The sequence below is a fragment of the Chiroxiphia lanceolata genome, chromosome 16 (assembly GCF_009829145.1).
Source record: "Chiroxiphia lanceolata isolate bChiLan1 chromosome 16, bChiLan1.pri, whole genome shotgun sequence".
Lineage (NCBI taxonomy): Eukaryota > Metazoa > Chordata > Aves > Passeriformes > Pipridae > Chiroxiphia > Chiroxiphia lanceolata.
In genome coordinates, this window is record NC_045652.1 from 8,535,562 (window position 1) to 8,589,895 (window position 54,334).

General features: G+C 48.2%; 2 protein-coding genes across 2 annotated transcripts; both read right to left on the bottom strand.

The window, feature by feature from the left end:
• Positions 1-1,759: 1,759 nt before the first annotated feature.
• On the bottom strand, positions 1,760-10,228 carry CLEC19A (C-type lectin domain containing 19A). Its single transcript, XM_032704443.1, has 5 exons — positions 10,138-10,228; positions 4,490-4,655; positions 3,924-4,017; positions 3,028-3,160; positions 1,760-2,235 (listed from the first exon to the last, which is right to left on the bottom strand). The coding sequence occupies exons 1-5, from the start codon at positions 10,226-10,228 to the stop codon at positions 2,156-2,158; spliced, it is 564 nt and encodes a 187-aa protein (XP_032560334.1). The 3' UTR covers positions 1,760-2,155.
• A 2,652-nt stretch (positions 10,229-12,880) lies between these two features.
• SYT17 (synaptotagmin 17) lies at positions 12,881-46,982 on the bottom strand. The gene is made up of 8 exons (XM_032704442.1): positions 46,918-46,982; positions 43,648-43,665; positions 42,140-42,288; positions 36,881-37,029; positions 35,840-36,459; positions 26,858-26,978; positions 26,027-26,182; positions 12,881-14,050 (listed from the first exon to the last, which is right to left on the bottom strand). Exons 1-8 carry the CDS (start codon positions 46,930-46,932, stop codon positions 13,854-13,856), a joined length of 1,425 nt encoding a protein of 474 aa, XP_032560333.1. The 5' UTR covers positions 46,933-46,982; the 3' UTR covers positions 12,881-13,853.
• Positions 46,983-54,334: the final 7,352 nt, after the last annotated feature.

Genomic DNA, 54,334 nt, shown 5'->3' on the forward strand with positions numbered 1-54,334 from the left:
CCCTGTGCTGTGACTGATCTCCCACACGGAGCTGGGACGACAGCTCAGCACTGGCACTCGGAACCAGGAGTTCATCAGACACATCCCCCACCACGTTTGGTTCCTCAGACCCTGTTCTGCCACAGACAGAAGGTACTACACATCAACTTCCTTTAGCTTGTTGGATCCAAGAGCTTTTTTTTTTTTTTTAAACAGCTGGTTTCTTTACATGCTGTTATCATCCATACATAATTTATTGTTTTCAAACGAAACAAAAGCACATCCAGTGTTGAAATCTAAAACTGAAAGCTACACAAATTGTTTACTTTCCATGTAAATATATGGATAATCTGTGTATATAATATATATAAAATCTAATAAAAGTAATATAGTTTCATTTATATGTCTTATCCATTTGTATATATATTTATATAAACATTTTAATATATTTCTAAAAATACATAATCAGGGATGACAGCGCTTCATTATTTTAGAAACTTGCTCCAGCACATATATTTCACTTGCAACACCACCATTGTCCCCACCAAGTTTTCCAGTTTCTCTCCAAGTGGAAATATATTTCAGCCAAAAGCTGAGCTGCCATCTGAGGAAGTTCCAAGCTCCCAGTGGAGCCCCAGCTACTTACCTCACTGTATTCAGTGTGATCACTCTGGAAAGTCTGAGTTTTGAAATGTTATATTTCTAAGATGGTGACATCAAGGGGGACCAGACAATTTTATGGGGATGCTTTTACCCATCTGTGCAGGCAGTGGCTGAGATGGGTCAGTCCAGGGCTGTCCCAGCTGCTTTGGTGCTCTGAGACCCTGAGGCTTTGCCACAGCAGGAACCAAATGGACACATGGCTCCCATGAGAAGGCAAGGGGCCCCTCTGCAGCCCCCTCTGCACAGGGCTACTTGCAAAGCCACCTGGATTCTATAGGGCTGTGTGGGATCAGAGTTCATACCCCAGAGCTCCCTGGAGAGCACTGGATTTATTGCATTTGACTGGGTCCAGTAGTGCCCTTGGAGCTGTGTCCCCTGAAGGAGAAGCATGTTTTTACCTCCATAGCACTGCCTTTCCCTTGGACCCTGGTATCAGCTTGGTCCCACTTGCATTCAAGCCCTGCAAATTCACCCACTTACAAGGAGAAGGGTCCCACTTCCCCACTGAGCAGTTCAAACAAGGCACACACTGCAGCTGCCACAGCCACACACACCTCCCCAAAAATGATTTACCTGGAAGACAGAAGTACCTCTGTGGTGCCTCCTGCAGCACAGGAGGACATCAGCAAGGACTGAGGGAAAGAGCATCATTTATTTCATGGGAATCAGGGTTGCACCAAACGCTACAAGTTTTCCCCACTCAGGACAGGGCTGTGAGGGTGGGCTGACCCTCAGCTGGTGTGTGTCAGCCCCTCATATGCCCTCCAGCTGATCCAGTCATCCCTAAGTAGCCAGGGCCAAACCCTGCTCACCTGCTGAAGGCAGGGATGCTGCAGAGGTGTGGGGCAGTGGTGACGCTGTGTTGGCAGGGGGCCAGGCAAAGGGCAGGGTGAGCACACAGGCTGCCCCAGGGACCCCAAAAACCAGTCAGGGTCAATGAAATAAACTTTTCCATGCACCCACTCCACCCCCCCCTGTAATACAGAGCAGATTGGGGAAAAACCAGGTTTTTTCACACAAACCCTGGGGAGTCGCTACTACTCGAGTCCCAGAAAGACAGAGGAGCCTCCACCTGCTGTTTGCTGTTTATTTTAGCAGAGAGAAAAATACTGTGGACAAGAGGCATTTTGCATAACTTAATAGAAAATAACACTTTTCCTTCACAGATCAACAGGCAAAAACACTTCCTACACATGGCTATTTTTTGGTGCTAACAGTTCGATGTACTGGTAAAATCATGGGCTTCCTCTAATACACTGTGATAGTTAATCTGAAACCCAAACCAGATTTAGGCTTGGGGGGCTCCTTTGCTGTTGAACGTAGCTCCCATCGCTTTCGAGCGCCGGGTTCACCCTCAGGGCACTCCCAAGAGGGATTTTACAGCCAGGGGCTGTCTGGGGATGCCAAGCAGTTCCATGGCTCTCACTATCCATGCCATGTCCTGACTGCTCTTCCCTGGCATGGCTGGAGAGGTGACCCAAAATGAGGGGGAGCACGGGAAGCACCAGCAGCCTCAGTCCAGGGCCAGCGAGGGGATCTTGCAGACGAAGGGGAAGGCTCTGCCACAGGCATTGTCATTCCAGGAGCGCAGTGCTACCCCCCAAAAAAACCCCAGACATTAGCTGAAAAAAGGCACAAGGAAGTAACTATACACCACCCTTGGGACCAGGACCTCCTGTCATAATGGGAGGCTTTCCCTGGGTGTGCTCCCATTTGCACCACTCCCAGCCATGCCCCCTCCCAGCATTCCCCTCCCCATCTGTAGGGGATCCTGGGCCTCAGCTTGGACATAGTAGTGGAGGAGTAGCTGCAAACACAGTCCTGTACCCCCAAATATATCAGGAGGCTGCCCATGGACAGGGCATTTATGTATGTCTGGGGGTCTGGACACAACTGGCTGGTCTCACTGGCAGTGAAGATGTGAAGTGGGATTTTTGCACAGGCAGGGTCTTGTCCCACTTCAGCAAGATTCCCTGGCCTGAGCGTGGGAGAGAAAAGGTGGCAAACCAATGGGTGTTTCCATGAGCCTCCCGTGTGGGATGGGAAATGGGAAAATTTGACCTTTGGCTAAATTTGGTAATTCTTCAAGGCAGCTGATGTTCCTGCCCTGCTGCTGCTATGGGAGAGGGAGATGGGCTGTGAGCAGTGGGAAAACGAGTATGTGTCTGTGTGTGTGTCTCTGTGTGTGTGTGTGTATATGTACACAGTGAAAAGAGAAAACATACCCCTTCCCTGCAACAAAGAAAGAAAATAAGACTAAAAAATTGAAATGAAAATCCTCTGCCTGCCTCCAAACTCTTCAGAAAAGCAGGAGCTGCGGTGCATTGAATTTATTGACATGCAAACAACACTGAAGGTGCCCTCAGTACCCAGTGCAGCACTCACCACTGCTGTGTCTGTACCAGATCTGCACACAGTCCTCCTCCTCCGGGATGGAGTGGATCCCATCGTCAGGCTGACTGCCATCCCAGTAGTGGTAGTCGTAGGAGGAGCCGTCTGTCCACTCGAAGTGACCCTCCTGGCATGGGATGGGTGGAGAAAGGCCGTCACCGCAGACCCACGACTGCAGAGGGTGAGGGGCCCACTCCCTTGGAGACCCCATCTCCATCCCCAGTGCCACACAGCCCAGGGACATGGGGAGAGACTGTCACCACTCAGCAAAGGCCAAACACCTTGTTTGGGTTTTACAACTGAAAACTTCCAAGGACAGCCCCAGAATTCAGTGTTCTCACCAGAGGAAGCCCAGAAATTAAATCCATATTTTCTTTTTTAACACCCCCACCCAATTCTGTGTTCTTCTTCCTCTTTATTTTCCATTCTTTTCTCTGTATCTATGAAAAATTTGCTGACATGGGACTGTTCTCCTGATGGTCTCGATTTTTCTTTCTAACATATTAGACTATATATTTCCAACATGTCAGGTTTGAAAAGTCACAGAGTATCACAAGAGAGCAATGGAACTTGGTGATTTTTGACACTGGAGACCTTTTCAGTTTATTTGCTCTTCTTGAGCAAGCAGTACAATACTCTTTCTATTAATCCAGTAATAAAATATGAATAATTATTAATTATTTATATTCATGTTAGTAGCACTTTTAAAAGCAGACTGGAAGGGAAGAAATGACAACTTTCTCCATGCCCTGCACAACAGATCCTATGCCACCACCTGGTTAATGGGGCTCTAAGGGGCAAAGGAGAAAACCAAGTGGCTTTACAGGGGGAAAACGCAGAGAGGTGAATTTTTCAAAGCCATTTCCCACACGACTTTGGAGAGCTCTCACCTCACGCAGGTCGTTGAGTCCCGTCCAGATGTCGGTGGGGATGCCGGGCACGCGGCTGTTCACCAGGTCGTACACAAACACATTTTCTTCCCAGCTGGCAAAACAGAGCAACACGGAGCCACCGAGGGGGTATGTCAGCAAATGGTCAGGAGTGCCCTTAAGCATTCCCCCTGCCACTGGACCCATGGCCAAATGGGTCCCTCTCTTCTAATTACTACTTTCCTGGGTCTAGGCAAGAGGAGTTGGTGAGAGCTCAGGGAGAGGGAATGAGAGAAAGAGCCTGTGTAATCATATTGCACTTCCGTCCCTTTTTCAAGAGTAAAAAACACAGTTTGGGGAAATTTAGGGAATATTATGCCAGTTTTCCTGCCAGTCCAGGAAAAGACATTTTCTATATCACCTTTGTGTGCCCAGTGCATCAGACTTGACCAGGTCGCTGCTGCAGAAGGATGCTTAGGCTGGAACACGAGGCTACAGCTGACAGAGAGATTGTGCTGTGGGAATGGGACTTTGTCCCCATTTTCCTTCCTCCCCATGCTGTGATGACATGCTTCTGCACCCCTCACCTGTGGATGGAGGCCAGCTTGGCTGATCTGATGCCAATGGAGAACTCGGCGCAATAGAGGTCGGCTTCAGCCCAGGTTTTGTTGATGGGGAAGTACCGGTAGCAGTGACCTTCGTACTCTGTCCAGAAGAGCGGGCAGGAGTAGGCGTGGACAGGCTCAGGCATGGCTGGGGGCAGAGCAGAAGACAGCTGGTGGTGGTGAGGCAGCATTGCCAGGCAGCTGAGTAGGCAGTGGAGGCAGCAGTGCCCAGCCCTGCTCCCCCACCTCACCCAAGGCAAGTAACCACCAAACACATGCACAGAAAAAACGATCACTGTACAAAAGTTTGCAAAAGTGAAAACACATTTTGCACAAGTTGTGGGCTTCTCAGTTTTAGCATCTGCCTAAACCAGGAGGGATATTCCAAGCCAGCTTGACATCATTTTCAGAAGAGGGTGCTTAAAATAAAGGCACTAACATTTGCTACTGGGGAAACCAAGATAAGGGCTCCTCTCGCCTCTATCAGGCACCACCAGAGCCACAGTGCTGAGACGGGAGCTGACAGCCAGGGCTGTGGGGTTATGGCTGTGTTCTGCCCTCCTGCAAGGACAGCCCGCACTTCCTCCCTCCAAGGAAACCCCCTCACCATCCCTGTCCCTGGATGCAGCCATGCACGTACGCACATGTTGGATTTCAGCCCCATAAATAGCCGGGCGAGGCGCGCGTGCCGCCGGGAGCGGTGCCAGCCTATCTGCCTCCCACCACGAGATAAGAGCTGGGGCCACGGAGCTGCTCATCGTCCCTTGACACTTTTCAGCACAGTGGGAAGTTGCCCCAGAAAAGGCCATTGTGGGGGCAGGATGTCTTTCTGGAGCCTTCACAGTTGCCGCTGTGTAAACACGGCAGTGGCGTTAACATGTTGCTCTGATCTCCTCTGTGCAGTGCTCCCTGTCACTCATGGGGAGGATGCAGCACACACCACACCCCCCCCCAGCATGAACACAGGTGGAACCCCCAAATCTTGGGGCTTAACTCTCTTAGCTGCTGGTTTTTGAGCCTTGGGGCATTGCCAGCCCCCCCCCAGCCAGTTCCCACATCCCCATGGAGTCCTGGTCTGGGGTCAGAGCTGCTGCTGGAGCGAGCAGGACAGTGGGCAGGGTGGGTGTGCAGGGGTTGAAAGCAGACATCAGATGCCATCAAACTATCCAAGCAGGTAACAGGCTCAAGCCTGGAAAGGTCAGGGTGGTGCTACAGGGGCCTCCAGTACTGAGAGGCTGTGGGGGAATGGCTTTTCCCAAGGGTGGGGAGAACAAAACCCTGCCAGCGGCAATGAGGGATGTGGCCACAGCAAGGGAAGCAACAGCACAGGCAAAAGGAGAGGCAAGGTGAATCCAAAGCAGCTGTGTGAGTGTTCATGGAGCCAAATCCTTCCCTGTGCCAGTGTTGGCAGCTCTGGGTGATAATTCATATTTCATCAGCTCTTTCAACATGGGGATCTCTGAGTGTTCTACAAACAGCCAGCCCCCGGGGTCCCTGCTGTCACAGCTCACTCCCAGGTGACAAACCACAAATGCAATGAGCCTTTTTTCCCTCCTGAACAAGGCCAAGTCAACTGCCAGGCTCTGTGGGGCTGTCACCCTATCAATCTGCTTCAGGTCTTCCAGCCATCCCTCCAGAGGAGCTGAGGCTGGGGGCAGCTCTGCACCCCACAGCAACAAACCCTTGAGGGGCTCAAAGGGCTCTCCCATCCTCCTCAGCACTAATTATGGGCTATGGAGGAAAAAGGATAAGGCATGCTGGCCTGGAAGAGCAGCATAGCTTTATGGGAGGGTGGCCAAATTGTAGCCAGCTCAGTGGCTGTGCAAGGTTCAGCTCTCTGGTTCACACCTGGCCATACTTGCATTGGGAAAAACCTTAGAACAGCCCTAGGAAATGCAAATTATTTTATTGTAGCAATAGAGCAGGACCAGAAACTCTGAGAGCTGATGTGGTTCCCTGGGAGTCAAGCACTCCTTCCCTCATGATGCTGGCCAAGGTTCCCAATCTCCACCAAACACAAAGCAGAGCAGGGGCAGAGGGTCAAACCTACAGGATGAGGCTTCAGCTTCACCACCAGGTCACAGGTGAGGCATGTACCCCCATTCAGGGCAGGGCTGGGATCTGGTCCTGGCTCACAGAGACTCGAGGTTGCTGTTCCTTCTTGTGGAGGGCAGTGAGAGGTCTGCGCCAGACAGGCACCACCAGCAACTGGGATTTTATTATAGCCCCTCGACAAACTCCTCACCTCTAGCAGCGTGGTGGCAAAATTCACAGGGCTTATCCCAGCAGCAGCCCCAGCAAATGGAGCCTTCACTCCTGAGTGCTAATTGCAGTGGGCGTCCCAGTGTCCTGGCTCAAAGACGGGTCCATCAGCATCCCGACTGCCAGGCAAAATCACCCTCCTGTTTGTTCAGAGCAGCTGAAACCGAGTCAGAAACTGAGACAGTCCTTCTTTGTTATTCCATACTGCTTCCCATTAGGTAGCATTAATTTGACGAGCTTCAGTGAACCAGAGGTGCCTGAAGGAATTTAAGGTTAAATATACCAAAAAGAAAAATATGGGAGGTCAGCTTTTAATTAGCATCTCTTCTGTTAGGTCAGGATCAGAGGCTTTGGCTGTCTCTTTGGAGGAGAACTACTGCTCCCAGTTTTACAGGCAGGAACAATTAGGGGAGCTGCTTTATTTGGGGTCTTCGAGGGCTATTTTTAGCAGAAAGGCCATAAGAAATCTGATGTATGGTTGTGAGTATAGGAGCCTACTCATGACTCTATAGGAAACCCTCAAAACCCAAGCCAGCAGCTGTGGGTGCTGTTTTGATCTAGAAGAGGACAAAGGTAGCATCTTTGGGATATTTGGACCAAATCCTCACTTTTAAGCACAGCAGCAAAACATCACCCCAGCACCATCAGCTCCTCTGCACAGGGCAGGAGCAGCACAGCCAGTGCCTGCAGGACAGGGGTTCCTGTTGACCCCAGGTCAGTTCATCCATTTGTCTCCAAATTCCTGGTGAAAAATGATGGCAAGAATCCTTTCTCCCTTTGCTTATTTACAGCACAACAGTTTTAAGGGCAGGACCATGTTTTAAGGCAGCACCAGCAAAATAGATGTCCAGACTTGGCTGAGGATAAGATTCAGATCAGGCAGCTGTTACTAAGAAAAGCTGGAAAACAAGTGGTTTTGGATCAGAAAAATCTCTGGATTTGTGTCAGTGCCAACAAAACTGGAGCCTTTTTATTTATTTACTAGCTGAGATCCACTGCAGAACCATCAGGAACATCACTTATCAAAATCTTGCAGAAGCTGGCACTGCTCTGCCAAGAAGTTTCACTTCCCCAACTGGCCTCTTTCCAGTTAGAAATAATTAACTGAAAAAGTCCTAGCCAGTTTCACAAGAGGTTTTTTTCATTCCAGGATGCTACTGGAAAAAACAAAACAAACCAAACCAAAAAAAACCCCCCAACCAGCTGTGTGGCTCCCAAACACTTAGCTGGTGAAGAGCAGGTTTGCTCCTGATCAGCTTCATCCCAAGGAACAATGCTGCCTCACCTCCACAGATTCACAGATTTGAGATATGAAGTTTGGGGCTAGGAGACGGTTGGCAAGAGATGCCCATGCAAGGAAGATTCCTGGGGGGCCATGGCTCCATCAAAGGGTTTTGGACAGCAGATCGGGTCAGGTCAGTGCTGACAGCAGATGCTCTTTTTGCTGCAGAGCATCAAAGAGCTCCATTTCATCAGCAGCTGACAGCTCACCAAAAGTTTAGGGGCATTAGGAGACACCTTACTGAAAGGCATGGTCTTGAGACATCCCCCCCTTGGCAAATCCACAGGCTAATGCTGCCATCTGACCTGAAAAAGCAAGTGAACCTCTTCAGCTCTTGGCAAGCAGCTGGTTTGGAGGATGTCCATCAACACCCAAGAGGCTTGTCTGGAGCTAACGCCAAGAGAGAAGAGCTGGGGAGATCCCTGTCAGGTTGGCTGGGCCCTTCCCAGGGCAGAGCTGCCCCCAGAGCAATAATATCCAAGGGCTGGGATGCTGAGAGCGAGGGATGGGGAGTGGCCCCAGCTGGGGCTCATGATGAGCATCCTGGTGCTCACCAACACCGAGCCACCTCTTATCAGCTCAGGCTGTGGGGAGGGCCAGCAGCATGGCTTTACCCTGGCTTGGCACTGCTGGAGCAGTGGGCAGTTACAGGGCATGGGTAAGACAACAGGGCTGGAACAGGGGACCCCCAGGACCCCTCTAGGATGGCTGCAGGAGAACCTGTCTGTGGCTAGGCTGGGGGGTTCAAAGTGCCAGCTGAGCCAGGCCTCCACCCCACCACAGTCTTGACACATCCACTATGTCCTCATTACTGAGTAGACCCAAAGAACAGGCATTAAAAAGGGGAGGTTGTGGGCTGGAGCCTGTGTCAGGGGCTAAGACAGTGCTGTTATGTGATGTTAGGATGCCTCAGGGCACCCATGGATTTAGAAGCACTGACAAACAATGCCACCTTCATGTTACTTGCAATATTTGTCTTTCATTAACAGATGAAAGAGTCTCACACTGAGTGTCCGTGATCCAAGCAAGCAGATCAAGGGAGGGATTTTGGTCTTGTGTGTCTGGGGGTTATATGGAGCTGGAGGGAATAATGTCCACCGATGGATGTGAAGCTCATTTAGGCAATATTTCCACATTCTGAAATGTTTTTTAAGGTGCATATTACAAATCTCCAAGTAAAATATTTAAGAGCAGTTGAAGCACATTGGAAGGGACATCCTTTCACACCAAGGGCTTTGCTTTTCAAAATCCTTTAATGAAACCAAGCTGGTTTTACAGCTTCAAATCTTCTGCCAGGTATGTTTGGGGTTATAAGGATACAGCCAACACCGGGAGCAACACTCCTGCAGCTGGCACTGACAGATAGGAGTTATCTTGCAGAGTTTTTTTCCTTCTTAATTAGTTTTGGCAAAGCTCCCACGGATTAGTTGTCTGGCAGGAAAGTTGGGCTTGTATCGATCCTTTTTCTCACGATCTCACTGAACAGCACTTAAGGATCCCTTTCTGCTCAAATTCCCAATAAACCTAACATGGTGTGAACAAACTTGGAGCAGCAACTCTCACTTGCACCAACCCCATGTAGAAGTTTGGAAGAAACTTAAGTGACATACAGCAGTCACCATCACCAAGAGCTCTGAGAGAAAAAAGGGAAATAAGGGGGAATCCCATCCTTGTGGCCACTTTTCACACACAGTAAGTGTGAAAAAATTAACGGGGAGCCCCGGTGGCCACGGCCCTGCACCCCTCACACGTGTGCCTCGTGCAGTGATTCCTGCAGTCCCCGCAGGACCCACGGCAGGGCCACGGCCCCGAGCCACCTCTTGGTGTTGGTGAAGAGCAGACACTGACACACAGAAACAAAGCCAGCCCAGAGAGACCTTCAGCATCCCGAGGAGAGGGACCCTTCTCACGCCCCCATGGCAAAGAAAAAAGCTGATTTCAAAGAAAGTCAGGGATTTCTGGAGCAGGCGGAGCAGGGGGGAGCCAGCTGCCGGCCCCGGGGGAGGCACACGCGCTCCTTCCCTGCCGCAGCCAGCGCCCCTAAAATCACCTTCACCCCGCGCCGCAGCCGCCGCCGGGCACTCACCTTGGCTGATTTTGATGTTGGTCTGGGGGAAGGCGTGGGCGGCCAGCAGGGCGGCGGCCAGCAGGGCGCACAGCGCCCGCCCGCAGCCCATGGCCGGGCCGCCCGGGCTCCGCTGCCGGGCGCTGGGGTCGCGCTCGGCCCGAGCCCCGCGGGCTGTGGGGGGCGGCCGCCGGCCGGGGCGGATATAGGGGCCGCGCTGCCCCCTCCCCCGAGCAGCGGCTCCTCCGCAGCCCGCCCCCGGCTGAGCCCGGCCCCGCTCAGCGCATCCCAGAGGGGACCCGCGCTCGGGGCGCGCCCCCAGCCCGCCCCCGGCTGAGCCCGCCCGCGCTCAGTGCATCCCAGACGGGGACTCGGACCCGGACCCGTGCCCAGGGCGCTGCCCCCACCCATCGGGGTGCACGCTGCTCCCAGAGAGCCACTGTCACCCTCCGGAGCTGCAGGCGAGCAAGGACATCACCCCTCCTCGCCCCTGCAGCCGCATCCCGGGTTGATATTTAGTGTTCTCATCCCGCGGCGCCGCGCCGGCTGCGTCCCTCGGGATGCTGGCGGAGGGGACTCTGGGCAGCCCGTCACCTCGGGGAGGTGACAAATGGGACCTTCTGCCTGCGGGCAAGGCCGGCAGAGAGCGGGCAGGGGCGGCGGCGGGAGGGCGAGGGCTCTGCTGACACCGGGGAGCGGCGGCGGCGGCACCGGGCACCTGGGGAGGCAGGGGGAGAGGGTCCCAGGGCTGCAGGGCAGACGGCTGTCATACATTAATGCCCCATTTTGTGTTGTTTTTTTCTTGGTTTGGTTTTGTGGGGTTTTTTGTTGTTGTTGTGGTTTGGTTTTTTGTTTGTTTGGTTTTTTCCTTCATTTGCTTTGTTTGTTTTTTACCCAGAGCAAGGCACTACAACAGCCTGGAAGAGGGAACCCCCAGCTGTGCCCGGGGCTCCAAGGCTATTTCAGAAACGCACACAGTGCCCATCTGTCAGGTCTGTGCTGGGTCCATGCAGTCCTGAAACAGCAGAAAACCTGGTATGATACAGCACTCTGTATCATTAATAGCCAATATTATCCAGCGTGTATCCTTCCTGTGGTCAACATTTGGTCGGACATAAACTTCATGTTTTTAAAAATATTGTATGAAGTCCTTTCCTAACTGTGGCAGTGGTAAGGGAAAGAGCGCAGACACAAGTACTATAAAATTTTTTGGCCCTGTTCCATTTCCAATTTATGCCTTAAATCAGCATTGAACAAACTGCTTAGGAACACAGTCAATGCTGTTCCCTTTTTATTCTTAGCTACTAATTAAAATATTCAGCATTTTTTGGGACTTCAGTTGGGATGACCATTTTTAGAGACAAGATTCATATACAAACAATTGGGAGTGATGGGAGGCCTTCAGTACAATAAAGCATCCAGACTTACTCCAGAGACAGTAACTCATTCAATCAATTTTCTATATTAAGTTTTCTTTGCATTAAATAAAGCCTTTTAAGAACACCTCCCCCTCACTTGCATACATTGATCTGAAACTATATGGCTCAAGGAAAAGCTTATTGCTACAGCAGACCACTAAAAATGAAGGAATTGAGATTATTAGAAGTCAAGGCATGCCTTCTCCCTTCTTTCCTGTGTGTCATCCCCAGATAAAGCCAGTGTTATAAACAACTTTCAGCAAACTATGGAACAAAAATCTTTTGAGTATATTAATCTATTTCCAAAGCACAGATGTTCAGGGAGGAGAGATCCTGAATAATTTTTATCCTGTTTCTAACAACAGACCCACGGCAACAGCATCCCCCCAGTGCAGGTGGGAGCATCGAGCCCCCTGTGCTGCTGCCCCTGAGCCTGGCACAGCAGCTGGGCACCAGCTTTGCTCCCAGCACTGGGACAGCACAAGCACGTTAAGCACACAGTGCCAGCTGGAGTTGCAGCTGCACTTTGTGTTACCTTCCAATTTCACCAACCACGAGATGTGCTTCACCTGCTGGGTGCAGCCCCGGGAACAGGTCTCAGTGATTCAGCCCTCACACTCCTCTTGCTTCCCATCCTGTGTTCTGATTGCCCTGCAAGTCGGGAGCTCCTCAGTGTGTTTCCATCCTGCTTTTATTGACCTTTCCTCTGGGTTCTCTCACCAATTTTTGGCATCCTCTGTACATGACAGCCCCCTCCCTGTGAAACAGATACCTCACAATTCTGAGGACAGAGTCAGGGCAAGAGTACCTTCTGTTCACATTTCATCCCCAGTGTTGAGCAAAGCACATGGCTGGGCTCAGATCAGCTCCCATGGAGCTCGTGCTGCTGCCCACAGGCTCTAGATGGAAGAATATTAATGCCCACAGCAGTAACTGCTGAAACTACAGCCCCTTGTCTGAGCCTTTTCGACTTTTCATAGAAGATTTTTCTCCTACAGCATGTGTTTGCCCAGGACTCCCCATGGGGTCCCTCTCCACTGTGATTTATTGATGAGACAAACCTGGAGGAAGCCAGAGAACTGTCGACCTCACTGCAGGACAGAGGAGGAACCTCACCTTGCAGAGGGGCAGGTTAGATCCACAACGTGCTCAGAAAGAAGATGCCCAGCCCTGCAGCAACCACTGCCCCACTGCTGTGTGCTGCCAACACAGAGCAGCTCCCAGTTCATCTACAGTGAGGAACAAGGGGGTAACCATCAATGTTTTGGCTTTTCTTCTGCCATAAGCATAACTGAAGGAGCTCAACAGAAAGGTGAATTCTGCCAAGAGGTATCACCCCAGTCTACGTGGCACAATTAAATAGAATTTTATTTTCAATAAATATACAATCTGCATCATACCAGACAATATGCTGTGAAAAAATAAAATGTACAGAAGCAACCAACAGGACAGCTTGACCGTAACTAAGTTCGCTTGGTGACCTGGAGAACTACCAGGGTTAACACACACAACACAGAAAGAGCCACTGCAGTCTGTGAGAGAATTAAAATTGTGTATTTTGGGTCTTCTTAACCGCAAAAGTCCCTGCAGGAGGTTTCTTTTGCACAGCACAAGTTTGGAAGGATGCGAGCTGGTTTTCCCGGTACAAATGGTATTGGAACTGTTTATTTTGCTATATCATCACTGTATCTACTACACACACAGACTGGTATCGAGAGTGGCAGGTCTCACTGCTGACGGGACATCAGATCCATCTGACGTGGGGCCGCACGGCCACACGTGTGCCCCGGCACACAAACGCACGAACAGGAGCTTAATTCTGTTAAAACTAGTACAAGGACAAAACTGGAGTCAGAATCAATTTCACCACAGGTTCTACTGTTTAAAAAAATACTCTAGCCTAATTACCACGTTCACCAACGAGAGCACACGGGTACTTATATCTCTGAGAGGATGAGCCATGGATTTGGACTGGAAGGACAGCAGAGGCAACTCCCAACTTCTCCACCCACTCTGCGCTTACCGTGGCACCTCCACGTGCAGCCCATGCCGCCCGGCCACGCGCTCCGCCACGCGGGATGCAAACAGCTGAGCGGTGCCGGGGGCAAGCAGCGAGAGGTCTGGCCCCAGGGGAACAGCCAGGACCCGGTGGGACATGGTTCACAGACGCCAGTGCGGCCAGTTGGGTGCTGGCAGCTGCTTCAATCCAACAGAGCTGCCGTGGGGTGTGTGTAGGGTGTGAGGTGGGGTGTTTTGGTCATTGGTTTATTTTTTTTATCTTGTCCGCCTGCTTGGTCTGGCTGCCGTTAGTCTCCCACCTCATGTCACCTCCAGGGATGCCGGGGAGACGCGGTCGCACTCCTCCCGGGACCGCAGGCTGTGCCACTGCTCCACGGCCGTCCGGTGTGCGTTCAGCATCCGGCGCCAGTGGTTGGACTCGGGGGCACCTGTCGAGTACTGCCCGATCACGATCCTCCCAATGAAGTCATTGCTGCTCTTCACGTTGTGCCCGTAGACTGGGGAGAGCAGAAACAGAGACCGGTCAAGACAAAGGCGCCGCTCGTCCACCCAGAGCCCTGCCCCAGGAAACCAAATATCCTGCACGTGTCCCCTCACGCTGTGTGCCAGATGCCGGCATTTCTGGTGTGTGACTTGGCACCTCAAAAATTTTAAAGACCAAAAGAGGAGTTTGGAAGGAATAAAATAAGCTGTACTACAAACTAAAATACAATTCAAACAAGCAAAACACAGATCCACAGTTATCATGGAATTTAGCAAGAACAGGTGAAGTAGAATCATACAGTGGTTTGGGTTGGAAGGGACCTCAAAAATCATCCAGTTCCAGCTAGCCTGCTATAGGCAGGGACACCATCCACTGGAGCAGGTTGCTCAAAGCCCTGTCATGTCTGGCCTTGAAGCAGAATTACATCATGTAAAGAAGTGCCAAAAGCTCTGCCTGGGCATCGTGAAATGACAAAAGCAACCCTGCAACCTGTGCCTGGGGAAATGCAGAAGCAGCATCTCACACTCTCCTCCTCCAAATGCACGTGACCCAAACTGCTCCAGTGCTAATCGACAGCCTTCCCGACTGGAAGACAGGAACTACACACGTCCAGGCTGTCAGCAGGATGTTTACACGGAAATGATTTGCCATAATTATCACTGCAGCTACTTGTTAGAAGTCCAGGAAAGAAACTGAGGGAGAGACCCCACACCCTATCCTTTGGATTAGCCCAGTCTCCTGGAACAAAAGATTGAAGACAGCAGCAAACCCTAATGATGGGCCCGATCCTGGGAAAGGCTGAACACTCCCACCAGACAGGAGCAAAAGCACTTTGTGTGCTATGAATTGAAGCCCTGCTTTGGCTCATTAGAAAGCTGAATAAAAAGTCTTTGCAAGCTGAAGCCAGGATATCCACAGGCACTGGCTAGAATATTAAGGATTAAAAAATCTCCTCAGGAAAGAGAGGGATTTTTAAGAACAAATGTCTGCAGGAGCTCCAAATCCAGCCAGGCTTGCGTAGCAAGAGCATGTTCAGTGTGGAGTGGAGCCGTGAGCCCAGCACTGCCGTCGCTGCCCCTGCCAGCAGCACCAGCTCCCCAGGGCTGCTGGAAACCAGCTCTGGCAGCAAAGCTACATCTGGGATCCCTCACAGCACACCCTTCCAGGCAGGCAGGACACTGAGCACTATGCACTTGACCTCACTTTTAGCGGGGCACCTTTGTCAAGGCTGCATATTTCCTATTATAATACACCCCACAACTGATTAGTGTTACTTTAATGTGGCACTCTGTCACCTCCACGCTCTGCAAAGGCTTGTTCCTCGTCACTGCACCAGTCTGGGATCTTGTTCCCTGGGTGACTCAGGCACCACCTGCCAGTGCAGTCCCAAAATCAAACTGAGCAAGGTTACATCTCCCTATATCCCTTCCAACAGCTCTGACACACACAGTTCATGGGCAGAGATGCTTCTGCCCACCAAATTACCTGTGGATATTTTAGGTAACGGCAAACCTTCACACGCCCAAGTAATTTGCCCAAATAATTGCCCTAAAAAACCCACTCCACAACTCAGACTCCTGTAAGCTTATCTTCAAACGATTTGGGGTTCGCTACCCCAGCAGGAAGACTGCAGCTGTTCTGCCCATCACCAGCAGCTATCTAGGGGTGATGCCACCAACTCTCTGAGATGTGTTGCCGAGCAAGTGCCTCTGTCAAGAGGCCAGGTTGGTGTTATTTGGAAAGGCCACCTTCTGAGGATGTGGTGAGGAATTTTAAGCCATCCATTTCCAGCTAGTACACAGCTTGTCACGGTTATTAACGAGTTCTCCTATAAGGCAATGGATCACAAGCACAGCTAGCAGGACTATACTAAGTGTCCTGCTATGATTTATTAGCCTAGAGAAATCACATATTGTGATAAAATTTATGTGCCATGTAAAAGTACCTCCAAAACAAATTTTTAAACAGGATTTTTTTCCATCTTTTTTTTTCCATTCTTTTTTTTTCCAAAATGAAAGAAAATGAAAAAAAAAAAAATGAAAGAAAATTTTGGGAGACAATACCAAGTAATTTAAACCAAGAAGTCTTACAGGCCATCAATTAATCAAAGGATAAATGAACAGTGGGGAAGTACCCCAGGCATACAAATTCTTCAAAAACATTCCATGCCAGGACTGTAAAACAAGCAGGTGTCCTAAGTAAGGGGACCTGTTATTTTACTGTTGATCCAAGTATTTTGAATTCCTGTAATGCAACTTGCTAATCTCATCGTGTCAGGTAATTAGCATGCTGAGTCCTTTGGGGTATTAATAAGCTAATTATACAAGCATTGTTGCTTCTATCATTAACTAGTGTAGAGAGCACAGAGACTTATTGCTGAAGAACAGGGAAGACATTTTCCAAGGCCAAATGCTTATTCATACACAGACCATAAGAGGTGGCACTAGATCGATCTCAGGTTAACAAACTCGCAGCTTCACCACAGCAGCCTTCTCAAAAGATGAGAGATCTTTGTGGGCCAAAAATTCTGCTCCACTCATCAGTTCATGAGCCTTTTAAACTCAAGGACATGCTTTTCTGAGAGGCTAACTGCTGTATTGCACTCATAAATGACCAGGATTTGCTGAGCAATTTGCTGATGGCTGAGTGGTACCGAGCTGTGGGACCTTACCCAGGAGAAGTTGGTATTGTGAAAATAAGCTCTTTCCTTTGCTCACATTCAGGAGCACAATTTTTCCTGTTGCTATCATTGGTTCTTCCAAGAACAGCTTGGAAAAGAGAACTGTAGGAGCCCAGAGGCCCAGGAGAGCAGCCGAAAGCAGAGGCTGGCTGTGCCGCCAGCACTCATCGTGCCGTGGGCTTCTGTCCTGGCACAGGGAGGGGGAGCAGCTCCCTAAGTCCTCCCTCAGCTGCAGCAATCACTTCTCAAACACAGGAGCAACCGTTTCCTTGAGCATCAACAAGCAAGCACCAGCCACTGCTGCGCTGTTTACACTCCTGTCTGACACTTCAGCCTGCTCCAAAACCCTGCAGAAGCAGTTACCGTCACACTCCTGATACAGACCCCTCAGGTACTCATGGACTGACAAGGGCTCCTTGTGCCCAGCCTCAGGAAGTAAAAAGCACCTGCTCTTTCCTTCCAGCTTCTTCCACAACAGGTAGAGGTGGAGAAGCCCCTGTGGTCCAGCCACAGGCAGCAGCTGAGCACTGTTCCATGCTCCAAGCTCAGGTGACAGTACAAGTGGACTGAACTGTGTTCCCCGATGTCTGAGCATCCCCTGACAGAGTCTGAAAGGAGCTCAGAGTAAATTTCAGATTAAATCTGCCCTTGGCCACAAAAAACAGTAACTCCATGGAGCTGCTCAGAGGCAGAAAATGAAGTAATTATCATCTGGGATTTTCAGACTGACCCAGACTCTGGTTATGAACAGGCAGATGCTGCTTTCCATTTAAGAAACCTATTTTCCTGACAGAAACTATATACCTGATCTCATGAGCTTTTTTCCTACCATCAGGGTAATTTACACAATAGCAACATCCATTTCTAGGCCAACACAGAGCAGAAAGCAATTAAAGAAGCAGAGGTCAAACCAATTCCTTCTGCAGCTGCTCTTCACCGAGGGATGCATTTGGAAACATAAGGAGAAAGGCTCCTTAAAAAGAAATTCTTCATAATAGAAATGCTGAAATACAGAAGAAAATTGGGTTCACTTATGTCCATTAAATGGGTTGAATTCTTGAGAACAAGTTACATGATGTAAATAAAACATTTTCATGTTATACACTTATTGATGCAGCACTCCTAAAGCATGCATATCAAAGTGATGGGGCTCTCAGTGCCACATGAAACATCTTTGGGGTAAGGGCCCATGTGCCCCACAGGGCTCCTGCACAGGAGGGGTGGCTGAGGGCCCCCCAGCCTGGCTGCCTGCTCCCTGCAGGGCTGAGAGCACAGCACGGTGGGTATCAGGCACTGCACAGCCCAGAGCTTCTCCCCAGCAGGGCAGCGACTTCCAGGGGATGTGATGACACTTGGAGCTCCAACATCTGGCTCCAGGTGCAACTCCAGCCTGAGCTTTCCCCTTGTCTCCTACCAACCTCAGTCACCTGGAGTCAGTCACCCATTTTACCAGTCAACTGTTTTGCATGTCACTACATAATCAACTCATGAGGTTGCCTAGGTGGCATCAGCCCTGGCACCAGATCCAGCCAAAACACCCTGAGATTTGCAAACTGCCTACCTGTAAAGAGCACGACTGCAAAGTATTTGTCATCTGTGAGTTATGTGCAACAGTACAATTTAAGTTGGCATTTCAGATACTAATTAATCCATTGATTGAACTTATTAGCAGCCTTGAAATGACCAGGGAGGAGCACTGACTCAGAAAATTTCCTTAAGCTAACTTCAAGGCTACCAGTACCATATATGTGATGGGGAAAAGCTTGTGACTTGCAGCTGGGGCCACAAAACCTCTGCACCTCCTGCAAGCCTTTCCTCAGATGTGCTCAGCAGTTACTCAGCAGTTAAGGCTGTGCTGCACCACCAAGTACGGCCGCACAGCGCCTCTGCTGCTGCCTCTCTGGGAGTAACAGCAGAGGAATCTCAGCGTGCTGGAACAGCTGAGAGCTTCAACACACGTAACTAACTCTTCTTCGGTCACCTACATCGTTACCCGCAACACAATTAAAACCATTTAACTCAGAGAAAAGAAAAGTAAGCAAAAACATGCCCAAGGCTGCATGTGGGCAACTGAGGGGTAGAGTCTCCCTGAGGACACAGGTCTCGCAGGTTCTCTGGCAGAACCACAACACTGTTTGCACTGACCCATCAGCACTTCCTGCACTTCCCACTTCAGCCTCAGCGCTTGGCAAGGTCTCAGAAAGTGCCCCCTTCACACACCTGCCCTGCTTGGGCAGGCAGTGCCTCACCCTACCCTCGGGAGGCAGGAGCCAGTGCCCAGCCCTCTCTGTGCTGACCACCAAGCGCTGCCACCAGCCAGTGAGGGTGAGCTGTCAGGTTAAGTAGGACTGAAAACTAATTCTGAACTGCTTGACATCAATATTGAAAAGCTATTTAGCACAAAGAGGTGCTGCAAGGAGCAGCAGCAGCTGGGCTAATGATGCACACCGAGAAGGTCACAGGTATGGACCAAATCCTGCCCCTTGCTCCCTGAGCATGGCCCCTCATATTTAGTAGAGAGGAAAGAAAAGCACAGGAGAAGATGCCGTGGTTTCACATTTATCAATTTAATCTCCATCAGGCTCTGATGTGCACGTAAAACTCACTTCCCAGCCTCTCCTCCATGAGACTGCTCCCTGCAATGTCTGCACCTGCCCAGTTCCAGGGGGAACTGGAACTACTCGAGTGCGTGGCCAAATCCTGGCACAGCTCCAGCATCCAGCTGATGCTCCACGAGGGAGAATGCCACCACAACAAGACACTCTCTTTGGAAAATCATCTCCCTCCCTCAAGGGCAGCCCCTGTGCTCTGGCTGGGGCACCCAGGGAAGGGGACCCTGCAGATGCACCCTGAGCCAGGTGTTTGCCTAAGCAGGGTCTGACCTCAGACAGGGAGAGGAAAGTCCTGTAGGAGACAGCAGGGACCCAAGGTGCAGGGAAAGTGCAAGAGCACAAGTGTGTCTTACAGAGATCTCAAGGGCATGCAGGGATGACACCTCATGAAATTACCTCATCAGGAGAAACTGGAGTAACAGACTGGATGCATCTATCACAACAGCCCAGAGGATACTGAAAAGGAGTATCTACAGCTGGCTTTTTCCACCTCCAATTCCTCCTTTTTCAAAATTGCATCTTCATTCTCTGCACTATGAGCCCCAGATCCAACAAAGCACACGGATGGTTTCACGCATGTTTACACACCTCACACAAAGAGGCTCCAGCACCAACCCCATACAGCCCCTCCATACAGCACCTGCATGAAGGCAGGGATGGTCATGAGGGGGAGGCAGCCTCTGCCTGCACGACCATCTCCTCTGGTGGCCACAGGGCCAGGCACGAGCATTCCATTTCCAGACACTGCTCTGCCACCCACAGCAGCTTCCACCACCAAGACTTTTCCTCATTTGATACACGGGGAGATTCCAGCCTTGCAAGACGTTTGAGCAATTCCTTTCACCACAGCATGACCCAAACAAGATGAAGAGCAGAGATCAGGAGAAGCAACACTGCTTAAATTAAGGGGCTTGGCAAAAGCAGTAAGTACCGATCAGCCTGGAGGGAGGGGGACTTGCTCCTTTCTTTAGGAGAAAAAGATTCCCCCAAAATTCCAGAGAACTCCAGCACAAGCCGTTTCTGCCGCATCTGATGTGGTACATTTAATAACTAAGGCCACTTGAAGAATCTAATTCTGCCTTTTAGGCAAGCAACAGATTGGCTCAGGAAGCATTAGCATATTGTTGCTCTCACCAGGATTAATGGTGTTTCACTCCTCCTCATTAAAGAAGCCAGAGTGCTGCAAAAAGCCAAATCCATCCACGGAGCATCTTCCCTGAGTGACCCTGGGTCAGGATTGGGGCTGCAGGACTTCACTCAGTACCTCCAACCAACCCTTGCTGCCTGCTCTGCTGTCACCTGCTCCAGGCTGACAGACAGCATCTGTCATGGAGTGGGACATCCAATCCCCCACAGATGGGGACTGAGAATTGAGAGCAACAGGGACCTTCCTCCTCCCAAAGGGGATTTGCATTGTACCTCTGCAGAGAGGTACAATGCCTCTGCCTGCCAGGCAGGGCAGGCTTCAGGAGGCCACTGTCTCCCCCTGCCAGCACATCTCCCTGTGCCCTTCTCCCAGCACCCTGAGGTGTCCTCACGAGACCCGCTGGGACACCTGGAGTGGCCACAGCCCCTGGAGCAGCCTGGAGCAGTGCACTGCTCTCCTCAGACCTGGGCATGGACCATATGGTGTCTGCTGCATAAATGCATCAAGTGTTTTATAATGCCAGACACAAAGGCCAAATTCTGATCTAAATTAAACAGGTATAAATCCCCAGAAAACCCGGTGCTGACATCAATGTTTTTTTCCATTTTTTCTCCTTTGGCTAAGGTGGGATTACACAGATTTAAGCAAGGATTAGACTTTGCTTCTGAGCTCCAGATATGGCAAATATACAGACAGTCCAATACTTCAGAAAGACACATTTAATAGCCATTAAGAAACAATTTTCCAGCATCAAGTTGTCTAATTATCCATCCATCTAAAAGCTGTTATGGTGCCCAACATGACAGTCCTTAAAAAAAGAAACCACTTCTTCCACCAGCATTCCACCATGGGGAAAAAAAAAAAGTTTAGTTTGACTCATACATTAGAGAAGATTTGTTCCCCATATATGTGTGCAAAAGACAAAGTGCCTGAATGTTTGTTGGGGGTTTTTTTGTTGCAAAGAAAAAGCAACAAGAGAAAGGAGAGATGAGCATCTGAGTCAGCAAGTCAAAATGTATATGTGTGATGACTCCAGATACGTGGTGGTTTCCATCCTGGCATTTCAAGGTCATGCTTCCATACAGCCAGGGAAATCAAAATTCAGGTGTATTTCAGGGAAAGCCTGAGGATAAAAACATTATCAACCTTCAACCTGCTCAGCTAATTGGGACATTTCAAAATCAGTCTGTTAATTAAAAAAATACCACTGAAAAGCCTTGCTACCTCTGCATCCTGTTCATGGAACATTTACAAATCTCATGCAGCAAGCAAACACAATAAACATCACCTTGTCTCCAACGTCTACATCACAAATCTGATCACCAGAGCTGATGGTGAAAAACAAATAGTGTTAAGGGCTGAAGAGAGAATGCTTGTGAGCTGCACCCTCAGCCAGCACTTACAGGGAAGGTCTCACCAGCTGTCACACACATATCAAGGTCAACTTCTCCACCAACAAGCAAACCCTAGCCCAGTCTGCTTCCCTCCCCCAGGCAGAGCATCCTGTCCTGCTGGAGCCGTGGCCAACTTCCACAGGGCAATGGGGCAGTGGGATGAGCCCCACCACTGCTCTCCATCAGACACCATCAGCCCCAGTGCTGTCCTAGCTCCAGCTACACTCCCAGCCAGGTCAGATGGCAAAGCAGGCTTTCCCTCTGCAATTGCACAGACGGTATCCTGAGCACGAAAATGATTTTTCCCTCTTTGGGGACTCTGGTCTCTTCACAAGCCATAAAGATCCTGCCACTGTAAACACGTACAAGAGCTTGTTTAAATGGAGAAAGACACACACAGTCACCACAAGGACCGCGGGGAGATAAATATTCCCTAACTGTGAGTGCTGAAGGTTGCCTTTTTTTGTGGTAAGTGATCAAAAGATGTTAACGAGTCACCGAGATGCAGTTTGCCCTGGAGTGCTGATGGTTTTTATTGGGCCATCTGGGCTTTACTGCAACACAAACAGCATTACTGACGATTGTTATTAACAACATTATAATCATTAACAAAATACAGTGCTCGGATTTCAGGTGTTGTCCACCGTCCCGCTGCACAGCCCAGGATTTCTGAAGGTTAGGCTGGGATTTAGAGGACAGCCTGCCCAAAATCCAGCAGTGGGGACAGCACAGGGTCTCTAGGCACCCAGCATCCAGCTCTCCTGAGCACAGAGGCTGCATCTCAAATAATCTTTTTTCTTCTTGGAAACGACAGCTGACAGCCTTGCTGTCAGGACCAAACTCCACCTTCCCCTTACAAAGTTGGACAAAGAGTAACCAACACCTTTGCTCACAGGTATACACAGTTAGGAGAACACCCTGCCTTTCACAGCCCGCCCCATTTCTCTGCAGCAGGTGAGCCCATGATTTGCCTGCACTCAAGCACAAGGTGGCACATGGGGGGATGATGTCAAGTTGCCAAAAAAACAGGAAGTGGAAAAAAGAACCATCCAAGAGTGCCTTTCTGTTAGATATGGCTGTTTATTACCTAGACAACATATCTGATAGAGTAAATGAAAAATCAAACATCATCTCCACCAGCTGTTGACTCACTCATCATCTTTTTTTTTTTCCTCAGGACATTAGAGTTGTTATGAGTATCTGTGGCTTTCCTGGTTTCAGCCTCTTTTGGTGAGAAGCTGTGAACAGACAATACTTGCAGCAGCAATCCTGACTCTGGATGCCTCTTCCTGGAGAGGACATCTCCACCTGAGCTCATCTCACCTCATTTTAGGCACTAAACTGGGACATGTGGAGTGACAGCTTCAGTAAGCATCTCTGGTAGGAACAGAGGGCAAGGCAGAAAGGCAGCTTGTACAAGGTGTCCTGCACCAATGTGGAAGGAGAAGCATTTTGGTCTGTAAATGCCAATAATTCACAATATTGAATCCTTATATGCCTAAGAAGGAGGAAGGATCAAAGAATAAGCCCAACCACGACCTTCCCCAGTCTTGGCTAATGCAAAGCTGTCCCTGTGCACCCCATCTTGTGGAGGCACCCACTGCCCCCCTCCTAATCCAGCCGTGCTTCAACCCTGGCTTTGGTCTGAGTTCAGCTCTCCAGAGCACCACCAGGAAAGCAGGGAGCAGGACGGTGCCTTACTGTCCACTCACAATGCTTGCACACACAGTCCTTGCTAAATCACAGCAAAATGGTGGAGAAATCCTTACTAGAGTGCATTAAACCCAGACGGTTTTATTCAAGATGCGCAACAGAAAAACACACAGGGGGAAAAAAATTAATTTTACTTTGTCTGGATAGTGCCTTACTTTGCAGTGTGGTACCAGCCCCATCAGGAGCCTGGAGCCCCAGCTGATGGGAACTGGCAGGATTCCATGGCTTTCTAGTGAAGCCAGGCCAATGTAAAGACAGCTGCAGATTGGGTCCAAAATATGAAACCACAGAAAAGGTTCCTCTAAATTATTGAAGACATACTTCTGGCTCCCATGACTGCTTTTACAGCTCCCTCTCTCCATTCAAAGCATCATCACCCACCCGTTAAGCAGGATTATTTTCCTTTTCAATTGGACTTTGACTCAACAGCAAATTTAATTAACTGACCTAATGGACTAGAGCTGTGTATTGGAAAAAAGAAAAAAAAAAGAAATAAAAAACAACTCCCAACAAAACACACAACAGAAAGAACCATTACTGCAGCAAAAAAAACCAAAACAAACCACCCAAGTTAAACCAAAACACCCAAGCACAGCAGGAGCAGCCAGCCCAAGGACACCCACAGCAGTGCCATCCCCAAGCTGTGTGTCACCCTTCAGTCTGAGAGCAGCCAGGAAATCCTGCCCCACTGCTCTTCCAAAAAGCTCTGCACGTTCCTTCCCAGCTTTGGAGCCGCTGGGGACATCTCTGGCCTGGGATTATTTATTGCAACGTTCAAAGCAAGCAATATGTCACTTTGAAAGCGAAGCACCACTTACAAGGCTCACCGCTGAAATCCGACTGCATGATGTATGGTGATAATTCAGCCAACTTCCCATTGGCTTATTTTGAGACTACATCCCTTTGCACAGAAAAATTTAATCAGAGATCCACTCATTAATACTGACTTCATCCACTGTGGTAAGGAGCAGCATATTCCCCTCACCCTCCTGTCTGCACACAGCTGCTACTCTGTTTGCCTTTTCTGCTACTAGCAGGAAAAGTGGAAAACAAAGAATAGAGTGTTTCCCACCTGTCACAAGATCACCTGATGGAAGCTTCCAAGAACAAACTCATCATGCAAGATGCAGTCAGGGTGACATGCATGCAAAACAGTGATTAATTATAGATGTTTTGCTGAGGAAATTTCTGAGCATGAAGGGCAAAATTTAAATTGCTGATCAGCATCATTTTTGTTCTAATATATTTGGAAACAAACTGATGGGTTGGAATTAGCCTCCTTGTACCAGCTTTGACACCTGTATCTGGCATGTAGAAAGTAAAATTAAAAAATTATTCAAAATACATCCTTTCTGAAGCAGATTCCATTCTTTTCATCAAAAAAGGGTGAGTTATGGGTGGAAAATTGACAAAAAAACGTGTTTGTGAAGCATGAGAGCCCAGTGTGGTGGAGGAGTGTGGGTCCCACCATCCAGCCCCTCTGACCCTCCAGACAGCAAGATGGTCCAACCCTGCTCCTGATGGTGCCTGAGCTCCACAGCTCCATAGGCTGAGTGAAACCATGGTGTGGGAGGGAAACCCACCCTTCATCAGGGGCCCTGCTCAAGATCTCTCTGCTGGGAAATGGCAGAGAATGCCACCAACCACAGCGGGTCCCTTGCCCAGTGCTGCTGCCCAGCCGGGGATCATCCTTGTGCTCTGCAACTCCTGCTCCCACCAGCACCTCGACTGCCAAGCTCTGCTCCTGGTTTTACGCCTCGAGAACAAAAATAGGAAATTCAGAAATTGTTTAAAAATAAGAATTCCTATCCCAGCCAAACATCTCCAGCGCTGACAAAGCTCTTGAGTGAAGTCGGCCTGGGACTGCTCCTGGCCCAAAGCTTGCATGGTCTGTGTCTGAGTCCACCTCAGCTGTGCCACACAGGGCTTGGCACTGAATCCCAGTCCTTCAGAAATAAAGGCATGAACAAACCTGCTTACAGAATAGGAGAGGTCAATGTGAAACACCTCCAGCTGCATCATCTCACCAGCAAACCATGTCGAATTTTTGCCAGTGCCTGGGCTCTGGGATCATTCACTACTGCCCTCTCATTCTTCTAATTTTTGACTTTGTGCCCAAGTTGGCTGTCACTGAGAAGTGCAATTAATGCTCCTGCTCTTCCTCTGCACAAAAGCATTCCAAGTGGCACCAGTTAAGCCAGGATTGACACAGTGTGCTCCCAGCCAGCTCCAGCTGTTGGGTGGCAATGCTGGGAACAGCTTCTGCAGAGGACAGAGTGCAAATTAAGCTTCCCTGGAGACCCCAGTGAAGGCCACCCCTTGCAGGGTGGCTACTGGGACAAACACTGCCCTGCATGGGCTCATCTGCACACCCATAACTGCTGCTTTGTTCACCCCAGAGCCAACCATGACCATGCTGAGCCAGTAACACCACCACAATTACCTGTGAACACCAGGCTGGTATTCTCCAACTCTTCCTGTGGAACCTTGAAGCTGAAGGACTCATTGTAGAAGGGATCTATCGTGCCCCGCATGCAGGAGGTCTTCTTGGTTTTTGTTAATTTTAATCCATGAACAAGCTGAATTTTCACAAAGGGATCTGGCAAAAAGCACAAGGCACAGGCTCTGCATTACAGGCATTATGAGTCAGTACCCCTGTTCATGAAGGCTGGGCGCTACAGGGATGGACCATGATGAGAAACAGCCTTTGGAAATGGTGGGGACTTGTACCCCCACACTGCTCCCACGGATTTGCAGTGGAGACAAAAGTCAGGCAGCTGGATTAAAAACAGTCCTTGCCAAAACCACAGTTAATGACAGCCTTGATACAGACCAAGCACACTGTTCTTTTTGGAAAATGCCAATATTCTGGCAGCAGCAGTGGCTGGGGCAGAGAACATGGGAAAAACACCTGAGAACGTAAGCATGAAGCAGTTACCAGCCAGCATGCTCAGAGCCAGCAGGGAGCACTGCCCATGGGTTGCCTTACAGAACACAAGGGGGGAACATTAAAGCTCCTGGTTCCTCACCTCACCCTGGTACAGAGATTTTTACTTTAAATATGGCAAAGGTATTCACAGGGTAAGCGCTCCAAAGACTTTCATTATTCTTGGTTATAAATTTAAGACGAATATCCAGAGCCTTGTATTGATAAGAACTGAGCATCCAAATCCCCCCGGGTCCCCCACAAATTGCTGCCTCACTACTGATGTGCTTTAGAGGCACATATATATAATCTGTGCATGAGTAATGTGAGAAATGCACTGCCCTTTACCTGAACCTTGGCTCATGTCTGTCTGAAGGAGCTGTTTTGCTCTAATGATGTCCACGTTCAGTCTTCCCGCGCTGGGTAGATAGTTTAGTGACAACAGCAGCTCTCCCAGCTCCACTTCATTCTGCAAGGAAAAGGCAATGTGGAAATTTAGAACAGAGCTCAGAGTGGAAGGGAAGAGAAGGAAGAGAAATTAAATAAATCCCATTTGTCTAAGTGCCTGAAAAATGAATTTTAGTCACGCTCTGAACTGCAACCAAGAACCATCTGGTGGTTCCTCGTCCTAAGCAGAAACAAGAAAAAATACTATCCCCAAGTGAAAATTGTTCTTTAATATTGATTCTTCCCCAGCTTTTCAGCAGCAATGCAAAGAGGACCTAAAAGGAGGCAGAAATACAAGGTCAGTAGTTTCTACCTGCTCCATTTTGAACGGTTCCAGGTGGTTATGATCTTAGCCACGTGCAGAACATAAATCCATTCGAGAAGATATTATCTTTACTTCTCAGCCCCCAGGGACCACATCAGCCACTTGGGAAATTCAGGCATGCAGTGGTTAATGTATCCCTGGGTCACAAGAAAGCAATTCAGAGGAGACATTCCCTCAGCATCCAGCCATCTACCCAGAGACCATGGCACAGCCTGCCTGTGCCCTTGCTGTTCATCAGGCTGCACTACTGCCACAGCTCTGCTTCAATACAGCTGTGCAGCCATTATTTCTTTTCCTTCTACTTAATGATGCTTAAAACTAGTAATTAAAGAGCTGGAGAGCTGATATCACTGCTCCTCTCCTGTCTCGCACAACCTGGCTCTGAGATGCTCTCATTGTCAGATGCAAAATACACACACTGAGACAACTCTGGAGCCTGAAAACACACCAGCCAGTCCAGGAAGGGCATTGATCCACCTGCCTTGTCCTGCCTCAGGTCCACACAGGAGTGCAGAGCTAGTTCTTCATCCCAAATAGTCAAACAGTTCAAACCAAACTAGATCAGGTGGTTACAGCCCATTTCCAAGAGGAAGAGGAATGGCAGTGGTATTGCAATCATAACAAAAGGCTTAAATATCTTTACTGATGCCCCATATATTAGATTACAGAAACCAGAAACTAAAGGGCTGGGTAGACAATAAAGTAAAAAGCTCTGAGACACAGTCACAGCCTGAACTGACCCAAAGAACCAGGTTCATCAGCAGATGGGGCAGCACACAAGGCACAATCCCTGGCAAAGACACCAGTGGCTCAGGGAAACTGAGGCTGGGGCTGCTGGGAAACTCAACCAGTTCATGGTTATTCAGCTGCAAGTGGAAAAGCACAATCTCCAGTGGACGCAGAAGAATCAGAGGGCTCAGACCAAACCCAAGTGGGCACTCAGGGAAAACCCTTGTGCCCTGCCAGGAGCAGCACAGCACCTCCTGCCTGGTCAGCAGCCTCCAACAGCTCCCACTCATGGCAGGTCACTTGGCTCCTTACCCAGCAAGCCAAGCACTAAAAAGTGATGTCAGGTAATGGCATTAGAAGTTTTTCCCAAGACACTCGTTCATGCTTTTCAAGTGTGCCCATAATTCTGTTAATTATTTTAAGGGAAGGAACATGCAGTCCCCACCTCCACAGAGGCCATGGCAGGATGGGTGTGCTCAGAGCCAGCAGGGAAGAGCAGCCCCACTGCAGGCAGCACCAGCAGCATTTGCAGCCGTAACACGAGGTCTTTTCAGAAGGAAGCCCAGATCCCTGGATAGCTCACCTCCCCGGGCAAGTGACTCAGCCTTTTCAAGGCACTTAATTCCAGCAGCCAACTGCCTCTGATATTATAAATGCATTATTTCCAGCTTAGCCACGAGGATCTGGGAAACATGCTTCAAATCCTGCCCTGGTGCCTGAGGGGACGTCAAGCACTCGAGAAAATTAATCAGTTGCCAATAGTCACCACACTTTCCTCCCTGGCACATCAGGCTGGCACTGCCCCGACTGTGCTGCTGCACCACATCCACCAGGATTCTGCTGCGGTCCCCTGCCGTCATTAGCAAGCAAGTAAAGACTTCACGGGTTGCCCCGAGAAGCAGGAGGTACAAGGCACACCTCCAAAACCTACGGGAGGTTTTAGTTCCCTATGCTTTCCCCGAGAAGCTTTGCTGATGTGACAGTCTTGCTCACCCGCACCTTGGAAACACTCTGTGCTGCTGTACCCACTGACCCCCGTGCCCATCCCCTTGTTCACAGGCATCTTCACCAGCATTAGGGCACGCTGTGCCGGGGGCAGCAGGCACAGAAGCGTGGCTCTCATTCTGTCACGCACACTGGAGCATCCCCAAACCTCAGGCTCACACAGGGGCTGAGCTGAGAAAAGGGAACATGCACAAGAGGTGTCATCAGCACGCTGTTAAACGTAGGGCAAGGAAGTGCCTGAATTTTACGTTTCCTGGGTCTTTTCATCAGGAAACTAAAATGCTGTTGGTTTTGCCTTCAATATTTTGCTCACAGAAGGCAGTGTGCAGAGGTGCCCCTACGAACCCCACGCTAAGGCATCATTTCAGTTGCCATTATTATGCTGATGACGTGCTGAATTCTGCCAAGATCCCAGATGACCCTGGAAAAGCAATTTCCTGTTTGATGAGATGCCGGGAGTGACACCAAGTCTGGGATGTCTGAGACTCTCCTGAAGCTCTGATTAACATTTCACTCCTGGCTGTTCCTCTCCACAGCTGTATTACACAGCCAGGTTGGATTTGCAGCCCTGCGCTCGCCTGTGATCCAGAACCTTCTGCAGTTACTGCCTGGGTTGAACCCAGAAATTTTGAAGCAGAATTCTTTTTTCTTCTTTTCTGTCATCTCTGAAACACAAAGAGGCTTCCCCAAAGGAAAATGAGCTTCTAACTCATGCCATTTGCACATCTTGTTTGGACAGTCCTTGCTCACAGCCCCCCAGACTGTTTGTTGTGCATTGCTGTAACACCAGCAAAATTCTGCAGCTGAAACCCTCCCCAGTCCCCAATGGGAACCAGAGCACATTACATCAGCACAGACATCTATGCAACACTCCTAATGAAGTTTCAGATTGATTTTCTTCCTCAAGGTTATCTGTGATGATACCTCCAGGCACATTAAAAAACTGATGGTTTAGAACAGTTTGCTCTAACAGGTTTTCTACAGCATCCTGTGACACACAGCCATCATTTTGGGAAGGCTGAGCTATTAAGGATCAGAACCTGAAAAAAAACCCCAACTTAGAATGGATAAGAACAGTGTTTCCTACTTAAGGTATATTGAAAAGAGTCACAAAATCCCTTCTAAAGTGTAACTGTCTTTGCATCTGTTTGGACAGCCATAAGAAAGCCTCTGTTGTGCAAAAAGCTTTAGGAAGAAGATATCCTATGGAGAGGTTCTGCCCACAATGGGCAACCCCTCCTCTGGGCTCCTCCTCAGCAAAATACACCCCACAGCATCCCAGTCCTCTGCAGAAAGGGCAAGGAGCAAACAACACTGAGGGGAAGGGGTGAGGTGACTGAGACTACAGCTGGAAGTAGAAGAGATAGATAAGGATAAAGACAAAACAGTAAAGAAGAAAAATTGCTCAGTGATGGAGCTTTAAAGACCGAAGAGAGAAAGTAGGAAAAGAATCCCCACTGAAACGGAAAATACAGAGTGAAAGAAAGATGGTAGAATGTTATAATATAAAATAGGAAAACAAACATAGGTTAAGAGCTAAAAATACTGTTATCATGACAGACAATAATCCATCATGGCTGTCTGTCTCAGTTCCTACAACTCCAGTGACCAGAAGGGTGAGGGTATCCTTCCCTCTGCCAGGCTTTGCCCAGGGCAGCTCCCACACTGGCCACAGGTGAACTGCCAGGTTGATATCAACATCCTGCTGCTGAGCAAGCATGGCCCCACATAACCAATCCACATTCATCATCAGTGATTCTGCAGCATTCTTTCAACTAAACAGCCACTAAGGTTTTGGATAGCTAAAAAAAAGATGGAGAAAAAGGAAAAAAAACCCTGACAACATTCCCTTTCATATTTAATTTCCCATGACTGTCACAAACATAGACCCCCATTTCACACTGATGCACACAGCCTTGAGCCAGCTGTTGTGCCAGCTCTCTGAACTAAATCTCTGTCTGTCCAGCACTTTCTGCCTGTATGAGACATGGGGATGGCATTAATTTCAATAATACACTGTGCTACCAAATGCAAGGCATCATCCCCATTCCCCAAGGATGGCTCCTCCCCAGGGCTGCAATGGATAAGCCAAGGAACGTGGGCACAAAGAGCAAACCTGGTACATGCACAACTGGGGGCCTCCAAGCCACATGCCATAACCACCTGGCAGAGCAGATACCACTAACAGCCAAGGGAATGTTCTGAAATCAGTCACTACCTGAAATCCTTTCTCCCTTTTCCTCCCCAGCCAAGGCACTGTAAGAACAACAGTGCAGTACTTGTAGGCTCATCCCTGAGATGGAGACGAAAAATTGCAAAGCTGCCATGGCAAAGCCACTCTGTTTGTGGAGCACATACCATCTTGAACACAAGAACTGACAGGTCATTCTAGTGCACTCGTAGTATGAAGTTAAAAAAGCAAGTCCAATACATACTCCCTCTACTACAAAAATGGCTTAAATTGAGGGAAGGAATTTCATGCTATTTTCCCACCACAACCAGGCAAATTTTTTTTTCCTTTTGCAGAATGATCTCCAAGCTCTCATTACCGCTGGTCTAAAACATTTATTCCTGCCCACTCAAATCTGCCAAAAGAGAAATGAATCATATGTCAATAAAACTTGGGGTCCTGAACATGTGCTTCAGAATTAGTTTTAGCGGCGAAATGTGCGAATCTGAGCCCAGCTACAGCAGGGCCTGCCAACTTCATTCATGGTAATTAAGCAAAGCCACACACATTTCAGGGGATATTTAAGGAGCGCAGAGTGTTCCTATGGGGACTGGACTCAAGAGCCTTTCCATGAGCTTTAGAAAGGCATTAATTACCCTGCAAGAAAAAGCCTCCCAGAACTACCAAAGATAAAGAATTTGGCAATACCTGCACTGACATTTTCTGCAAGGAGTAAGTCCTTCTGCTTAGCTGCTGGCTTTGATGATACATTGGGCATCAGCTCGCCGGTGCCTCTGCTTTGGACTCAACCCCACTAAGCACTGAATGTGTGACCCAAGCTCAGGGTGCTCACGTGCAGGTACAGCCTTCTGCCTGAGGCTGGACATCGAGTAGTTTATTGCACTGAGAGGACAGCTCACTGCTCACCCATACTCGGTTCTCTGACCATCCATTCCTGACACAAGGAGCAGGGCAGTGCTGCACCGCCCACCTCGTTACAGCCAAGGTAAGTTCTCCAGCTGTTCATTCACAAGCAACTCCACCAGCTGGTAATGAAGATGATTCTCAATTAATGACAATGGGCTTTCACCCATTAAGGAGCTAGCTGTACATCCCACCCACACCCCAAGATAAGAAGCTTATTTTGGTCCTGCTCACATTGGAGCCAGTGGAGCTGGTTGTTTGCTATAGAAGCTGGACCACGCCTCACCTGGGAGAAGCTCAGTGTCCCTGCTGACACTGCACACACCAAAAGATTCCTGTCATTCCCCTCCTTTTTCAGCTCACTGGTGCTGGCACAGTCCTGTACTAAGGCAGTGATCCAGCTCTGGGCTTGATTGGGCTCAGCATGATGGTGGGACAAGGACTCAGCACTTGACTTTATCCACCCACTATGCCAATGGCTTCCAGGTGGAGACAGCGAGTGCAAAAACAGATGTTCTCCTTAGCCCATACCATTTGGCCACTTTCTCTGCTCTTCCACAAACCCTGCTGCCCTGCCACTCCCACCAGTATGAAGAGAAAACTTTCTCCACAGCTCCTGCCATCTGGATTCACTTTCCTCCCTCTCTCCAGCCCATGATGGTTCTGTCTATAAATTCCAGTAAAAAAAAAAAAAAAGAAAAAAGAAAAATTCACGTATTTTGTGCCTTTCATCTTTACATATCATGCCTATGACTGTCTGTGTTTCTCTCCCTCTGGTTACTGGTTTTCCAAGCACCTGCTTCAGCATTTTCTCTTCAGCATTTTATCACTGCGGGGGTGCTGCCAGCTGCTGCTCCGTGTCACAGCCCGGGGGCAGCCAACCCAGACTGGCAAATTTTCCTCGAGTAATGATCAGAACTGCACCACAGCAGCTTTGTGTTGCTCTCCAGAATCCAAGGAGAGCAACCTTCTGCAAAATAAAGTGCTACTGCACGTAGATTTTTCTTTTTTGCCCCTGTTATCACGATTTCACAACACAAAGCACACTTCAGCAGGCTCAGGTTCAGTCCAACAAGAACCTGATAAAGGCTGCCTGTCCCTCAGAGAATCTAGCAAAAAAATGAGAAGTATAAAAAAATTGTCAACATGTCAAATCTATCATTCCACAGGCAGGAGGTTCCAACTAATCATAAAAAACCCTCACAAATTTCTAGCACGAAGCATCACTGTTATTGAAAGACATTAAAATGCATTTTTTCAAAGCAATAAGCTTTACTGTTCTACTTCTTCCAGGATTTATTTTAACCCTTTGAACAATTAATTTAACTTCAATTATCACTAAGATGAAATACCTCACTAAATGAAAATCTTATCATTGAGAAAACATGGGAAGATGATACCAAACATCCTCCCAGGATGTCCTGTACAAGCACTGTTGTGCACTGTTGTTCCCTCTGCAGTAGCAGTCTGCCAGTTGAGGTAAAAAGAACAAGGAGGTATGAAAAGACCAAAACAAGGCTGTTTACTAATCAAGGCATGAAGGACTTTAAGTTTTTCCATACGATAGCAAGGAAATAAATTCAAAAGGATTCTAAGGTTAGGCCTGCCCATTCAAACAGAGTTTTCTCTTTCTCCTTCCTTTTATAAATATCAGAAATGACAACTTTTGCATAAATAATTTATCTTGAATACTGGTGAAGCAGACAGCACTGCTGAAAACAGCAGCAGCTTTCAATAAAACTTTGGAGAGGGGGAAAAGGAAGAGTTGGCTCTGAACTTGGCACACAAAGGCAGAGATGATCTTGTCTAATCAAGGTCTGTATTAGCTGTGGAATGAGTCCATGTTACTCATAAAGAGATACATAATACAGGGAAGTATTTATCATGCAAAAGTAGGGGGTGGCAGGGAGAAACAAAACTGCATGGTGGGAATCACAGGAGGATAAGGGGATGCAAAGAGGAGAGCTCTGTCCTCAGATGCACAACACAGAGCCCGTGATGAACTGCTAATAGCAAAAATAAAAGGAAAAAAATTGTTGCAGGCACTTGTAAATGAACATCTGGGGGAAAGGCTCAATGAGGGGAGCCCAGGGATATGGTTTAGTGGTGACCTTGGCAGTGCTGGGTTAGCAGTTGGACTTGATGATCTTAAAGGTCTTTTCCAACCTAAACAATCCTGTGATTTTATGATTTTCCTTACAAATCACTTTGTAACACAATGGTCCCCTTGTCCCTCACTGTCACTCTACTGAGCAAAGCAGATCTCACTGACACAAAGACATGCCCTACATAAAGACACGTTCAGGGACCCCATGATTTTGATTTGTGCACAACTTTCAAAACTTCCCTTTTTTGCCTGAACATTGTTCAAGAAAATCCTGCAACGCTCCTACAACTATTACAGCAAATCCAGTTGGCTCTCCTGCAGTTACCTGGAGTCTTGATCTTCCTTCCCCTTACACAATGCAGCAGGTCTGAGCAGGAGGTAAAAGCACTCCCAGCCCTGCTGTGCACACATAGAGAGGCCAAAGCAGAGTCAGAGTCCGAGCTGGCTTCACTCATAAACACTGCTTGGGGGATTTCACTTCCACAAGTGCCTCATCACAAGTTTCAACTCCAAATCAGACTCTCAGACCCACATTGTAAATCAGTAGTGAGGACAATGATTTACTGTTCATCTCATCTAATACCTCTGGCTATGCCACCCTTTTGTGAACACAAAAATCAAAGAAAATGTGAACCATACAACTTCACACAGGGTTTGATTCAGCAAAGGCTTTAAAACTTAAAAATTGCAATCCCAGAGCTGGCAAGGAACTGGGAGAGGCAACCTCATTACACCAACCTTGTGTGAAACTCCTGTCCTTAACACAAATATTTGAGATGCTGCTCACACTATGCTCTTTGCTTGGCTTTTTACAGGGTTCTGTGCTTCTAGCTATGTGGGTGATACTGCTAATAGCAAATTTAGTCGTTAACCACCATCCCTGGTTGCAAAGCTCAGAGCTTTCCACTGAACAGCCCTTTACCTGGCTGGCAAGGAGATGGCCCTTTCCTGAGAACAGAGGTAAAAGCACACAGGCCCTCTGCATCTCCTCTTCCCATCCCATTGCATGGTTGAATCTAGTTCAAAACACATACAGCACGCCACTTGCATCAGACCAATATTTATGGCAAGTTTAGTTCCTTCAGGGTCGTGATGAAAATAAATCTACCACTCCTGTGCAAATTTTTGCTCATGCATTATGCCACAAGTCTGTAGAGATTTCATCTTCTATATACTTAATTGAATCAAATCATTACTGAACTGGCATCAGTGGTTCCCCTCGTGAACTCAAAGCACAGGCATGTTAACAACCACAGGAATGACCTGGGTGGGACAGTGTCCCTGCAGTGCCTGGGAATGAATGCAGGTCCCTGCAGTGACAAGAAACATCTCCCAAAGGTGCAGACTTCCAAAGCAGTCTTGAGTTGTTCTCATTTAAGCTGACACAGGATCTTTGGTCATGCCATCTCCTTTGAATATTAAAAACAGCTCCTCTACCTCACACTTATAAAACCAGTCATAGGCCCACATTATTCCAACCCAGAAGATTTTGTAGTAACAAGATGACAATGACTAATTAGAAACTGCATTACTTGCCAACAGGCAAAGGAACCGCACAAAAAAAACCCCCAAACAACAAAATAGTGAGAAAAATGGCATCAATAATCTGATAAATTCTGTTACCTGAGAACTAGGCACAAGGGCTTTCCACCAGTGTCCACCTTTCACAAGGTCTACATCGCTCAAGGGCATTGACACTTTGCCAATAACACAGTGGCGTGAGAATTTGTCAAAATCCACTACAGTTAAAAGCAGAGTTCTTCTCTGGGCTTCTAAAAAGGGGATTTCAAATGTGTACCTCTCCTCAAACACCGGGTTCTGCGTTTTGCGTTTCACTCCGGTCTGCTTGGAGTTCTTCTGATCAGGAAGAAGGCAGATCTTCACGTAGGGGTTGGAGTGAGCCATGTCTTGCCTTGAACCATCATAAGAAATTGGAGGAGGCAGATCTTTAGCCTCGATGACTCTCACTATTAGATAATTATGCAACAGATCATACTGTGTGCTAAAATGCAGCATGCCCAGCTGATACTTCGACAAGATCTCCTCATCAGTCAAGGAGTCCATATCATCACTATTTGAGTCAAGAGAGTACAGTCTTGGTTCAAATTTTCTAAAATAGTCATCTGGGGTGTAGGTTTTCCGCAGGATAGTTGGCTGAACTATTTCTTTCTTAGCTCCTATTATTCCAAACTCGATAGGCTTAATGTCAATCAGCGGAGAACTTGGCCTCCTCGACTCTAGACCTAAACAAGAGAAATGCACAAATACAATTGTCAGAAACTCAACTGAAGCAATTACAGGTGCACATCAACTTCAGGTGCTTCTTTGGGTACAGCTGTCCTGTGTCTGTGCAATGCAGGCTCCACAGTGGGACTTTTCCCCATTGCACTGCCAACAATTAACAGCACCCTTAGCTACAGCAAAGCACAAGCCCACCCACACTTTTCCCTCCCTGTCCATTTTCTCGTGCAATTACCACACATATGCTTCAGCAAGAAAAACAGGGCTGGTCCCTTCTACTGTGTTCCTGCAGAACAGGATGAGATTTGAATCAATGTACCTTCAGCTTGACTTGATTCCCTGTCTAAAAGATGAAAGGGAAAGCACTACAGTTTGATTTTCTTTCCCACAAGAATTACATTAATGTTGGAAGGACGACCTTACTTGAAATCCGCCGCGTGAGGCTGTAAGTGGACCGTGATGTATCTGACGACGACCGCCTTCTGTCAGGGGAAACATCCTGAAGAGTGGGAGGCAGCTCGCTGATTGTATTATCAGAGTCTCCATCTTTGTCCTCATTTTGGCTGCTTATCCTGTTATAAGGAGAGACCTTTGGATGATTCAACCCAGTACAAGGAGTATATACAGAATAACAATGTGTTCTGGCATTCTGGGTCTCATCTAGGGTGCTCAGCCCTGGATGCTGTGAGGTATCTCCTGATCTATCTGGCAAGCAAAAGGCTGAGCAACTGACTTCAAACCTATGTAAAAAACAGATTCTTTATCTTTCTGCCTGTCTTTCAAACAGAGTTTTATCAGTATTAAAGCACGACACAGGCCACAAAGGCACATGTAACTCAAATCTTGATCAGAAATATTATACTTGTCTCCAAGGGAAAAAAATAGGAAAACCAAAACCCCACAAACCACAAACCTCAAACAGCAGCTTACTGCTATAATTCACAGCTACACTTTGGAAGCACAGACTTTACCAGCAATGAACCATCATGGCAAACCTCTGTGATCAGATATCCCAAACCTACCACACACCTTTCAGTAAAATATGGCTTAGCAGGTATACAAGTAAAGTTTCAAAACTCGATCTTATAGACACAATTCATCAAGAGCTATTTGTTGACATGCCTTTTTAAATAATTGGCTGCTTTTTATCCGCTCCTATAAACCAGACACAATTCTCACCAGACAGTAATTTTACTGCCCAGGGGTCTTGGTGGGAGCAGGGAAGTTGGCAGGATCTAAATGACAAAGCAAATTTTGGTGAGAGCTGTAGCAGCTTTGAGAAGACTCAACAAAAGACTGGCATCACAGAGAAGTCCACGTGTAACTCCCGTTTCAGTGTGTTTAAACACATACACCTGCACACAAGTTGTTTTCGTACATAACAACATTCTGGTTGCAAGCCTCAACGTGTCACAGCTGCAGTGGCTCCAAAAAGCAGTGAGGACCTCCCAACTTGACTGAAAGAGGGGCAAGAGCAGAGAGTAATAACTACAGGAGATAAAAGTCTCCAACTGCATGCTCAGAGGGGAGTGCTGCCAATGGAAATGAAATCACACAACGGCGCATGACGTGTGTGCATCTGTTTTGCATCATGCAAAACAGCTCATCCACGAGACAGAAAATAGCAGCAGATCACAAGGGAAGTGTCAGCATGAAATGAGCAAAGCAAAAGGGAATTCTGTGTGTTTTGCTTCCAATTCACCCTTTCTACGTGCATGGCTCAGCTGTGTATAAATGAAGTAAGTTGAATCATTTTCATTAGTAACCAATGACTGGAACAGAGCAAATCACATATTCTGCAAGAAGCAGTAAACTTGCAGAAAAGCCCCTCAAATATAAAAAAACCCAACAACCAAACCCCAAAAATCAACTGGAAATTCTTATCCAAACCCATGAAGTTCACAGCAGGTTCTATGCAAATGTCACCAATTCAGACTCACACAACTCATCTACACTAAAAAAAAAAATCTGTTAATAATCAAAACCAAAGCCTATGCTAAAAGAGGCATACAATATTTGCACAGCTCTGCAACCCATTAAAGGCAGTCCAAATCATGCAGTTTGATATATAATCAGTACTTGGAACACAAATAGCTTTTCCATGTATAAATGCAGGTCTACACAATCACAGGTGGCATTTGGATATGCTTGTGTTTGAGAAGCAAACGCACAGAATGAGGCGAAGGCAGGGTGAAAAGGGAATCAGGAAGAGAGGCATTAAGGATGTTCTACAATGGGTAAACGTAATAGTGAGTTAATAACATACAGATGACCTTTAGTAAGGAAATTGCTACTGAGCCACAATAATTTTTCCTCAAATAAACTTTGGCTCTGGTTAAAGCAGCTCTGTTTCTGTTTAATCCGAACCTTTGGAAAGAGGAGTCTTGTCCTGATTTCAATTCAGCCTCACAGTGTGCACTGTTTATCTTTGGGGTTTGTGTAGAATATTCTGTAACACTCAGCTCCAACAGAAACCCTCATTCCCAGACCATTTCTGCAGAGACCAGGATGCAAGTGCTCCTCATGAAATAACGAGAAGCCACCAGGCACTCAGATCAGCGCAACTGGACTAACTGCAGGAAGGGTGCTTTTTTCCCCCTAAGTTGTCACTGTAAAAAAATTCAGAAAGTGAGAAAAATCCATAGTCTCCCAAGAGGAAGGGCTTTAACTTGCAGCTTTAACATCCCCTCCTGAATTTCCAGGACAATGAGGTGTCTCAGAGCTGCCAAAGGGAAAACCTATGGACAGAAAACAAAGGATGGGTCATTAAGCACAGGCATTCAGATGTTTGCTAGTTCACCAATGAGGACCATAAAAGCAGTTTTCCCCAGGGGAGTGGGTAAGGTGAGGAATGAACAAATTGCATTCTGCATTACACCAGTGTCCTGGGCTCATGAAGAAATGGCAAGATGGAAAGATCTCAGCTGAAAACTTAGATCTATTTTTAAAACACTTTCAGGCTGCAAGCAGGACAATAAATTGATTTGTTCCCAAATTCAATGCACGCATCCAAATGCAAAATACAGTGATATCAAATTCGTTTTTCCTTCCAGGGGTTTCCACTAACTCCAAAAGCTTCCTTTTCAAAAATAAGAGTTAAAAAAAAAGAATGAGGGGTCAACTGGCATACACAGATCTCTGAGCACTTAAAAACATAGCCATCAAACACCTTATTCTAAGACCAAGTCCAAATTCTTACTCTGCTCACACATCTAACTCCAGACATTGTTCTCTACCTCCAAAACCACATCTGGATATTTAAGAGCATAAGATCAACACAGTGAAAACAGGAATCTTCTTTGGCTTCTGAATTCTGAGCCAACAGAGGCTGCATGGGATCATTTCCACCTTAAACCTGCACACACAAAAAGCTTGGCTCTCCTGTTCATCAGCGAGCAAAACATACCGAACCTGGCTCCTGCCTTTTACTTTCTTTTCCTCTTCATCTTCCAGACTCTTCTTCCTCTACAGGAGCATTTTTTCTCCTCTCAGTCACATCCCCTTGACTCTTTTACCTCTCCATATCTCCTCTGCTCTCTTTGTCCTCCTCACTTAAATAATTTCTGGGTTCCCTCACCGTTTTCCAACAAAATCACCCTGGAAGCGTAAATTATTGTCACATTCCCTGGCATTACCCTGGGTCCATATCAGCTCAAGAAGAGGAGCCCACTGCCCTTTGAAGCAAGCAAAGCCTGATCTCCAGCTTCTAAACCAATGTGTATTACAGGCATCCTCAGAAATCCCAGGATTTGCAACAGTGCCACAGGAGATGGTGACTTCAGTGATCCCAAGGCATGGCAGCATCCCTGTACCCTCAATAAGCAAAGCTTATTTTCTCCTGTGTCCTCCTCTTTGGTGCCTGCTGCCCCTCTCAGGCATTATCTCTGGGAACTCACCTTCTCTCAGCACTTAGGGAGACCTTAACTGCATCAAATCACCTGAAACTAGATGGAAAGATGGATATGTGGCCTGGGCTGGGGTCCCAGGGACTCTTCCCAGGGTTGTGAGTGTCCATAGGTGAAGAATAAAGCACAACAGGGTTGAAGAACCAGGTTGTTTTTTTCCAGAGCATGTTGTCTTCTGCTTATGGCCATTCCAGTAAGTTACTGTAGGGGCTTTCAGACAGAGAAGGACTGGGGGGAAACAATACAAGCTGGAGAAAGCATTTTATGAGTCCAAAGGTCTCCATGTTCACTATCTGTGGCAGAGTCCAACTCATCTGCAAAGCCACCATACCTCTAAGTTTTGAGATAAGAACAGAGCTTCAGTGCCCACAATGCCCCTTTAGCCACACAGAAGGATCCAGGAGTCATAAACTAAACCATGGTACAATCACCCCACACTTCCAAATACACAAGATGTCCCTTCTGCTACTCAGCACACCAGACAAACTCTGAATCACCCTCTCACTACAAGCCCAGCTACTTGTTCCCAAGATGTAATTGCTCCTGTACCAATCTTTCCACGTCCAATACTGCAACCTCATCACTGTGCTCTCCTGTGCGTGATGCTTTCCTATTTAGCATTGATTTTGTTTCCATTCCACATTAATTGCAGGTGAATCCATTTCTGGGCGTATATCACACTCTTAAATATGCTGCTTCACATTTAAAAACCACTCTAACACATCTTGAACAGCTCTATTTTTATTGCTTCAGTATTAATTACCATCCTATTCTACCTGGATTCAAAAGAGTACGCAGACAAGACTGCGATTTAAACATAAGAATTTATTTCATGCAGCACCAAGACATGAACCTTCCAGCCCTGAGACAGAGCAACAGTAGGTACTCACAGGAGTAGGTAAAATCACCTGAGTGTCTCAGTGCCTAGGTACCAAACTCTGAGCATCATATGATGCACTAAAGAGGCAAATTCTGTGTCACAAATTCTGGACACGCTGTCCATCAAACAGTCTGCTCCCACAAAAGACAGCCCAGCCCAGCTGACAACACAGCCACTAAAACACTGGAGAGCTCTGCTCCCTTCTTGGTTTCATTAATGCCTCCACAGGGTCACCTCTGTGCCACAGATTCCCAGCTGAGAGGGAGTAAAACAGAGAAGACTTCACTGACTTCCTTTGTAATGGATTTGCAAATACACTGATCAGAGCTCCAGACAGAACCCGGTGCTGGTGCTGTGGTTCTTTAATGATTTGAGAAGAAATCTTGAAGAGTCCTAAGGTGACGCAGGAGATCAAGTCCTGCTAAATGAAACTTTAAATGAATTTCCCCTTCAGAGCACGTACGAGCTATGCCTTTCATCTGCCTATATGATAACCACCTTCACGCTAGGATAAGAAAATATTTCAAAACAACCTCATCAGCATTTCAGCCAAGTTGAAGTGCTCCAAAGGGCTGGTCCATCTGAGGAGGAAATAGGACTGAAGATGAAAGGCATCTTTAGAAAAGGACACACAGCAAACCAGCTATCAGCTTGCTATGCCAGCTGACAAAACAACTTCTGTCTTACCCATCAGAAAAGGTTTTTACAAAGACTAACCTTGCTATTTGAGATACCAGAGCTGCCCTTTGTCACCTTGCTGTGAGTAGCCTGCGTTCCCACCCTCAGGAGGTTCCTCCTTTCTAAGTGGCACCCTCTGAAATGTCCCACTGCACCAACACTCTCATCGCAGCTGAGCAGTCCTTGGGTAAAGCTAGGAAATCGTGCATCTAAACTTACAGCCAGGCTGGAGTTTGAGCAGGAAAAGGTCCCAGGATTTCAACTTCATCTTCATTTGTTTGACAACAGCTACAGTCGAAACACTTCTGACAGCAATTTCTACAAGTCCACCGGCACAGCAAGAGATCCGAGATTCTAGCGAGCAGACCCTGAAGCCATTGGAAACCAAAGTACAACATTACAACCCATCAATAGCTATGGAGAAAAAACATTCAGCTGTATTTATGTTTGTGTTTCTGCAACAGAACATTAAGAACTGTATTTATTTCAGCTATACCAACAGACAAGTGCTATGCAGTTACCAGCCCAGCTCCACCGATGCCATAACAAGGCAGGAAAATAAGCATTCTCCACAGGTATTTTCCCTCTAGTAGAGATTTATTATTATGTAGGTTGGCAAGAGAGTGATTTACAAAACACTGTGGTGTAGCAACATGCCAGAGTAGAAACATGCATATTCCTTCATGAACATCAACAAACTAATAGATCAGCAAACGTACAACAGAAGGAATTAAAAACAGAAGGTAAGTGAAAGCTCCAATTTAATCCAGCAAGGATCTATTTAATTAACACAGCAGTGTGAACACACCTGGTCCCTGCAGATGTACCAGTATGTAACATTTGTATGATCCATACACATACAGCATTACAGCCCAACAAACTGGCCCCTAAAATGGATTAGCCAAAGCACACTATCCATGTCTCCCCTCTGCTATGATGATTAATTTAATGAAGAACCTTCAGTGATATTTTTAAAAAGAAGTTAGTTGACCCAGAAAAATACTTCATTTCTTAGGCTTTCATGATGGCACTGGCAGCACCACCTGTAACATTGCTCCTCTGCTGTGACAACCAGGCTTGTGAACTCACCACCAGATGGGCAGCAGCCTGTGGCCCCACCTTCATGCCATCCCTACAGCCTTCCCTCTGCTTCAAAGCTCTGCTTGCTTTGAGGGGAGCAGAGAGAGAAACTTTAGCCCATTTCCCACCCACACCAACTCCAAGTTCTGCAGTTCATGCAAAGGCTCATTAAGCAGCACAAGGGCACTGCTAAGAAAGGGGCACGGGGGAGACACAGCTGCCAGGGCACAGCACCTGCATCCAGGGTCAAACAGCATTACAACTGTGTGTGACCTTGAAATGTTCCTAAGAAGCTGAAGAAATAAAGCATATGAGATTTTCTCCACAGATATTTCCCCAAAATACTCAAGACATTTGCAGTATTCATGAGTGTACAGATACAAGGGCATTACCACACCACGAGGGGTTTCCTTGGAGGAACTCTGATCTACAGAGAAGATTCCTCAGAAACATGTCTTTCTGCTCCAGTAAAACACATATTTCTTTCCATAAACAAAATCTGGGCATTGAAAACCAAAAATTACCAGCCCAAAATGTGGTGCAGTACTTATATCTAGGACATCAGCAGAGAGTCAGAAAATACGAGACAATCCCCTCAGGATGGTGCGAGGAGACAGAGTGGAGAGTGAATCATCAGATTAACTCACCTCATTTATTGGTTCCAACTGTCCTTTTAGACATCCAGAATGAAGCAAAGGGAAACAAAATGAAAAAGACAAAAACAGGTTAGCAATGCTCAAATAACTTTAAATTTTCTGCCATGACATGCCCCAGCCTGGGATGAGCTTGAATTTCTGGCAAGACAGTACCCTGTAGATATTAGAGGAAGGAGAAGTCTCCTGACAGGGCATCAGTTTCTGCTGTTTCCAGTCCTTCTCCACCAAGCTTACTCTGCTTCTCCTTCCCCAGGAGCGAAATACCCAAATCCATCCTGGAGCATCAGAGTCCTGCTCACTGCTCCTTGCAAATGGGGTATCACAAGTAACCACTTCTTTTATTTTCTTTAATAACCTGTCTCTAATTGCAGCAACTACTTGCTGCTGACAGTAGACCACATCAAAATTTTCCAGTGGGAAAAAAAAAAGGCTTTTCTCCAGATTCAGCCCATATCCATGCAGCTTCAATGCCAACTTGTTGCAGTAACGTTTCTAGGAAGGGATACAGACTGAATACTCTCCATTATGTACACATCACTGGGCACCTTCAGCCTCATCCTCAGATGTGAGTTGAAGAATACAAAAGACAGACGTTAAATGCTTGAGCCACACACTCCAAAAATCCACGCTGCAGCCACCTGCCCCAAATCACAGCCAAGAAGTCATCACAAACCAGTGTTTTATTCACAAAGCCACCCTTGCAACATTATACTTGACTCATTTCATTTATAGTTGGAGACTTAGTATTTCAGCAGGCATTTCTGATGCCTGCTGAAATATCTTTCCTATCACGTTCCCTTGATAATGCCTAAAAGTTTCCTAATTGTCCCAGATGTCTTTCTGTAGGTGGAATCTCTAAAAAACAAACCCAAACAACACAAAACCACAGAACAGAACAAAACAAAACCGAAACAAACAAAAAACCCCCAAACTTCATTCTACTCTTCCACGTGTAGAAACCAGTTCCTGGCTTTATGCTCCTGACAGGGGCAAGACCAGCCTTTTATAAAGAAGCTGGGATGTAGAGGTTCCAAGAACTCTCCCGTGGATCACATTTTGGTGCAAGTCTCCCTTTTAAACTTCTTGGAAGCCACTGCTTGCCAAACAGGCCACCACTTGTTAGAAGCACAAACTAAAATACTAGAAAAGATGAAGTGCAATATGACAAGACAGCGATTACAGATAACCATGGACCAACTGTTTAAGAAAACTGTAAATGGTTTAAAGGGCTTTGTCATTCCTTATTAATGCAAAGTTGCAGTCAAAGCTACAGTGGTTTAGCAAAACTGCAAGGAGGATATTTAAATTGCTCTAAAACAAAGCAGCTGGATCCATGCCACTCAATCCAATGCCGTAGCACGTGACATGAGAAGAAATTGGCTTTTCCAAGTGGCCCACAGGGATGCACGGCAGGCTCGTGTTAAACAGCCCTCCCGGTCTCCATCAGTCACCAGTGACATGAACCCAGCCCTGTGTGCCACCAGCCCAAGGGCACACACAGCTGCCCCAAAAGTACCATGATAAGTGAGCCTGCGACCATCCACAAATCTCCACCAGGAAACAGGAGGGCAGGGACAAGAACTAGACGTTATAGTGCTGGAGAGGTAAACAAGTCACCAGCACCATACAGGGCTGAAATGCAGGGCCCATGAAAAGAAAGCAAACACGACCACCTGTTCATCCACCTCGCTCACACCAGGCAGGTGGGTCAGGGCTGGGGAGGGGCAGAGGTTTAGGGAAGGATGCAGCAGTGAGCTGGTGCTGGGGGATCCCTGAGAGCACAGCTGCTGCAATGTACTCAGCAACCCCCGGAGAAGAGCCCAACCCCTGGGGTCGGGGAGGCACCGTCATGCCCTGCCACGTCATTCCAAGCTGGCCGAGCAGAGAACAACCCAGATGGGAGTCTCCAGCCCCGAGTGAACCCTCATCGAGGGCCAGGTGCACCCCTGTGCCGAGGCTGAGTGCGAGGCAGGGCTTCATCTCCACACCCTGCTGCAGGGGCCCAGTCCCAGAGTCTGCCCTGGCCTGGGTGGGGGTCCCCCGCTCCAAGTCAGCACAGACGCCAATCCCAACCGGGTCCACAGACCAGTGACAACACGCCACGGTGGCAGTGCTCCTGGGGATCCTGCAGCAGGGTGGAGTCCTCACTGTGACAGACTGTATTGTGCCCCTGCAGTTACACCCCAGGAAAGGCTCACAAGCTCCATCGCAGTGAACACCACAGCCTGGGGACAGTACAGTCACCATGACTGACACCGCGGTGTGGGGATAACGCGGTGTTGCTGCTGAGTCCCCATCCGGGTAGCCCACCTTGTACCCACGGGCCCCGACGGCCGTGCTGCCGAAGGCAGTGCCGTGTCCGGCCCCACTCGAGACCCCCACCGAGCCGGGGGGCTCCGGGAGCCCCGAAGGACACCTCCGGTGGGGTCCAGCCGGGGCAGCTCCCTCAGCATCCCCGCTCCCACCCGGCGGGCGCGGCGGCGGCTCAGCCCCGAGCGGGAGGGAACGGGGGAGACGGCGAGGCGGGTGGAGGGGGACGCGGCCCCGCGGGACGGGGGTGCCGAGTGGCATCGGCAGCGGGGTCTGTAGCAGTGCCCGGCCGGCCTGCGAGGCTGGAGATGCCCCGTTTGTGTTCATCAGGAACTGGGCGGCTGCGCTCGGAGCAACGGGCGAGAAACGGGCGTCTCGGGGGTCTCTCAGGGTCTGAACAAGCCCGACAACAATTCAGCCCCACAACGCTGGGTGAGCCCATCCATCACCCCGCAGCCCGCGGCTCCCCGCAGCCCAGGGCGCCTGTGCCTCCCACCCCGCGGGTGCCCCCCACCCCGCCAGACTGTGCCCAGGCTGGAGGGGCCCATCGCATCTGTCTGCCCGCGGGGTTCAGCATCCTCCTCCCTCCAAGAAGTCCTTGTGTAAAATCAGGACTCGCACGTCCCCGGGGCCATCCCGCTCCCCCGGCAGAGAGGAGAGAGGCCCGAGGGCTGCTCGCCAACCCCGCGGGGATCCGCTCCCGCCCCGGCGCCTCGGGAGCAACAGCTGCCGGCCCCGCTCCTGCCCCGGCCCCGCCTGGCCCCTCGCCGGGAGCCGCTGTCGCCGCCGGGAACTCCTCCCCAGAAGTTCCCCCGAAGTTGTGCACCCGCACCGGGCACGGAGCACGGGGGGATGAGGGGGGCCCGCCGCGGCACCGCACGCGTCCCGCAGACGCCCCAGACGCCCCGCCATCCCCAGGGATGAGCGGCGGCCCGGAGGCTCCGCACCCACCTGGATGTACGCCATGGCTCCGCGGGCGCGCCCGGCGCCTCCCGCCGCGCGGCTCCACCCGCGCCCGCCGCGCAGCAGCCGCAGCGGCACCGGCACCGCCCCGGGCGGGGGCACCGGGGGGCGGCCCCCGCGGGCAGCACCGGCCCCGCGCAGCCACCGCCGGCGCGGAGGGACCCGCCGCCCCCGCGGGGCCGGGTGGAGGGAGCGGGGCTGGAGCTCCGAGCAGCTCCCGCCCGGCCCGGCCCTGCCCGCGGAGCCTCCGCGGGGCCGCAACAGGTCCGCCGCAGCGCGGGCGAACACTGACCTCCAGAGGGCCCGGCGCGGAAATTCAGGGATGCGAACCCCTCCTGGCCGCCGGGACACGGCGCCGGTGGAAGCGGGGCACGGCCGGGCAGGTGCGGGCGGTGGCCGTGGCGGATAAAGTGGTTTTACAGCAGCGTTTTGCCGCGAAGAGTTCGTTGTGTGAGAGGATGCCACGGACACACCTGAGGTTCAACACGGATGCGGTTGTTTCGTGAGCTTGAACGAACAAAACGTACACACTCACGCCTTCCCTGGCAGAGGTGAGGTAGCTGGAGCAAGGATTGGGCTTGGAACCCACAGACCTTAATGAACATCGTGTCCCTGCGCTTAAATGTTGGGTCCAGCCAGAGGCAGGGTGGGAGGAAACGTGGTCCAGCGATGGGCAAATCCCACTGCGTGGGTGGTTTGACCTCAAGAGCTCAAGTAGCAAAGCGCTCTTCTGAGGTCAAACTCTTGAAAGCACAGGAAAATCGGGGATTTGGGGTTGTTCTCTTGAGCACCACTTTGGTGCCACACAAATTAGAGGCTTCCCGGCATCCTGGTGTAAACAAAGGCTTCTGACCTCGGTTTTGGAGGACACTCTCAGGCTTCTCGAAGCAGTTTACAGCTCAGCCCAGCTGGATGGTCGGCAGCTGCTACAGGGCATCTCCTCGAGTCACAACAGCCCTGACTCACCACATTTCAGTTTACTGTGGTGAATGGTAAAAGCATCTCCTGCTCTGGAGAAGAGGATACTCCAGCTTTAAATGTTGTCCAGACTAAGAACACTGGTGACTGCTGCTCCTTGTGGTAAGGAGGGAGCATCTGGGGCAGGATGTCTTTGGAAAGCTCTTCCATTACTGATCTCATTTAGTTGCCCATTTAAGTTCTCATTGAATTCAATGAAAACTCCTGTTGACTTCCGTGGGAAGGGCCACACTCTGAATCAAAAAAACATAAATGCTCCTTTTCCCCAGGGAGAGCAGCTACTGCTTTAGAAGAATAATTACCACAGTGAAGATAAGCAAGAAAAAAAGCCTGTAGTGCTTATGTGTTTCAGGCAGTTTTGAGCATACGATTAAACTGTGGTACAAGTTGTTTGTCAATTTTTGCTCTGCAGTTCTTTTTAATTCCACTTCTTTCCAAGTACCAGTGTTTAAAATGTCAGCCTTTACTTTGAATATTGTTGCTCTTTTCACCACCGCCTTGATGCAGCTTGCAACCACCGAACACACAGATTTTCTTTTTTTTTTTTCCTCATGTTGCAATATAATGGAGAGAGGCATAAGGTTTCCAGACAGATTTTTTGACTCCTTAAAGGCAGTATGCTGTGAGTCACAAAACTGTGGCATGCACTACACCAACATTATGTGCGTGTTTGTACTTACCCCTTTAAAAATGTTTAGGGCAGAGAAAGACCAAATGCTGCATCACTCGTCACTGACTTTTTTGGTTAACACATATAAGCACTGTGAACCAAAAAAGAAGAGCAAAAGAAGTTTTATATGAGGGGGTTGGCAATACTATTGATTTTTGCATTAAAAAAATGCCCTTCCCTCCCCCACGCTTTAGTAGCACATTGTAGCACAAAGCCATGAGATAGATGTGCTTCCCTTGCACACTCATACATATACATGCATTTAGGTGCCTTTCACACAGTTGCATGAAGGCTTTTAGATGACATTCTCCCAGCACACACATTCTCCACGCAAACACAGCTCTAACCCAGGGAATATGATGGATTCGAAACAGTAGACAGGTGGTTATTGTAAAATCTAATTTCAAATCTGCATATGGCTGATGCTCTGATTAAGCTCTGCTTCTACAGCACTCAGAATAAACAGACCCATTTGACATGATGACAACATAACCTTTGGATGTCCTTTGCTGTGCACGCTCTGTGTCTGATAAGACACATTCCATACTTCCCACATGTAATGGCTGTGATGCAGATGGTGAGGCTTGCAAATGCAGAATTTCTAAGCAGAAAACAAGAAAATGAATACTGCTTTTGCAGAATATGATTTTATGATATATTTCTAGTCTTCCTGGTATTAATACACACTGGGAATAACATCACCTACATCCAAAGCATGCACTCAAATCATTACAACCAGCCCAGCAAGTAGCACAATCTACCTCCAGCAGAGAAAATTGGTTCAGCAGCTTCTCAGACAAACCAGAACCAGGGCTGTTGGTATTCAAAATGCCATGCCATGCCCAAACCTAGCCAAAGACTTTCAGCTTCTTTATGTCTTAAAGTTAAGGGAGATGAGCAGCACTTCGAAAAAGTAGAGAAAGAAAGGAAAGGAAGGCAATCTTATGGCTGTTTCAAAGGATTTTCATTTGAATCCTCCTAAAGGAATTGACAGTGCTTTCTGCTGCAAGAGGGAAGCAAAGAGAAAAGTGGCTATGCAAGGTAAGATGAGATGTCTTCCTCTGGTGTTCATACACCAAATCCTTACAATCATCACTTGAACCTGCTGGAATAACCAGCTACCACTCTGCCCAAAAATAAGCTCCTTATCTCCAGATGTTTTTATAAATGGCAAGCCATTGTAGCTGGTGCTTCCCCACTGCTCTTGGCAGCCTTTAAAGGTCCAGCTTCTCACTGTTACAGAATTGGCTTCGTTTCCCCACAGCATCATCCCTCCAATAAAGGCATCTTCAATTCACTCTTCCAGAGCCATCTCTAGCAACATGTTTGTCTCCTTGCAGGTGTCATGGAAATGCACTTTTTTCCCCTCAGTGGTTTTTCAGGCCTTTTTCTGCTTTGGTCTTGTACCCTGAAGGGGCAAGTCCATGAGGTTTTATTCTAGAATTTCTGGGAAAATAGGAGCTGTTCCCTACAACTTGCACCCAGGAGAGAGGAAGGGCTGGTGGGCACTGCATGGAAACCCCCAGCAATGGAGTGGTACACAGGGGAGAGAACTGGGTAAATACCCCTCTTTGGGAGTGCAGGCCAGGCCAGGCTCTGAGAAGATCTATCCCAGCTGTAGAAATAGGAAAGCAGCAAACTACTCACCTGCCTTTACCCCCAGCTGCACCCCAGCAGAGCCCTGACACACCGTAGGGGTGAGGGATGGTTTGCTCTGGGACAGGACAGCTCTGCCTCGCTGGCCCCACACCTCACAGTCTTCCAGGAGCAAGGATTAGCTTTCACTTTGCCATAGGGGCTTGTATTTATTCTAGCTCTAGGAGTGACTCAGTGTCAGGAGCTGTGTCAGAAAATACCTGAAGTGACCTGAACTGAGCTCTGCTTCCTGCTGGTAACACAGGTGCAACCTCAACCCCACCCGCTGCCTCCCAAGCTCATGCTGGTCCCTTCAATTCTTTCTCCCAAATTCCCACCTGACATCATGCCCAGACAGCTTTGTTCAGAGTAGGAAAAGGTCCTTCTACATCATTCCTGGTGTACTCCAGGGGTCAGCAAGAAGCCTGGGCTCCAGTGCCTCTGTCCCAGGCTCTGGTCTCTTGAGGCATGAGGGGGTCAAAGAAACGATCTTGTCCAGTGATGTTGCAGTTTCCAGCAGGAACTGGGCTGACATCAGTGTGACAGACACAGATTCCAGCTCATGACAAAAGGGGAAGGTTTTACATCCCATTCCCATGACTCATCCATCCTTTGCTCTCAACTGCCTTTAAATCAGCCCATTGACACTGTGGACACCTGTAAATCTGCATGATTTGAAGTCAAGATACCATTTCCCAGGCTTCTGCATTTCCAGTAGCCAACTGTTCTTTATATTCCATTGCATTCCTGTACTTCTTTTCTGCAAATAAGCTCTTATACCTTTCTGATTTGGCATTACCTACCCCAGGATCTCCCTCTCGTCACATCTCCAGGGCCCAACTCATGTCTGTAGGCCTGGAAAGCTCTCCTGTGCTCCACTTCAGAAACAGCCTCTGCTGATGCTGCATTTTGCAGCACATCTGGGTTATTAACTGGCCACCTGGCAGCTCCCTAATTGGCAATATCAGTAAAAGCACATTTTTCTCTTTTCTTAAATCTCCAAATAAAGGGACTAAATTTGATCTAAAATCCTCAGATCCTCATTGCCTCGTATAATTTGTAATGGCCTTGCTTATGCCATAAAAATTACAGCTCCTTTCTTGCACTCTCACACTTTCTGGTTTGTCTTTAACATACAGTCTGGCAGGGAACTGAATGACACAGCATAATCTGCTAAAGCTATTTCTATAGTAAACAGAGATAAAAACCACAGCCAAAGGGCACGCAGCCTCCGAGGAAGTAAGCACCGCGTGTTATTGTATCCAGCGCTCGAATCCAAGTTCCTGCTCAAAAGGAACCTTGTCCCCAGGGGGAGCCGTCACCGCCCGGTGCAGTCGCGCTCCATCCCAGCCCTGACCACGTCTCTGCCCTAGTCCGGCCATACAGAGCCCTCGGTGGCTTCAGGCGGTGTCACTGGTGTGAGCCCAGTGTCATCAGCTGCCCGTGCTGAAGGGAAATGGTGTCTGCTAGGTCACAAGTGTAAATACGAATCTGAGGTCATGTCCAACGACCTGATTTTGCAATAAAGACAGGACCTCTGTGACCTGTGACTCCCTCGCTCGCAGAGTCCCCCCGGCTCGGTGCAGCTTCAGCGGAGGGAGAGCAGAGCCTCGGAGAAGGCACAGCGCCACCGAGGCTCTTCTGCTTTGGAACTCACTCCCTGCGCTGAGGCCAAAAAAGCTTGGATACGGTAGGCTTTGGGTCATGCTAAAAAGGCTAGAGTATTTTGAGACTTCCGAGGAGAGAACGTTGTATTTATAGGGAAGTTTAGTTTTTCAGTGGCTTTTGTAATTCATTTTGTTTATGACTGGTTTATTCAAGCTGTAGGGATGAGGAGTTAGCTGCTAGATTTCTTTTCCAGGCTCACATTTCTAACTGTTTGCAGACATAGGACAGAGCTATTTTTGTAATATAAGTCATTACAGAGAGAATATCTCACAATCCCCACTGAAGCAAATTCCTAAGGAAGTGAGCTCTATTTTTAAAGTAAATTTCTACTTCATATTTGTTTTAATCTTATAACTGAGAACCAAGCCACATCAGCCTGTCTGAGGCTGAGCAGTATCCCCATTTCTCAGGAAAACAACTTAAATAGAATGAGAGTCACTCCTACCAAGAGGAGCTGGGTGGGAGCTGCAGAAGTGGCTTCCCAAGCCCCAGGGGATTGGGTGTGATCCTGGTGAAGGGGCTGAGCAAATGAGGGACAGAACCCCAGCCTTCAAAGTGACACAACTTTAAAGATACTCAAGATACATTCAGTGTCCACCTTAGAAAGTAAGACAATATCTTCTAAGAAGGCCAGAGTGTGAGATTTTATAGAATAAGGCAGACTCAGTCTCAGCGTCATCTCTCTGAGATTCAGGGATAGAACTGTAAGATAAATACTGAGAGCTTTGGTTGTGTTACAGACTCATGGATGACTTATTTTAGAAGAACAGTCTCATCCCCTAGAAGTTGCTCCAATAACTGTGCTATGACTCTTCCCATTTGATTCACACTAATTTAATAAGTCACAATTCCTATTCATAGGAGCATTAAAAACCATATCAAACCTAGAAAGTGGACAGGAAGCAGTTGGCATTTACAGGTTTCTCCTTTCCAGCAGTGGCTTAAAGATGTAAGTTAACACAGAACCAGAAGTTGTCAGGCACACTCTGTTCAACTGAATCACCAAGGTGTTACAACAGCCCTGGGCCGTGCAGCTGTAAAATGTAACAAAAGTTATCCAAACCCATTTAAATATGGCTGGTAGGAGAAAAGCTTTTAGACTATGAAACAAATTACCAAACCAGAAAAATAGAGATTGCTTAAAGCTTTTGGAAAAAAAAAAAAAACAACAATATCAACAGCAATGAAATCCACTTTCAAGCTGTGAAGGAACAGCTACAGGAATGAGTTCAGAATTATTCAGCTGCAAATACCAAATCATCATTTGCAAAAACATGCCCAAGTCAGCTTCAGAATTCAACAGGTTCAGAAGGGCAGGACTATTTTTATGACAAAAGGTTCTGTTTCCAATCATTCCCTCACAGCAGCAGAGACCCTTACATCTGCTTTTCCCATTTTGCACATCTCATTAAGCAGATGTGCAAAATACTGTATCATGGCAGTAGAACTAAACTTGGTGGGTTAAAGGGGCAATTTGCAGTCTAAAGCACTGCAGTGCTGTAACTGAGAAATAAATGTAATTCCTGAATATTTCTGCCTTGCAGGGACCTTGGTTTCACCTGTCTGTGTCTGTTCCATTCTTTTCCCTCCTCCCCATTCCTGTGCATTTACCCTGCAGCACTTTCTGTAGGACAGAGCTCTGCTGAACAGTGAGGCTGCAATCCAGCTGAATGCAACCAATATAAATGAACTGAATCCTTTCTGAATTAAAATGTCCTTCTCACAAGGAATCTCCTCTCTGGACACTAATGGAAACCAAAATCACTACACACACTGTGCTCTCTGACACTCAGAGCTGAACTTTGAAGGCAAACCTCTCTTCATCACAGACCAAACCAACCTCATATACAAAAGTCTGCTAAAATCCAGGTGATAACATTACTCCTTGCTGCTGGGCATTTCCCTGGGTGTCTGACTGAAAACACTGTTCTCACAGATCAGATGGTAACACGTTAGATATTGGGGTTGCTCCCTATATGGTCCTGTGCAAGGCTAAGAGTTGGACACAGTGATCCCTGTGGGACCCTTCCAACTCAGCATATTCTGCAATCCTGTGGTTACACAGGTAGCAGCACATTATGTTCCTCCCCCATAATGTGCCCAGTGACTTGCAGTTGATTGAGTGATGCTGTCAGGGAATGAGATGCTGTCCCTGTTCCTGAGCAATGTCCTGGTGTGTGTCCAGCCCCATCTACGACCTCATCCTGCTGTGCCAATAGCTCAGCCTGCATCACCTGCCATCACGGGTGACAAACTGCATTCCCACTGGCCTCAGAAAAGCAGTTTATATGAGTCAAGGACTGCATTAGCCCTTTCCCAAGGGAGGAGGCTTACTTGCCCTCCTCCCTGCAGCATCCCTTTTACAGCATTGAACTGGGGACCTTGTTAGCAACACAAATAAGTTTCCAAGCAGAAAAGGGAAAAAAGTAAATCTGATCTCATCCTGGCTTCCTC

Bases quoted from the DNA above. Each gene is read 5' to 3' on its own strand.
- CLEC19A (XM_032704443.1), bottom strand. From the start codon at position 10,228: ATGGGCTGCGGGCGGGCGCTGTGCGCCCTGCTGGCCGCCGCCCTGCTG. The intron at 4,656-10,137 runs GTGAGTGCCCGG...CTCTGCCCCCAG, and splicing joins CAACATCAAAATCAGCCAAG to CCATGCCTGAGCCTGTCCAC. The intron at 2,236-3,027 runs GTGAGTGCTGCA...TTTGGGGGGTAG, and splicing joins CTGGTACAGACACAGCAGTG to CACTGCGCTCCTGGAATGAC.
- SYT17 (XM_032704442.1), bottom strand. The intron at 37,030-42,139 runs GTAAGTTTAGAT...TCCTTATAACAG, and splicing joins GCTCAAACTCCAGCCTGGCT to GATAAGCAGCCAAAATGAGG. The intron at 26,979-35,839 runs GTAACAGAATTT...TTTTCCTTGCAG, and splicing joins CCCTTGTGCCTAGTTCTCAG to AATGAAGTGGAGCTGGGAGA.